The following is a 67500-nucleotide window of genomic DNA, read 5'->3' as shown; positions in this document are numbered from 1 at the left end:
GACTTGTGGGTGTGGGGCAAGATCTTGAACTTTCAACTGGTGGGAAAAAACGGGAAGCTTTCAGATTCGGGTTTCCCCAGATGTGCCAACATGGCTCTCTTAATAAATTGGAACTTTGAGCAATACTTTGCCTTGGACTCTGATTTACTTTTGGATGCTATTTAGAACCCTGACAAAAATATTTGAACGATAGAGGGGGGAAAAAGAGAGATTCACGTTTAAGGCTTTATTAGTTCTTCCATTCTTGGTTTATTCCATTTCTATAACGTTTAATTGAGGCAGGAAGGGACCAGAAGTGGGTTTCTGCCGGTTCGGCCCGGGTCAGGCGAACTGGAAGTAGCAGTGCTTGTGCATGCTCAGAAGAAAGAAGTGGAAATCGGAAGAAAAAAAAAGTGGAAACCCACCACTGGAAGGGATCCTTTATTTTTTGGACAGATAACCTCACAATCAAAAGATGTAAGAATTGTTGATTATCAATTAGAAACCTGACTTGTAGCTCATTTCATTTATAACTCTTGAGGATTCCACCACAAAACCGCGTTTGACTAAAGGGCGCTCGACGAAACCGCGTAGCTGACATCATCACAGCGCGACAACAGCGCGGAAAAAAGCACGCTGTAAACGCTAAAGCTAAAATTAACCCCTAAACCTAAACCTAACCCCCCTAAACCTAACCCTAAACCTAACCCTAAACCTAACCCTTAACCTAATGCTAAACCTAATCCTAACCCTTAACCTAACCCTAAACCTAACCCTAACCCTTAACCTAATCCTAAACCTAACCCTAACCCTAACCCTTAACCTAACCCTAACCCTAACCCTTAACCTAACCCTAACCCTAACCCTAACCTAAACCTAATCCTAACCCTTAACCTAACCCTAAACCTAACCCTAAACCTAACCCTTACCTTAACTTGAATCGGCTTGCTTTCAAAGCGCTATTTAAAGCGCCCTTCTTTCTCCGCGCTCGCTGTTTTCGCCCTGCTGATGACGTCAGTGATGCGGTTTAATCAGGCGCACTTTAGTCGAGCGCGGTTTTTGTCGTGCCACGACTCTTGAGATGTAGTAGTAGTAGTCGTAGTAGTCTTGGAAGAAATATCAATCTGGTTCAGTCCTAAGCTGGGAGAAAGACACTGGAAACATGGAGGCTGATTGGAAGATAGTTTAATGGTGAAGCAAAACCACATGGTGGTTCTGGGCAGCTGACCAGGGATGGGATTCAGTCGGTTCGAACCGGTGTGCGTGAAGTGGATGCTAATTTTACATCTGGTTCACCGAACCGGTAGTTGCAGACTGGCTGGCCCTGCCCTCTGGCCCCTCCTAGGAATCTTCACATGGCCCATTTTGGATGCCAAATAAATGCAGAGCCCACAAGAGCTCTGGGAGGGCAAAAAATGTGCCTCTCAGAAATTCCAGAAGTCTGGAAATAGGCTCGTTTCTAGTTTCCAAAGGGCATCCAGTGTCAGCGTTCCAAGTATCATGTAGAATTAAATCAGAGTCCAAGGCAAAACGATCCTTAAAGTTCCAATTTAATAAATCAGGCATCTTAGCACATCTGTGGAATTCCAATTCTGGAAATTACATCGGATTCCCACCCAGTTGAAAATTCATGATCTTGTCCCCACACCCACAAATCCATTACATGATCCACTCTTCTTCGTCCACGCTGGCATCTCCACCCAGCTGGTTCCGGTCAGGTGCTGAGGTGCGGAGACAAAAGATGACCTTGGCTTCTAGAAAAGAATGACAACAACACATTCCACATTTCTACTCCTTTCTATTCCCCCCCACCCGCAACTACTACACTAATGAAATAGCATAATGAAATAAGAGAGAGTGTAGCAGGCCAAAGATCCTAAAAGGGATATAACTGCAGGCCTGACATCCCAAGCCCAGTGCAGGCTATTTTCACCCTTCCGGAGGCTAGAGGAAAGCATCTGGAATCTGGGGAGGGCAAAAAAATGGGCCTCCCAGAAGTTCCGGAAGTCTGGAAGCGGGCCCGATTTCTGGCTTCCGGAGGGCATCCAGAGTCTGGGGGAGGCCATTTTCACCCTCTCAGAGGCTCGAGGAGCCTCGAGAAAAGTCTACGGAGCCTTGGGAGGGTGAAAACTCCCACCCCCTGCCGTGGTGCATGAGGCGAAGTAGGCCACGCCCACCATGGCCATGCCCACCCAGCAACCGGGCACAGAACCGGTTGCTGAAAATTTTGAATCCCACCCCTGCAGCTGATCACATGGAGTTGAGAGTGGCTCGCTTTTATCCCTTCTCTTGGGCTTTGCACTTGAGCTTCCTGTTCCTGTGCAAGAACATGTATTCCCGTGGTGCCATGTGGGGTGACATTTGCCTGAGTCAAGCTTGGTTGAAGTCTGCTGGGTGATGCAAGGGCCTTAGGAAATTGTGCAATTTAGTGAGCTCTACTGCTAGATAATCCTGTTATGTCCTAGAGCAGAGGTCAGCAAACTGCGGCTCTGGAGCCACATGTGGCTCTTTCCTCCCTCTGCTGTGGCTCCATCACCGGTCAGCGCCACAATTTTGAGAGGAGCTTCTGGTGGGGGAGGGAGAAGCACAGTGTGCCAGGAGAAGACTTTATGGCAAGGGGAGGATTTTCCAGTTGTCTCCACACTTGTTAGGGCTTTCGGTTATGACAGGTAGAGGGAAAAGGATGCCGTGCTAGGAGGAGACTCTATGGTAAGAGAACTGAACTTCCGGTCAGCTCCAGAATTGAACAGTGGGCTTCCGGTTAGGACCTTTGTGGCTCCCGGTGTTTTCTTTTCTGTGGGAAACAGGTCCAAATGTCTCTTTGAGTGTTTACGTTTGCCAACCCCTGTCCTAGAGGATCATGTCTTAATCCTATCACCCTGGAGCTGCCGAAGGTCTTTTGTCTTGTAGATAGGCTGGCCCAATCCTGCTGGAGCTATTAAGAAAGACTTGGGGGCTGCTTTCTGACTTTAAAAAAACATGTTTCTCCTTTAGGGAAATCTAATATTCTGTGTTTTTTTAAAAAAATATTTTCCAAAATATTTCATTCTTCTAGGAGAGCGGTGGGTGCAAACTTTCTACAGTGGGAAAAACTCAAGAGATCCCCAAATCCCCAATCCTAAATCTGAGTACAGACAGGCCTCACCGTACAACCACAATAGGGCCCAAGTGCGTTTTGCTCCGTTTTACGACTTTTCTTGCCTTATTTGATAAGTGAATCATTGCAGCTGTTAAATTAGTAACACGGTTGTTAAGTGAATTCTGCCTTCCCTCATTGACTTTGTTTGTCGGAAGGTTGCAAAACGGGATCATATGACCCCAGGACACTGCAACCGTCATAAATGTGAATCACTCATCAAGCATCCAAATGTAAATCAAGGGACCATAGGGATGCTGCAATGGTCATAAGTGTAAAAAGTGGTCATAAGTCACTTTTTTTCAGTGCTAACTTCTAACGGTCACTAAACAAATTGTTGTAAGTCGAGGACTACCGGTACTAGCTCAGGAAAACTTCATAAGGTCTAGTCTATTGAGTTAGATGACCTTATCAGAAATAAGCCAGGAGAGATACAGCACATAAAAACCAAATGCAGGCAGTCCTCAACATACGACCAGAACTGAGCCCAAAATTTAAGTTGCTAAGTGAGACATCGGTTCAGTGAATGTTGCTTCATTTTATCACCTTTCTTGCCATGGTTGTTAAGTGAATCTGGCTAGTGGTGAAATTCAAAAATTTTCCCTACCAGTTCTGTGGACATGGCTTGGTGGGCGTGCCTCGGTGGTCATGTGACCGGGTGGGCGTACCTTGGGGGGGTGTCATGTGACCGGGTGGGTGTGGCTGCACAACTGCCTTTCACTTAGTGTAAAAGCAGCTGGAATTCACACAAAATGTCCCTTGCAACAATGCAGCTGATCGTCAGAACTTTTTAAAAACTTTTTAAAGCATTTTTAGTACCAGTTCTGGTGAATAGATAGTTAAAAAAAATGCTAAAGAAAAAGTTTTTAAAAGTTCCGATGATTGGCACAGCCGATTGTCACACAGCTGATCTTGGAACATTTTTTAAAAACTTTTTTAAGCATTTTTTTTTACTATTGATTCCGGCGAATAGGTAGTAAAAATGTTTTTAAAAAGTTTTTAAAAGTTCCCACGATCAGCACAGCTGACTGTCACACAGCTGATCTTGGAACTTTAAAAAAAAATTTTTAAAGCATTTTTTTTTTACTACAGGTTCAGGCGAACTGCCCCGAGCTGGTAGCATTTCACCCCTGAATCTGGCCCTCCCATTGACTTTGCTTCTCAAAAGGTCGTAAAAGGGGATCAGATGACCTCAGGATATGGCAACGGTCATAAATATGAACTAGATGCCAAGCATTTGAATGTTAATCCTGTGACCACTGCGGGGATGCCATGATGATCATGTGAAAAAATGGTCATAAGGAACATTTTCAGTGCCGTCGTAATTTTGAACGGTCTCTAAGTGAAGCATTGTAAATCAAGGACTGCCTATACAGGCTGTGAAAACCCTTCACTTTCAGATAGATTATAGTGAGAAAGGAAGCCTTTTAGTCCAGCCCCCTGCCCAAGCAGGAGACCCTCTACTGTTCCGGACATATAGCTATCCAATCTCTTCTTATAAACTTCCGGTGTTGGGGCATTCACAACTTCTGGAGGCAAATCATTCCACTGATGAATTGTCCTCACTCTTAGGAAATTTCTCCTTAGTTCTAGGTTGCTTCTCTCCTTGATGAGTTTCCATCCGTTGCTTCTTGTCCTGCCCTGAAGTGCTTTGGGGAATAGCTTGACTCCCTCTTCTTTGGGGCAGCCCCTGAGATATTGGAAGACTGCTATCATGTCACCCCTAGTCCGTGTTTTCTCTAGATTAGCCAGATCCAAATCCTGCAGTTGGTCTTATGATATATCTAGAAATAATGTTCCTTATGGGTTCTTGTGGCTGGGCTTCAACCTTGCAATCCCATCTAGACCAAAGAATAGAATGGAATAGAAATAGAGTAGAGTAGAGTAAGTAGAGTATAGAATAGAATAGAATAAATAGAATAGAATAGAATACAGAACAGAACAGAACAGAACCTTGAGGTCTTCTAGTCCAATCCTACACCACTTCAGACAAATGGTTATCCAACGTCTTCTTAAACACCTCCAGTGTTGGGGCATTCACAACTTCTGGAGGCAACTTCTGCTCCACTGATCAATTGTTCTCACTGTCAGGAAATTTCTCCTTAGTTCTAGGTTGCTTCTCTCCTTGATGAGTTTCCATCCGTTGCTTCTTGTTCTGCCTTCAGGTGCTTTGGAGAATAGACTGAACCCCGCCCTCAACTATTGGAAGACTGCTATCGTGTCACCCCTGGTCCTTCTTTCTATTAAACTAGACATACCCAGTTCCTGCCACCGTTCTTCATATGTTTTAGCCTCCAGTCCCCTAATCTTCTTTGTTGCTCTTTTCTGCACTTTTTCTAGAGTCTCCACATATTTTTTACATCATTGCAACCAAAACCGGATGCCGTATTCCAAATGTGGCCTTACCACGGCCTTATAAGTGCAATTAACACTTCATGTAATTTTCATTCTATCCCTCTGTTTACAGAAAAATTGAAAGTTTACAGAAACTGTAAACTTTACAGAAACTTTACAGAATATTGCATTATGGTTGGTGGCACAGTCAACCAATTGTTTTCCACTGGGTTTGGCTTTCTTATCCATCTTATTACTGCCGTAGTTATTATTAATTTCCTGTTTGTTTCCTGTTAATAGACACGCTGTCAAATCATATAATTTGACTTGCATTCGTTCGCAGAAGTAGTTTTTATTGAACTATCGCGATTCGGAAAATGAAATATTCTCTTCTCGCTTCCTCCTTTTTCCCTTGTGCCTGTAAAATAACAAGTCAGAAAAGAAGAAGAAAAAAACGGCATATTCGGTGAGCAGAAGACATCAAACTCATAAAAAGGCGGGGGGGGGAGGATTGGATAGGTAATCCTTGACTTACAATCACAATTGACCCCCCCAAACTTCTGTTGTTCTGAGACAGTCGTTAAGTGAATTTTGCCCCGTTTTACGACTTTCCTTGCCACCGTGGTTAAGCGAATCACTGTACTTGGTTGTTAAGTGAATTTGGCCTCCCCTTTGACTTTACTTTGGCTCATTTTTCTCTCCCAGAAGGCTGCAGGGAGGACTACGAGACCCCAAATGGGGTGTGGGTGGAACCCCCCTCCCATTTTTGCTCCCAGGGGTGTGCAGGAGGCTGAGTGCTGCCTGTCACACATCCCCTGGCCACACCCACCATGGCCACACCCACCCAGCCGGTCATTAGGGCAGAGAACCAGTTGTTAAATTATTTGATTGCCACCACTGGCAGAAAACTTCTACTTCACCCAGGCAAGAGTGACGACGAGGTCGAGTTCTCTCCACTCTGCGCACCACTCAGTTAGATTTAAATAGCATCCAGCAGCAAAAAAAAGAGATCAATTAAGGAAATTGAACCAAATAACTGCTCTTCTCTACAGAAGAAATTGGCCGGGACTCAGAGAGCGGCTGCCGAGGGCGGTTGGCGGTTTGCCTAACCCCCAAAAAACCCCTCCAAGGTTTATTTTAGGCCAAGGAGTCTGTGACTTTTTCCCACTGGTGTTTCCCATCTCATGCTGTGAACCACGCTCCAAAATGTAGCGTGTGAACCTAGGGCAAAAACCCAACACCGATTGGATGCCATTAACATGTAGATTTAATTAAAGAGAGTTAACAAGATTACTCTGCCGTCCTATCTTTTAAAATCACCCTCTTCCCATTCAGGTTAAAAATTACAATTCGGTAACATCGTTAATTAAGTTTTGGAGACGTTGAATGGACCACAAAGAGACAGTTTAACTCAGCTGGCATAAAAATTGGCCAAATAAAACAGTCAAGGTGTATGTGGTAGTTTCCCCCCCCCCCACCAATTTGTCAGTTCTAGCCAGGGGTGCAAAGGTGGTATTTAGCCAGAGGTGGGTTCCTACCAGTTCGCACCTATTCGGTAGAACCGGTTCGTCAAATCTACCGAACCAGTTAGAAGAGTTCCACCAGTGGACCCGAAAGCAGGCCACACCTACAGAAGAGGTTCCAATTTTTTTGAAACCCACCACTGTATTTAGCCGGTTCTGACCGGTTTGGAGATCCAGTAGTGGAAATTTTGAGTAGTTCATAGAACCGGCAAATACCACTTCTGACTGGCCCCGCCCCCATCTATTCTCTCCTCCCAAGTCCCAGTTGATTGGGAGGGAATGGAGATTTTGCAGTGCCTGTCAGCCTCTGTTTCGCTATTTGCTTTCGGCTGCCATTGAATCGGGAGGGGGGCCTGGTATTTGAGAAGAAAAGTTTTTAAGTACAGGAGGATTGTGAAAAGGGAGCTTTGTTCTCACCATCTACTGCGCATCCGGGAGATAGTGATTGAGGTTGCCAAGGCCAACTGTCCTGCATACCAACCTGATGCTTTTTGAATGGAACTCACGTGACACCTAAGGATTGCAGATTGGACTGTGGGATGGGGTTACCAGGGGAAGGGTTGGGTCACATATTGATATGTATGATTTTGCGCGCTTTTGCCTCAGATCTTGCTTTGCTTAGCTGCTACCTCTTCATAAGAGTACTCTTCAAGTACTCTTAATTCTGCGAATGGAGTTAAGGGGGTTTCTTTTTTGGTTGCTGAGGGAGCTGGCTTGACAGTATCCTTCCCCTGGTGGGGACGGAATGGAGATTTTGCAGTATCCTTCCCCTGGAGTGGGGAGGAATGGAGATTTTACAGTATCCTTCCCTTGGAGTGGGGAGGGAATGGAGATTTTGCAGTATCCTTCCCCTGGAGCGGGGACGGAATGGGGATTTTGCAGTATCCTTCCCCTGGAGCGGGGACAGAATGGGGATTTTGCAGTATCCTTCCCTGGAGTGGCGAGGGAATGGAGATTTTGCAGTATCCTTCCCTGGAGTGGGGATGGAATGGCGATTTTTCACTATCCTTCCCCTGGAGTGGGGAGGAAATGGAGGTTTTGCAGTATCCTTGCCCTGGAGTGGGGATGGAATGGAGATTTTGCAGTATCCTTCCCCTGGGAGTGGGGATGGAATGGCGATTTTGCACTATCCTTCATCTGGAATGGGAGAAATGGAGGTTTTGCAGTATCCTTGCCCTGGAGTGGGACGGAATGGAGATTTTGCAGTATCCTTCCCCTGGAGTGGGATGGAATGGCAATTTTGCAGTATCCTTCCCTTGGAGTGGGGATAGAATGGAGATTTGCAGTATCCTTCCCTTGGAGTGGGAGGAAATGGAGGTTTGCAGTATCCTTCCCTTGGAGTGGGGATGGAATGGAGATTTGCAGCATCCTTCCCTTGGAGTGGGGACGGAATGGAGATTTTGCAGTATCCTTTCCCTGGAGTGGGGACGGATGGGGATTCTGCAGTATCCTTCCCTTGGAGTGGAGATGGAATGGAAATTTTGCAGTATCCTTCCTCTAAGTGGGGAGGAAATGGAGATTTTGCAGTATCCTTCCCTTGGAGTGGCGAGGGAATGAGGTTTTGCAATATCCTTCCCATGGAGTGGGGATGGAAGAGATTTGCAGTATTCTTCCTCTGGAGTGAGGAGGAAATGGGGATTTTGCAGTAATTTCCCTTGGAGTGGGGAGGGAATGGAGTTTTTGCAGTATCCTTCCCTTCCCATGGAGTGGGATGGAATGGAGATTTTGCAGTATCCTTCTCTGGAGTGGGGACGGAATCGGGATTTGCAGTATCCTTCCCTTGGAGTGAGACAGAATGGAGATTTTGCAGTATCCTTCCCCTGGTGGGACGGAATCGGATTTTGCAGTATCCTTCCCTTGGAGTGGGAGGGAATGGAGATTTTGCAGTATCCTTCCCTTGGAGTGGGGAAGAGAATATATTGCAGTAACCTTCCCCTGGAGTAGGATGGAATGGAGGTTTTGCAGTATCCTTGCCCTGGAGTGGGTCGGAATCGGAATTTTGCAGTATCCTTCCCTTGGATGGACAGGGAATGGAGATTTTGCAGTAACCTTCCCCTGGAGTGAGGATGGAATGGAGATTTTGCAGTATCCTTCCCCTGGAGTGGGACGGAATCGGGATTTGCAGTATCCTTCCCTTGGAGTGGGAGGGAATGGAGATTTGCAGTAACCTTCCCCTGGAATGAGACGGAATGGGATTTTGCAGTATCCTTCCCTTGGATGGGAGGAATGGATATTTTGCAGTAACCTTCCCTTGGAGTGAGGACGAATGGAGATTTTGCAGTATCCTTCCCCTGGAGTGGGAGGGAATGGAGATTTTTGCAGTATCCTTCCTCTGGAGTGGGGAGGAAATGGAGGTTTTGCAGTATCCTTCCCCTGGAGTGGGGACGGAATGGGATTTGCAGTATCCTTTCCTTGGAGTGGGGAGGGAATGGATTTTGCGGTAACCTTCCCCTTCCCCTTCCCAGGAAGCCGATCACTTAGCACTGGGCTAATTATTGAATAACTTTGGTGGTTCACTTACAAAAAGTGGCAGATAAAGTCATAAAATGGGGCAAAACTCACTTAACAAATGCCTCACTGAGCAAGAGAAATGTTGTGCTCAATTCTGGTCGTACGTCAAGGAATGTACCTGTACTTTCATGGTCGTAAGTGCGAGGAATGATGCACGTCCCTTGTTTCATAGCCATTGTAACTTCAATTGGTTGTAAGTCAAGGACGCCCTGTAAAGGTTGGAAAAACAACTACCCCTCTCCTAGGAAATGAGATATTTTAGGAAATATTAAAAGGGAGTTTCTGACTACCTTTCCCTGAAATGGGAGTCAGAAACTCACCCCTCTCACCTTTGTCAATGTGCCATTAAGGCCTGAGCCAGTCTATTCTGCATAACAAAGATCTACCTCCTTCTGGCAGAGCCATAATAGGAATCCCATCACCCAGCAAAGCTCAACCAAGCTTGGGACTCAGACAGCCTACAGAGTTTCCTGCATGGCTCCATGGGAGTTTGACAACCAATCAGAACACAAGCTCAAATTTAAACCCCAACAAAGAGTAAAAATATTATATCTCACTCTCTCTGTCTCTTTCTCTCTCTCTCTGTCTCTTTCCCTCTCTTGTCTCTCTCTCTGTCTCTCTCTCAGTGTTCTGTCTCTTTCTCTATCTGTCTGTCGTCTCTGTCTTCTCTCTCTCTGTCTCTATCTTCTGTCTCTCTCTGTCTTTCTGTTCTCTCTCTCTGTCTCTCTCTCTGTCTCTCTGTCTCTCTCTGTCTCTCTCTCTCTCCTCTCTCTGTCTCTCTCTGTCTCTCTCTCTGTTTCCTGTGTTGTGTTTCTCTCTCTCTGCTCTCTCTCTCAGTGTGTCTGTTCTCTTTCTCTCTGTCTGTCTGTCTGTCTCTGTCTGTCTCTCCTCTCTGTCCTCTGTCTTTTCTGTCTCTGTCTTTCTGTCTCTCTGTCTCTCTCTCTCTTCTCTCTGTCTCCTCTGTCTCTCTGTCTCTCTCTCTCTCTCTCTTCTCTGTCTCCTCTCCTCTGTCTCTCTCTCTGTCTCTCTCTCTCCTCTGTTCTCTCTCTGTCCTCTCTCCTCCTCTCTCCTCTCTGTTTCTCTCTGTCTCTCGCTCCTGCTCTCTCTCTCTCTCTTTCTCTCCCTGTCTCTCTCTGTCCCTCTCTCTCTCCTCTCTCTCTGTCTCTCTCTGTGTGTTTTCTCTCTCCTCCTCTCTCTCTCTCTCTCTCGCTCCCTGGTCTCTGTCTCTCTCCCTTCCTCTCGCTCCCTCTCTTCCTCTCCTCTCTCTCTCCTCTCTCTCTGTTTTTCTCTCTCTCTCTCTCCTGCTCGTGTGTCTGTCTCTCTCCTGTCTCTCTGGTGTCTCTGTCTTTCTGTCTCTCTCGTCTCTCTGTCTCTCTCCTTATGTCTCTTCTCTCTCCCATGGTGCTCTTTTTTGCCCAGGTGTGTGGGTCCTGTCCACACATTAAAACCACTTATTCCAAGCAACTTCCATAAATCCAGTGTCTTTTCCCCCACTTGGAACTGAACCTTTTCTTCCAACCGGCAAACTGGCAGTGGTTTTGTTAGAAGTTGTCAGGCAACTCGGGTGCTGGGAATCTGGAGCCTAGGGCTTGCAATTAATAAGATGCAAATGTAAGCAGGGGGAAATCAGATAATTAGATCCCAGCAGGAGAGATGGGACTTCTTAGCCCATGAAGGCTGCCCTGCAAGGGAATGGAATTGGGGATTTTTCATAGGCACCGAGAGCATCGGCCAGGGAAGGAGGAAAGAAAAAATGACATTGTGAGGCACAAAAGGTGTGGAGTTCAAGGGTGTAGAAATCCAGATCGTTAGGCAAGGTGCCGACCACGGGTGGGTTCCGGCAGGTACTACACCCGGTTCTCTTGGGGGCGTGCAATAAAAATTGTTCTGCGCATGTGCAGAAGCAAAAAACAAGATGGCGCCACCTACTGGGCTGCCCAGAGAACTGGTAGGTGGGCATGGCACAATGGTGGGTCCCGGATCCCGTTGCAACCGGTCTGCTACAACGGGGCCCAGTGTCCACCACGTGAATGCGTGCACACTTACTGCCTGCAACGCTCCAGCTGCTTGGCGGAGCATCGCGCAGCCATCCGTGCACGTGTGCAAAAGCCCCGATCGGCTCAAATAGCAGTAAGGAGCGCAGACGGGCAGGTGAGCTCTCCGGAGCACCATACCAGAACGGTACCTGGTGCTCCCAGCAGGCACCGGTACGCCTGTGTACGCCAGTCATATCCCATCACTGGCGTGGCAGGCCAAACCACTAACAGTTTGGCTGAACCGGTCCCAACCGGTAGGAACCCACCATTGGCGCTGAGTAAGCTTGACCCAAAGAGACAAGTTTAAGGAGCAGTGGTGGGATGCTGCTGGTTTAACAATCAGTTCGATGAGTGCGCACTTTGAGAGTATGTGTGTTTTGCGTGCGCAGTGCTGAAAATGGAGCATTTAGAAGCTCAGCTGCTTACCTTCCAAGTCAGCAACAGTAAGGAAAACAGCCGGGGGAGCGGGGGAGAATCAGCTCTGCCATACGATTGAGATGAGATAGAAAGCAGGAAACAAAGGACGGGATAGGGCAGGGATGGTTGGGCGGGGCCAGCTGATCGTTGGAGTGACCAGTTCTCTCGAACCGATCCGAACCGGCTGAATTCCACCTCTGTTAAGGAGGCAACGTAAAGAGATTTTTAAAAATGAGTCAGAGATTTAAGGTGAGACAAAAGCTAAGAGTTATTTGAGAGGAAGGGAGAAATCCAGGGGGGAGGTTGGAAACCAGAGTTGGGAGGGACCTTCTAGTCCAATCCCCTGCTCAAGCAGGAGAGCCTATACCATTTCAGACAAACGGTTGTTCAATCTCAAAGAAAAATCAAAGTCCAGTTCCTGTTGAAAAGCACGTTTGGGAAAACCGTAACCTGGATGATTGAGAAGCTCCATAGACATGTTGGGAGAAATATCCGTCTGGTTCAGTTACAAGCCAGGAGAAAGGGACTGGAGACAAAATGGAGGCTGGAGGCTGATTGGAAAGAGGGTCCATTTATCGATGAAGCAGAACCACCAAGCACATTTGCAGGTGACGACAGGGAGTTGAGAGTGAGTGGCTTTTATACTTTCTCTTGGGCTTTGCACTTGAGCTTCCTGTTCCTGTGCAAGAACATGTATTCCATTTGTTTGTAGGGGTCGTAGCTGCCTCTATTGGTTGTCTGAGCTAAGTTTGGTTGAAGTTTGGGTGGGGGTGTGATGCAATGTCCATAGGAGATTGTGCAATGTGGTGAGCTCTGCTGTTAGGTGGTAGTGGGTTAATCCTATTATGTCCTGAAGCGTCATGTCTTAATCCCATTACCCTGGCACTGAAGTTTTGGGATAGGCTGGCCCAGTCTTTCTCAATGGGCACAAAATATCTGCTGGTGGGAGGGAGCTGGATCTCTGAGTTTCTATCTCCCTGTATCCCCTTTCCCCTTTGAGTTGTTCGCCACCCTGAGTCCCTCCCGGAGAAGGGCGGCATACAAATAAACTAAATCTTAATCTTAACATTTTTATTTCTCTTCTAGGGGAAATATTTTATTCTGCCTTTTAAATAGTTCTCAAAATATTTCATTCTTTTAGGAGAGCAATAGGTCCATTGGGCCTTCAAATGGTCAGTAAACAACCAGTCATAAGTCAAGTGTCGGGGTTCCGATGCCCTAATTAAATCATGAACCTCGAGCCAAGCTTCAAAAGAAACCCATTTATTTATTAGGAGCTTCACGTCTGCATGTTCCCAAGTGAAGCCAGCTCTGACCCCATGTAATTTACGGCCCCAATAATGATCATGTTTCCCCGCTCCCCCCCAAGTTGTGTCATCAATCACATTCACCATCGGGGCAATTTTGCCGGATTGTAGAGATCTCTCCCCTCCAACCGCTGTAAGTAACCCTGGGATACAGCCTTGAGAGAGATAAGTCTGGAATGTGCATCTGTCTTTTGCTGCCATGCCGTTTCATCGGTTTCCCATCCCCGCTTTCCTATGGCAACTCGAGAGCGTGCTTTGCGAAGTCGACACCAAGGACCACCTGTACTATGGACCCGCCTTCCAAGTGCACCGATGAAAATACGAACTGGCTGATCTTTTACTCTGTTAACAGGATTGGAGTAAAAGAAGAAGGGAATCACAAAGATATATTATGGGATGTTTCGTTGTAAAGAGTGGTACAGGTAGTCCTCGACTTAACGTCCACAATTGAGCCCAACATCTCTGTTGCCAAGTGGGACATTTGTTACATGGGGGGTGGGTTGCCTTTGTTGTTAAGCAAATCACTGCACTTGATAAATTAATCCAGAAGTGGTATTCAGCCGGTTCGGAGCAGTTCACCTGAACCGATAGCGGAAATCACAAGTGGGCCTGCCCACCCACCCTGACTCTATGCCATCATATCTAGGCACGTTTTTGAGGCCGGGTGCGTGCATGGAAGGCACGTGCGTCATCAAAGCGCATGCACAAGGATTTGCATGAAGTGGGTGGGCATGCACAGAGCAAACCTGTGGTAACAAAATGTGAAACCCACCGCCCAGTTAGCCACTCGGTTGTTAAGTAAATCTGGCTGTCAGCGTTCCAAATATCATGCAGAATTAAATCAGAGTCCAAGGCAGATCTAACCTTAAGTTTCCAATTTAATAAGACAGACATGTTGGCATCATGCTATGGAATCCCAAATCTGGAAATGACATCAGAATTCCACCCAGTTAAAAGTTCATGATCTTGTCCCCACACCCACAATCCATCACATGGTCCAATCTTCTTCTTCCACGCTGGCATCCACACCCAGCTGCTTCCGGTCAGGTGTACTGGTGTGGAGACAAAGGATGACCTTGGCTTCTAGTAAAGAATGAAAACAATACATTCCACAATCTCACTCCTGTCTATTCCCCCCTCCCATCAACTATACTAAAGAAACAGCGTAATGAAATAAGAGAAAGTGTGGCAGGCCAAAATTCTAAAAGGAATATAATTGCAGGCCTGACACTGGCTTCCCCATTGACTCTGGTCGTAAAAGAGGATCACGTGACCTTGGGACATGGCAATGGTCATAAACAGGAGTTGGTTGCCAGGCGCCCGAATTTGGATCACGTGACCATGGGGATGCTGCAAAAATCATAACTGTGAAAAATGGCCCAAAGTCCCTTTTTTTTCAGTGCGGTTGTAACTTTGAACAGTCACTAAATGAACTGTTGTAAGTCAAGGACTACCTGTATTCTCTATTGTTTTGCAGTATTCTCACAATAAATAGCTTTTGAGTTTTAATTAAACCTCTTGATTTGTTTCCAAACATTATTCAACCGCGGCAGTGCATTATAAAGCAGAGAGAAATTAGCCTATAATTATTTCGCAGAGGGATCATTTTGCGAAAGGGAATATATTTATTGGATGGGAACGGATGTTAAAAGGAACAGAGTTCTAATGCTCAACCTAACAGACTGTAGAGGATATTCCTCGACTTACGACCCCAATTGAGCCCAAAATTTCTGTTGCTAAGCAAGACAGCTGTTCAGGGAATTTTGTTCCAGTTTACAACCTTTTCTTATCACTGTTGTTAAGTGAACCACTGAGGTTCTTTTGTAACACGGTTGTAAAGTGAGTCTGGTTTTCCCATTGATTTTTGTTGGAAGGTCGCAAAAGAGGATGATGTGACACCACCACTACCACCACCACCCCGGGGACATTGCAACCATCATAAGTATGAACTAGTTGCCATGTGTCCGAATTTTGATCATGCGTCCAGAGGGATGCTGCAATAAACATTAATAGAGCAATAGCACTTAGATTTATACACCGCTTTACAGTGCTTTACATCCCTCTCCAAGTGGCTTACAGAGTCAGCCTCTTGCCCCCAACAATCTGGGTCCTCATTTTACCCACCTCGGAAGGCTGAGTCAATCTTGAGCTGGTCAGGATTAAACTACTGGCAGTCAGCAGAGTTAGCCTGCAATACTGCATTCTAACCACTACACAGGAAGGAAGGAAGGAAGGAAGGAAGGAAGGAAGGAAGGAAGGAAGAAGGAGGGAAGGAAGGAAGGAAGGAAGGAAGGAAGGAAGGAAGGCTGAATCAACCTTGAGCTGGGCAGGATCGAACTCCTTACTTTGGGGACAGTTAGACTGCAATAGCAATTGCACTTAGACTTATATACCACTTTATAGTGCTTTACATCCCTCTCTAAGCAGTTTACAGAGTCAGCCTCTTGCCCCAACAATCTGGGTCCTCATTTTATCCACTTCGGAAAGATGGAAAGTCGAGTCAACCTTGAGCCGGTCAGAATCGAACTCCTGGCAGTGGGTAGAGTTTCCTGCAATAGCAATAGCACTTAGCTTATATACCGCTTCACAGTGCTTACAGTCCCCACTAAGCTGTTTACAGAGTCAGCCTCTTGCCCTCAACAATCTGGGTCCTCATTTTACCCACCTCGGAAGGACGGAAGGCTGAGTCAACCTTGAACCGGGTGGGTTCGAACTGGCAAACTTCTGGCAGCCGGCATTTAAGAGTGAACAGTGTGAAAAACGGTCATGAGTCGCTTTTTTCAATGCCATTGTAACTTGAAACGGTCACTGAACAAATGGTTGTATGTCGAGGACGACATGTAACTGAGTCCCCACCTTGCTGATGGTCATTTGCTTCTTCTTCTATAATTTGAGGACTACCTGAATCAAGAGAGAATTTTCAAAGAAAGGGGTTTGCATTGTGGCCACTCATAGAATAGATAGAATAGAATAGAATAGAATAAATAGAATAGAATGGAATTGGAATGGAATAAAACATACAATAGCAGAGTTGGAAGGGATCTTGGAGGTCTTCTGTCCCAACCCCCTGCCTAGGCAAGAAACCCTATACCGTTTCAGACAAATGGCTATCCAACATCTTCTTAAAGACTTCCAATGTTGGGCATTCACAACTTCTGGAGGCAACTTCTGTTCCACTGGTTAATTGTCCTCACTGTTAAGAAACTTCTCCTTAGTTCTAGGTTGCTTCTCTCCTTGATTAGTTTCCACCCATTGCTCTTGTCCTGCCTTTAGGTGCTTTGGACAATAGCTTGACTCCCTCTTCTTTGTGGCAGCCCCTGAGATATTGGAAGACTGCTATCATGTCTCCCTAGTCCTTCTTTTCATTAAACTAGACATACCCAGTTCCTTCAACCGTTTTTCATATGTTTTAATCTCCAGTCCCCTAATCCTCTTTGTTGCTCTTCTCTGCACTCTTTCTAGAGTCTACCACATCTTTTCTACATCGTGGAAACAAAAGCTGGATGCCGTATTCCAAGTGTAGCCTTACCAAGGCCTTATAAAGTGGTATTAACCCTTCATGTGATCTTGATTCTATCCCTCTGTTTATGCAGCCTAGAACTGTGTTGCTTTTTTGGCAGCTGCTGCACACGGCTGGCTCCTATTTAAATGGTCGTCCACTAGGACTCCAAGATCCCTCTCACAGTTACTACTATAAGCAAGGTACCACCTATACTGTACCTGTGCATTTCTTTTTTCTTGCCTAAATGTAGAACCTTACTCTTTTCATAGAATAGAATAGCAAAGTTGGAGGAGACCTTGGAGGTCTTCTAGTCCAACCCCCTGCCTAGGCAGGAAACCCTGCACCACTTCAGACAAATGGTTATCCAATCTCTTCTTAAAGTCTTCCAGTGTTGGGGCATTCACAACTTCTGGAGGCAAGTAGTTCCACTGATTAATTGTTCTCACTGTCAGGGAATTTCTCCTCAGTTCTAAGTTGCTTTTTCCTTGATTAGTTTCCACCCATTGCTTCTTCTCCTGCCCTCAGGTGCCTTGGAGAATAGTTTGACTCCCTCTTCTTTGGGAAAACCTCTGAGATATTGGAAGACTGCTATCTTGTCTCCTCTAGTCCTTCTTTTCATAAGACTAGACATACCCAGTTCCTGCAACCACCACACGCCTTTGAACCTCTCTTTGAAAAATGCCATCTCCACTCCATAAAACAGCAAACAGCGACACTTTCTTCTTAATGTTTTCCTTATATTCACATCGATCAAAGGGAAAATGTGCTCTCCATCTTCCACTGAGCCACAAGTGGTCTGCGTATGCAGATTGCACTAATTAGTGGTTTTTCGTGATTTAGTTCTTCCTTCCTCGGGGCTTGGAGGAGAGCGGGAGAATTGCAGCAACCATTGGGGGCAAAATTCTCATTTTAATTACTATTGCTCATTAAAGTTATCTTGCAACCTACTATAAAAAATATAGAATCAAACAAACAAATAACAGTTGAAGCAATGGAGTCAGGGATTTCTATTAAGGGAGGAAGCGAACACTCCTTTTCTGCAGGCAGCGCAAAACAAGCCTATTTAATTCCCCAACATAAAATATTCATCAACGGCGAAGTCGTCCCAAAGGCCCTTTTTCTTCAAGACGCAACTGGGCTTTCTTTGTTTTTCCCTGAAGATCTTTTGCTTCTCGTCCAAGAAGCTTCCTCGGTTCTGACTGAATGGTGGAGAATGGAACCAAAGAACTGAGGACGCTTCTGGACGAGAAGTGGAATATCTTCAAGGTGTGGGAACACCCCCCCCCCTCCCCAAAGAATGAAATTGTCAGGCCTGCAGCATCTTTTCTTTTGGATCTTTGGCCTGCCACATTTTCTATATTCTACTATGCATTTTCTATGGTGGGAATATGGGAGGTGGGATTGTATGGAGTTAGATGCTGTGTAGCCATAACAACATTCTTTCTAGAAGCCAAGGTCATCTTTTGTCTTTGCACCTCTGCACTTGACCAGAACTGGATGGGTGGAACTGCCAGCATGGCAGTGGGAGATTGGACCATGGGATGGGCTTGTGGGTGTGGGGGCAAGATCTTGAACTTTCAATTGGTGGGGAAACCCTGGAAGCTTTCAAATTCGGGTTTCCCCAGATGTGCCAACATGGCTCTCTCATCAATTGGAACTTTGAGCAATACTTTGCCTTGGACTCTGATTTACTTTTGGATTGCTATTTTGGAACCCTGACATAATATTTTGGGAAATATTAAAAAGGCAAAATATTATATTTATTTAAAGGAGAAATGGAGAAACATGTTTTTTAGAGATAGAAAGCAGGGTCATTCCATGTCAAGTGGTCTTGGGGGCTCCCAGCTCGACAACCACAGATTTTGATGAAATTGGTGTGAACATGCACACACATCCCGAATGAACATTGGGTAAGTGTTACTTTTGTTTGTTGTTTGTTTTTGTTGTTGTTTTGTACTTTTGCCGATGCAATACTTGGGGAGATCTAGTCATTTGTTTAACCCCATATCGCAGCCTTCGACAGTAGGACTGTGAGATCCCAGCAGCTGTGAGACATAATATCTCCAGCAGTGGTGGGTTTCAAAATGTTTTCGAACCTACTCTGTGGGTGTGGCCTCTTTTATAGGAGTGGCTTGCTGGCCATGTGATCTGGTGGGAGTGGCTTGCTGGCCATGTGTTTTCTCTCTCTCTCTCTCTCTCCTTCCTTTTATCTCTCTGTCCCTTTTTCCTTTTTTTCTTTAGTCTCTCTCACTTTTTCTTTCTTTTTTAGATTTAGATTTAGATTTATTTTATTTGTATGCGCCCTTCTCCGGGAGGGACTCAGGGCAGTGAACAACTCAAAGGGGGAAAAGGGGAACATAGAACACAATACAAGTAGTTAAAATAGCCAAGAATCACACAACCATACAGGTCGATGGAGGGGAGGGGAACTCATCAACCCCAGGCCTGCCGGCAAAGCCAGGTTTTGACGGCTTTTCGGAAGGCCTGGAGAGAGGTGAGGGTCTGAATCTCTGCGGGGAGTTCGTTACAGAGGGCCGGAGCTGCCACAGAGAAGGCCCTCCCCCGGGTAATAGCCAGGTGGCATTGGCTGGTAGACAGAACCCGGAGGAGGCCAACCCTGTGCGATCTAACGGGTCTATGGGAGGTAATTGGCAGCAGGCGGTCTCTCAAGTACCCAGGTCCAATACCATGAAGGGCTTTATAAGTTACGACTAGCACTTTGAAGCGTATCCGGAGGACTGATCGGTAGCCAGTGCAGCTCGTGGAGGATAGGTGTAAACGTGGGCCGACAAATGATGTTCTAAGGTCAGCTGTGGGTCCAGGAGGACTCCAAGTTGCAAGGCCCTGTCTGAGGGGTGTAAATTTTCACCCCCAGCCTGAGTGATGAATTCTTTTTTCTTTTCTTTTTTTCTTTCTTCCTTTCTTCCGCTTTCTCTCTCTGTGTGAGTCTGGTGTGTGTGTTGTGGTGTGTGTGTGTGTGTGTGGTGTGTGTGTGTCAGTTGGTGGGTTTCAAAAAATTTGGAACCTCTTCTCTAGGTGTGGCCTGCTTTGTGGTAGAACCTCTTCTAACCGGTTCGGTAGATTGATGAACCGATTCTACCAAACTGGTGCAACTGGTAGGAATCCACCTCTGATCTCCAGCAATATTTTGCTGAGAGAAACAAAACTTGGCCATCTTCTGCAACTTGCTGTGTTCTATTAAACAAATAATACCCTGTTTCCCCCCAAATAAGACCTCCCCGGATAATAAGCCCAATCGGGCTTTTGAGTGCATGCGCTAAAATAAGACTTCCCCACAAAATAAGCCCCTTCCTGAAAAATATTGCAACATAGGCAGCAGCGATGAGGTGACCCATGTTCGCAGTCTCCTGCACCTCAAAATAATAAGACTGCCCCAAAAATAAGGCCAAGTACTTATTTCGTGGGTCAAAAGAAAATAAAGCCTTGTCTTATTTTGGAGAAAACATGGTAAAACATTCTCATAAGCGATCGTCATCTCGATAATTTGGAGCAAGTTGGCCAAAAATGACTGTGGGCGTGAAAAAAAGGATAAAGATTGGCTTCTTATTATCTCTAGAAGGAAAGGTATGAAAAATGTGAACTTACCATAGTTTTCAGAATATAAGACGCTCCAAAGTATAAGACACACCTAGCTTTTGGGAAGGCAAACAAGGGGAAAATATCTACCTCTGCCTCCTAGCAATTTGCCTCCTTGCAACAAACAGCACAGACAATATACACTGTTTGTCTATATTGCTACATTTCAGACTATACTTGTACAGATGTTGTTAAAATTGATGTGCTTTCTGGAAGTATACGTTATTCTCTGCTATTCAAAAGAAGATACAATAGCACTGGGCCTCTTCCGATCAAGCATTTGTTTTAAAAAGCTTCTTCATTTTGTTAAGTTGTCTAGAATAATAGTAAAGCAGTCTTTAAAAATAAGTCTAACCAATTTGAGCATTCTATAGGCATTTATAGTTACTGACTTACCTCCTTGCAGCAAACAGCCTGATTAGCACCGTGGCACGACAAAACCGCGCTTGCTCTTCTCTGCACTCTTCTAGAGTCGCCACATCTTTTTCTACATCGTGGTGACCAAAACTGGATGCCGTATTCCAAGTGTGGCCTTACCAAGCCTTGTAAAGTGATATTAACTTCACGTGATCTTGATTCTATCTCTCTGTTTATGCAGCCTAGAACTGTGTTAGCTTTTTTGGCAGCTGCTGCACACGGCTGGCTCCTATTTAAATAGTTGTCCACTAGGACTCCAAGATCCCTCTCACAGTTACTACTATTGGGTAAGGTACACCTAGTCCTTCTTTCTATTAAGCTAGACCTACCCAGTTCCTGCAACCGTTCTTCATATGTTTTAGTCTCCAATCCCCTAATCATCTTCTTGCTCTTCTCTGAACTCTTTCTAGAGTCCCCGCATCTTTTCTACATCGTGGCAACCAATACTGAAAAGTCCTTTCCCTCCTCCCTCCCCCCAAAAAAGCAACTGGACTTTCTTTGTTTTTTCCTTGAAGATGTTTCACTTCTCATCCAAGAAGCATCTTCCTCAGTTCTTCTTCTTCTTCTTCTATTCTCCCCCATTCATTCAGAAGCGAAGAAGCTTCTTGGGTGGAGAAGCGAAACGTCTTCAAGGAAAAACAAAGAAAGCATAGTCGCCTTTTGAAAAAAAACACCTTTAGGACCACCATGAGCTGGAGGACTGGGCATCTCCATAGATCAGCGATCACCAACTGGTTGGTCCGTGAGAAAATTTTGGTGGTCCGCAGAAAAACTATTTGCGTTTTTTTAATATTGCACTAAATCAGGGGCCCTCAAACGACGGCCCCTGGGCTGGATACGTGCAATGAACACTTGTGTTGCTGCAGAGAGTCTCCCCCTCGAGATCTTTTTGTGTGGGTCAGAGGGAGCAGAAATTCCGACTGGGGGGTCTGCTTCACCTCCTGTGTGGGGCTTTAGGCGGAAGGCCGGTGGAGAACAAACAAACAAACCAACAAACAAAAAATTTCTCCTTTCTCTTATAGCAATTCCGGATGGAAATTCGAAATTCACATATCATCAATCAAAGGGTGGGCTGTGGCAGCCTGAGGTACAGTTGCTCCCCCTTGTGTTTATAAGCTGCTCCTGCATGTCTATTTCGGAAAAAAATGGGGAAACATCAAGGAAACAGAATATGAACAGAGTAGAGTAGAGTAGAATAGAATATAATATTGAGTAGAGTAGAGTAGAGTAGAGTAGAGTAGAGTAGAGTAGAGTAGAGTAGAGTAGAGTAGAGTAGAGTAGAGTAGAATATAAAGTAGGTAGGTTAGGGCGTGACCCGACAAATGTGCGCATGACAAAAGCACGCCGACAAAACCGCGGGTGACAAAACCACAACGTCATCAATGTGCCGACAACAGCATGCCGACAACAGCGCGCCGACAGAAGTGTGATTTAAGTTAAGGTAAGGGTTAGGGTTAGGGTTAGGGTTAGGGTTAGGGTCAGGGTCAGGGTCAGGGTCAGGGTCAGGTTTAGGGTTAGGGTTAGGGTTAGGTTTAGGGTTAGGGTTAGGTTTAGAGCACGCTTCTGTCGGTGCGGTTTAGAACTCGCGGTTATGTCACGGTTTAGTCAGGCGCCCTTTTGTCGGGCGGTCCTTTTGTCGGTGAACCAGGGTAGGGTAGGGTAGGATAGGGTAGAGTAGAGTAGAGTAGAGTAGAATTTACTACATGAAGCAACCCAAGAGCAATGATAGCAAACAGAGATTGTAATAATAGTGGTTTTATCTACAAAAGAAAGAATATATACTATACATACACATACTATAGGCAGAGGTCAACAAGCAGCAATTACAGCAAAGAAGAACACACAGTGAGAGAGAGAAATGCCCTAACAGGGCCTCTTCTTATTATACAGGCTCTTAAAGGAATAACAGCCCAAAACCTTGCTGACTCATTCCCATCATTACATCATTGCATAATTGCATCAGCTAGTCACTCTTAAATCACTACCCTGACACCAGTATCCCCAAGGTCATGTGATCAAAAATCAAAAACATGGCAACCGGCATGTACTTATGATGGGTGCAGCATCCCAGGGTCACATGATCCCCTTTTGCAAATTTCTGACAAGGGGGAAGCAGAGATTACTTAACAACTGTGTCACTAACTTAACAACTGCAGTGGTTCACTTAATAACAGTGGCAAGAAAGGTCTTAAACTGGGGTAAAATTCACTTGCCTCACTTAAGGACATAAATTTGGGGCTCAGTTGTGGTTGTACCTTGAGGACTGTCTGTTCTATAAAGGCATATATATTCTATGTCTTAGTTTTTATTTTCTTTACTAAATTGTTTTACTCGTTTTTTAAGCACTTTGTTTGTTTTAACCCTCCGTATGCGAATTTCCCTGGATATCTTCCACTTCTCCTCTGTTTCTTCTGTGGATTTTTTGGTCTTTCACTTGTTTCTTCTCCCATCAACCAGTTTCCTTACAATCTGTGTTTACTCCAGAATGGAAATCTTTGTCTTCCTGTTCAAAATATTTACAACGCCTCGGAGGTGAAGAGCTCCCAAGTTTGAGAGAATGACGGCAACCACAACCAGCCAAATTGAATTTCGGAAAAATGCTACATATGCCACAGGAATTAGAGACACTCACACCACACTTAAGACGTTGCGGGTCCCTAATTCTATGGTGTGAATGCTCTAAAATAAAAAAATACTTTGCAGCCACAACCGTTGAATTCTTGTCAATGCTTTCACTTGCGATTTTAGGGTTGAGATCAATCTAGAAGAGTTGGAAGGGATCTTAGAGGTTTTCTAGTCCAACCCCATGCTCAGGAGGGAAACCCTATACCATTCAGAATGGGATGGATGGGAAGAGATGGGAAGAGAAGAGAAGAATGTGATAGAATAGAAAAGAAAAGATAGGATAATGGAATGTGAATAGACTGGACTGGACTGGAATGTAATAGAGTTGGAAGGTCTTCTAGTCCAGCCCCCTGCTCAAGCAAGAAACCGTCTACCATTTCAGACAACATGGTTGTCCAATCTCAGACAATTGGACATGATAGCAGTCTTCCAATATCTCAGGGTTGCCACAAAGAAGAGAGAGTCAAACTATTCTCCAAGGCACTTGAGGGCAGGACAAGAAGCAATGGGTGGAAACTAATCAAGGAGAGAAGCAACTTAGAACTGAGGAGAAATTCCTGACTGTTAGAACAATTAATCTAGTGGAACAGAAGTTGCCTCCAGAAGTTGTGAATGCCCCAACATTGGAAGTCTTTAAGAAGAGTTGGATAGCCATTTGTCTGAAACGGTATAGGGTTTCCTGCCTAGGCAGGGGGTTGGACTAGAGACCTCAAGATCCTTCAACTCTGCTATTGTATTGTATTGAATGGGTTGATGCGAAAGGAATGCAGACTGATATTTTTATTTTTACTTTTTTTTGGGGGGGGGGGCAATTCCTGCATCTCCCTTCTACTTGCTCTGGCCCACTGATATTACAGGTAGTCCTCGACTTACAACAGTTCATTATTGACTGTTGTAAGTTACAACATCACTGAAAAAAGTGACTTAGGAACCTTTTTTACACCGATGACCATTGCAGTAACCCTGTAGCCACTTGATCACAATTCAAAGTTTGGCAAGTGGCTCATATTTATGACAGTCGCACTGACTCGAGGAGGGGGTCACGTAATCCCCTTTTATGACTGATAAACAACGTCAATGGGGAAACCAGATCACTGTGTGTCTAACTTAACCATTGAAGTGATTCACTTAACAAGAGTGGCAAGAAATGGGGCAAAGTCACTTAACAAATGTCTCGCTTAGCAAACATAAATTTCCGGGTCAATTGTGGTCGTAAGCTGAGGACAATCTGTATTAAAATGAAATAAAAATAAATGTTTTTTTCCCCACAGGCAAAGTATTCTGTTTGGGTGGCAGTTAAAAGACAAAGCCTGCTAATACTTTAATTTTTTTTGTTTCCCATCTCCAGCAGAACTTTACGGAACATCATTTTTCAGATTTTCCCCATAACACTGAGTCAATTTGAAAACAGCAGGACAGGCCCAAATGCAAATTTTAATTATTGCAGAACACATATGGCAAGGAAGTGGCAAGTCTTGCAGATTTCTATCCATCATTCTTAAAAACAACTGTAATATCCTGTGGAGGAAAGCTGTGGCAAAATCTAGACCGCCTACTTAAAAAGCAGAGACATCCCCCTGCCAACAAAAAGTGTGTCTAGTCAAGGCTGTGGTTTTTCCCATTGCAATGGATGGCTGTGAAAGTTGGACCATAAGAAAGGTTGAGTGCCAAAGAATGGAGGCTTTTGAACTCTGGTGCTGGAGAAGAAGACTCCTGCATTGAGTCCCTTGGACTGCAAGGCCATCCAACCGGTCAGTCCTAGAGGAGATCCACCCTGAATGTTCTTTAGAAGGCCAGATCCTAAAGAGGAAACTCAAATGCTTTGGCCACCTAAGGAGAAGGAAGGACTCCCTGGAGAAGAGCCTCATGCTGGGAGAGATGGAGGGGAAAAGAAGAAGGGGACGACAGAGAGGAGATGGCTGGATGGACTCATTGAAGCAGTCAGCGTGAGCTTAAATGGACTCCGGAGGATGGTAGAGGACAGGAAGGCCTGGAGGAACGTTGTCCATGGAGTTGTGATGGGTCGGACACAACTTCGCAACTAACCACCACAGCAAATATCAGAGATGGGGCAAAGGATCCATAATCCAGTAGATCCACCTGGTTTATCTGTCTCAGTGAAAACCTGTGTTATTGGTGGGGAAAAATATCAATGGGAAATAACAGGTGATCCTTGACATACAACCACAATTCAGCCCAATGTTTCCATTCTAAGCCAGACAGTTGTTAAGTAAGTTTCGCCCCATTTTATGACCTTCCTTGCCATAGTCGTTAAGTGGGTCACTGCATTTGTTCAGTTAGTAACTTGGTTGCTAAGGGATTCGGGCTTCCCCATTGACTTTGCTTGTCAGAAGGTCGCAAAAGGGGATCGCATGGGCCCTGCAGCCGTCATAAATATGAGCCAGTAGCCAAGCGCCAGAATTTTGATCACATGACCCTGGGGATGCTGCAATGGTCGTATAGTGTGAAAAATGGTCACAAGTCCCTTTTTTAAAAATGCTGTTGTAATTTGAATGGTCATTGAAGCCCACCATACTATAGAATAAGATTCAGGTAGTTCTTTCTTTTTAATATTTTTTATTTTAAATACAAATAATACAAACATAGCACATATACATCTAAATACAAAAAAGGGGAAAACACACCCCCAGATCAATTTTCCCTATATTTTCTTCTTCTGTCACAACTAATTGTGCCCTTATAAATACAATTGTGCCCTATGCCCTCCAAAACAGCATCTATTCTTAAGTAGGTTTATTCCCTTTGCCTTCCACCAACAGTTTTTGCAAAATCCCCCCTATTATAATTATTACTTTAATCATCCTTTTTTAATTTTAGTTTGCGTTAATTTATCATTTGTTGCCATACTCCAGATGTCATTGTACCACTCATTTCTTGAAGAATCCCAATTTCTTCCCCAAATATTTAGCCATCACTAATCTAGCTGCCGAGATCAGGTAGTCCTTGATTTATGACAATTAAGCTGGAATTATGGTCATAAATCGCGACGGTCCTTAAGTGGGTCACCCCTTGACGGGACATGATTGTATTATTTGTGGTCACTTTTTTTCCAGTAATGCTATATTTTGAACAGTCACTAAACGAATGGTTGTACGACCTGTACTGATGAACTTATAAGTCTCTGGGTTCATTAATTACTTTATGATTAATTAAGTCGTTAACTTTTCCCCAACGAGGCGCAAACAGCCACAGTACAGCAGGACAAGCCCCGCCCCTCCGCGGCGACTTCCTTAACTCCGCCCCCGCGGTGACGTTCTAGCTCCGCCCCCCGCGCAACACCTCCCCCACCGCGGCCTTTTTGCGGCGAAGTCCATAACCCCGCCCCGCTGGGACACCCCTAGCTCCGCCCCCCGCGGCAACGCCTCCCCCCCCAGCGCCGCCCTTTCGCGGTGACGTCCCCATCCCCGCTCTCACTACGGTGACGTCCATAGCTCCGCCCGCCGCGATGACGTTTATGGCTACGGCCCCAAATGCAATACTTCCCCAGGCCCCCCCTTCCGCAGGACGTCCCTAGCTCCGCCCCGCGGCGACGCCTCAAGCCCCGCCCCGTCCGCAGCACCGCCCCTGTTGCCGTGGCGACCACTTTTCTAAGGCCTGCTTCCTCCTCCTCCTCCTCCTCCAGCCGGCGTGGCCACTCCTTTCCTCCCCGGAGCCGGTAGTCGGAGGCAGCTGATCGTCGCTCGCTTGGTCGGTGGCTCCGTCGGAGACTGGCGCTTGGTCGGTCGCCCTCGCGGCTGCCATGGCGGTGGAGGCGAGGCCCGGGCGTCCGGACAGGCCTCGCCATGAAACTCCGGCCCGCTATGAGAGGTGGGTGACAGGGAGGGCCGCCGGCGGGAAAGCAGCGATCTCTAAGAGTCCGAGGCCTCGGCTGCCACCTCCGCATCCCCCGTCCCGGCCGCTAGGAGACTACAACTCCTATCATCGCCTAGGCGGGGGAGCGAGAAGGGGTGGGGGGAAGAGCTGAGACTAGGCGGCTATCGCGGAAGCTAGGAAAGAGCGGACGGATGGGAGGCCACCAGGTAATCCCACTGTAATCTAAACCTGGGTTTTCCCCTCTTGGCTCTTTTAAGACGGGTGGACCTTCAACTCCCAAAATTCCACAGCTACCTTAAAGCATGGGAATTGTGGGAGTTGTAGTCCACCCATCTTAAAGCTTGCTGGCTAGGGAATTGTGGGAGTTGTAGTCCACCAATCTTAAAGCTTGCTGGCTGGGGAATTGTGGGAGTTGTAGTCCATCCAGCTCAAAGGGCGCTGGCTGGGGAATTGTGGGAGTTGTAGTCCACCATCTTAAAGCTTGCTGGCTGGGGAATTGTGGGAGTTGTAGTCCACCAATCTAAAGCTTGCTGGCTGAGGTATTGTGGGAGTTGTAGTCCATCCATCCTAAAGCTTGCTGGCTGGGGACTGTGGGGAGTTGTAGTCCACCAATCTTAAAGCTTTTGCTGGCTGGGGAATTGTGGGAGTTGTAGTCTACCAATCTTAAAGCTTGCTGGCTGGGGAATTGTGGGAGTTGTAGCCATCCAGCTCAAAGCACGCTGGCTGGGGAATGTGGGAGTTGTAGTCCACCCATCTTAAAGTAGCTGGCCGTGGATTTCTGAGAGTTGAAGTCCTCCCATCTTAAAGCTTGCTGCTAGGAGATCCTGGGAGTTGAACTTCACTTTTCTTAAGGAGGCCAAGCCTGGGAAACACTGGTCTAAACTGGGAAATCCCCTAGGCCTCATGGAAGTCCTCAGACAACCCACTAACCACCTGTTATGTGTCCTTGAAATTACCAGGAAGTGGCCTGGCTTTTATTTGACCTTGGTATATTCCAATTCATTAACTTGCTTCCAGGCCTGGAAGAGAATCATCGGCCCAACATGGTGTTTTGGGGAAGAGGAATTTTGTGGCCAGGACCTGCCTGGCTCTGCCCATGCTTAGGGTACTGTAGTTCCTGCCACTCTAGTTGCACCAGTCATGCCCTGCCTTTCAACAGGATGGGGACTGAGTCCTCTTCCTGAAGGGGATGCAGAGAATTACTATTATGTGTTCTATTCGTCACAATGAGAGCAGTCATTAGTCCCTTTTCTCCAAAAAGGATTTAGTTTAATTTCCTTCTCCTGCAATGCATTGTTGGTTGTGTAAAACTGGGCTGAGTACACAAAGTCCTCGACTTGCAACCATTGTTTAGTGAATGTTCGAAACTACGACGAGATTGAAAAAAGTGATTTATGGACTGTCTATGAGATTCTCAGTTCATCCAGGTCACGGTTGTCCCAAAGGTGCTTTTTTCAAGAGGCAACCGGACATTCCGGTTTTTCTTTGAAGAGGTTTCGCTTCTCATTCCGAGAAGCTTCTTCAATTCTGACTGGATGGTGGGGAATTGGAAGGATTTATCCTCCTTGCAGACAGCTGGTCATTTGGGTTCTTTTTAGAGTCGTTGAGGCCCCTTCGAGTCCCAAAGGTGCTTTTTTTTTCAAGAGACAATTGGACATTTCTGTTTTTTTTTTCCTTGAAGATGTTTTACTTTTTACCCAAGAAGCTTCTTCAGCTCTGGCTGATGGTAGGAAATGTGTTGTGGCCCGGCAGGAGCCGTTGAGCTGCCGCCAGACTCCGACAGCGTGGGGTCTTATCAGTCGCCCTGGAGGAGGTGGACGACCCTGGACAGGGTGCCGACTCCGAGCAGGGCGAGGAGAGACTGGTTGGCCACTAGGTGGCGGCGGAGCCTTGGATCAGAGGGAGTGTTCAGGAAAACACTTGTGAGTTGTTTCAGGATGCACTCCATCGAAGGGCTATCGGAAGGAACAACTGCGTAATTGTAGGAGATGATTGCCCATAGCTGATGCTGAGTAAGATCCTCTCCTGATTATAAAAGAGACTGTGCCACGTCCTGTTTGCAGGAGTCAACGTTCACGATTCAGAGAAACCAACTTGGAGAAGTGGTTTGCTGTGAGAGTTGTTTGCATTGCCTAGGTTTGTAAGACTTACTGCCAGAGTGCTTATCTCTTTGTTTATTTTGGGCTTGCAGCCAATGAGAGTCTGGACTGATTAAAAGTATTCTTATTTATGTTGCTTGTGGCTTCGTTCCTGGACGGAGAAGGGGGGTCAGAACAGGAATGGAAGGATTTATACTCCTTGCAGACAGCTGGTCATTTGCATCCTTTTAAAGAGTCATTAAGGCCACTTGGAGGTTTATCTGTATTAGCAGGTAACTAATCTTCCAAGAAAAACCAAAAGCCTCCAGTTGCCTCTTGAAAAAAAAAGCACCTTTGGGAGACTAATGACTGTTTATCACAATTACGATTGTTGCTTTCTCCCTGTTGTCGTGTGATTAAAATTCAGACGGTTGGCGACTGGCATGTACTCATGATGGTTGCAGTATCCTGGAGTCATGGGATCACTTTTTGGTGACCTTTCTGCCAAGCAAACTCAGTGGGGAAGCCAGATTCACATAACATCCATGTTAATAACTGAACAACTGCAGGGATTCAACTTAACAACTAACAGAGTAATAGAATCGGAAGGGACCTTTGTTGTCTTCTAATCCAACCCCCTGCTCAAGCAGAAGGAAAGTATGCTTTGCAATGCGATTTTTTGTGTATTTATTTGTATTTATTAGTTTGTCAACATGTATAAGATAGCAAGTATAAATATAAACATGGGCATGAACGAAAGAAATGAATACAAATAAACGTGTCGTAAATGGGGCAAAAGTCACATAACTGTCTTGCTTAGCGAGGGAAATTTTCGGCCCACTTGTGGTCATAAGTTGAGGACTGTCTGTTCCAGCTGCCTTCCTAAAATAAGACCAATGTCCTCAGTCCCTAATTTGGTGGGGAGGTGGCTGGCCACCTCCCAACCTAAAAAATTGCCATTTTTTTCCAGTAATCCTGGCATTTAAAATGTAGATTTGGGGGAAAGTCCTTTCCCATTTGTCTCGAAATCATGTGAGTTGTAGCCCAAAACATCTGGATAGCTCTAAATTGTCTACACTCTGCATGCAGAGCCTGAAAACTTGATTTTGTTCATTTTATTCGCCAGGAATTTGTCTGATCTTGGTTTTACCATGTTGGCTTGTTCCCCCTTCCCAACATGTCAGGGCTTGCTGATTGTGGTTTATAAACACATTAATTGACATCTTGGTGTGCTGTGTGAATTCACCCAGTTGTGGCTAATTAAATGAATCCTAATTAAAGCCACATCACATAGTTTGGCTTATAGTGTGAACAGGATCATTCAGAAAAATATCAAACATCCCCCCCCCCCCCCCCCCGCAATTTGTCCAGGATACAATGAGAACTGGTAGTGTGTAGCAGCAGTCCAAAAAGTTAATACAATCATGGGGTGAATCAAGATCACAAGAAATATCACTACCCGCTTTTTAAAACCCAAGTAAGACCATACCGTTCTTATGGTCCAATTTTCACAGCCGTACATTCCCAGTTGCAATGGATGGCTGTGAACGTTGGACCATAAGGAAGGCTGAGCGCCAAAGAATGGAGGCCTTTGAACTCTGGTGCTGGAGAAGACTCCTGCGAGTCCCTTGGACTGCAAGGCCATCCAACTGGTCGTCCTAGAGGAGATCCACCCTGACTGCTCTTTAGAAGGCCAGATCCTGAAGAGGGAAACCTCAAATTCTTTGGCCACCTAATGAGAAGGAAGGGACTCCCTGGAGAAGAGGCTCATGCTTTGAAAGACGGAGGGCAAAAGAAGAAAGGGACGACAGAGAATGAGGTGGCTGGATGGAGTCACCGAAGCAGTCAGTGTGAGCTTAAATGGACTCCTGGGGATGGTAGAGGACAGGAAGGCCTGGAGGGAACGTGGTCCAGTGGGTTGCGGTGTGTCGGACATGACTTCACAACTAACAACAACAAAGACCACACCTGGAATACTGCAACCAATTTGGTCACCAGTACTAGAAAGAAAATGTTGAGCCTTTGGAAAAAGTTCAGAGAAATAGCAGCTAAGGTGATCAAGGCCTGGAGGATTAAACATCTGAAGAACATCTGCAGGATTTGGGTTTGGCTAGTCTAGAGAAAGAAGAATTAGGGGTTACATGATTGCAGTCTTTCAGGGGCTGCTATAAAGAAGAGGGGGTCAAATTATCTGCAAAGCACCTGAGGGCAGGAACAGAAACAATGAATGGAATTAATCAAGGAGAGAAGCAACCTGGAATTAAGGAGAAACTTCCTAACAGTGAGGACAATTAACCAGTGGACACAGCTTGCCTCCAGAAATTGTGGGCCGGATACAAATATCACCGATGTTTTTAAGAAGTGTCTAGACAGTCACTTATCTAAAATGATATAGGTTCTCCTGCTTGAGCTGGGCTAGAAGACCTCCAGGTCCCTTCCAGCCGTGTGATTCTATGATTTTGCTCTCATGAGTTCTAGTTTGTCCTTCCCCACTTTTCCCCAGGAAATCTTAGATTACAAAAATAACACTAGCCCAGTGGTTGGCAAACCTTTTTGGCACTGAGTGGCGAAATGGGAGTGCACCAGCGGGTGCCAAAACCAGAAGAGGCAGCCGCCCAGAGTGCATGCGCGCTCCAGGAAGATGTTCTTCCAGTTTCTGGCGCGTATGCATGCACAAAGACCATCTGGCACTCCGGAAACCGGAACAATCATTTACCTGGCACACATATGCACACCGTGCGGCTGATCTTCCGGTTTCTGGCGCTCCCGCATGCGTGAAGACCAGCTGGCCGGCATGCCAAAACCTGGAAGAGCAATGGCAATGGTTTGCATACCCAGAGAGATTGCTCTGCGTGCCACTTCCAACATGCCAGCCATAGGTTCCCCATCACAGCATTAACTTGTTGGCAATTGTTTGCTTATTTACATATTTATCTTTACTTTTATGCCTTTCTTCCAAGGAATTCGTCTCCCCTCCTTTTCGGCGCTGAATAACTGTGAGAGAGGACCAGCCAACTGGGGAATTGTCACTTAATGTCCTTTACAGCCAATTAAGGGGGGAACTTGCGTTTCTCAACTAACTTTGGCTGCTGTCCCAGAATCTGTGCTTCACAGCATATCAATTTCTGTAGATAAAACAGATCCTAATTAAAGGTGGTTGTTAGGTAAGCTCCCCGTTGGAGTGCGAGTGCGTTCAGAGAAGCGTTGTGAGAGTTGTGTTGGAGAACACACAAACCAGCATACAGAGACACTGCAGTTTAAATAGGCTTTTACTTTCGTGGAAATAGAGGTATCAGAGTCCATCAAACAGTCCAAGTCCTACACGGATAAGTCAGTCAGTCATCAATGTCTTTCAGTTAAGGGATAATCCAAATAACATAGTCCAGTATCATATAATCAGTCCGGTATTCAAAGTTTGCTAACAGTTGCAAAACTTACAATAGCTCACGGCACTTCCAGCTTCCAAAACACTCACTCAGATCAGATCAGATCAGCATCTAACGAAACAGAGAGCTAACAGTCGTTCTGGCTCCCTCTTATGGTCGATTGAGGAAACAGCAACCAATCACATTTTACAGTATGATTTAAAGAAAACAGGTACAACATTGTTACATGGTTTATATATTGCCAACCCAACCGTTAGAATTATATTCCTAACAGTGGTAAACGCCAAAACGGCTTCAGGCAATTTCCCGAGTTTATCTCCACATTAAAAGCCGGGGTCCCAGCTGGCAACAAGTTGCTTTCATGATGATGAATCATAAGAATTAAAGTCCCATATGAAAACCCAGATTAGAGAATTGCAAGAATTCTCTTGGTTAATAGGCTCCCACCTGCCACTTTTCAAGCAATGGTTTTCACCCAGGCAGTCCTTGACTTATGACCGCAATTGTGTCCATTTTCAGTTGTTAAGCGAGATCTTTGTTAAGTGGGTTTTGCCCCGTTTTACGACTTTTTCTTGCCATGGTTGTGAAGTGAATCACTGCAGTTGTTAAAAGTTAAGAACATGGCTGTTAGTGAATCTGGCTCCCCATTGACGTTACTTGTCAGAAGGTCTTAAAAGGGGATCACATGATCCAGGGACACAGCAAAGGTCATAAATATTAACTGGGTTGCTTGGCATCTGAAACAGTGATGGGATTCAAAAAAAATTACTACTGGTTCTTTTGGCGTGGCTTTATGGGTGTGGCGTGGCAAGGATACTGCAAAATCCCCATTCCCTCCCCACCCCACTAACCTGCTTTCCAGCTCCATTCTCCTGTTCAGAGCAATAAAAGAAGATCAGCTGGGAGGCAGCAGGGGCGGGGCCAGCCTATTTGCCAGTTCTCCAAACTATTCAAAATTTCTGCTATTGGTTCTTCATCGCGCTGAAAATGGAGCCTGACTGTTCGTTTCTTTCTTCCTGTTAGGAATCATCACACCGCCAAACAACACGTGGAAGCAGGTCACCACCCGTTCCGTACCATGCAGTCCAATTCGAACGTTCGGCACAGTGGACTTAACAACGGCCATAGTCACAGCCCTCCCTGCCAGGGCCCTCACGCCACGCGGTCTCCAGGAGAGGAACCTTGCCAGCACGGAGGGGACGTTTCACATCCAATGACCTCGGCAGTTGGGGAGCCAGAGGCCAATGCTGGCTGCCGGCAACATTCGCGGTTGGGGACTCAGAGTTGGCCACACGGCCAGACGCCCGGCGAAACCAGAAGCGGTCACTCGGGGGTTTCGTCCGCGGAAGAACAAAGAGACAGTTCTCTCTCGGAACTCAAATACCTCCTTCAGTGGCTGCACAAGAGCATCCCGTACATCTTGATTTTGTCCATCAAAATTCTCGTGCAACATATCATTGGTAGCGTATCCACCGACTGGTGTTTTGGAAACATCTGTTTGTTTGTTTTAAGTGTTATTTGAAAGTGATGAATGAATTGGGTGGGGATCCGTCTGGACTTCAAGACCGGAGGTTTTGGACCCTAAAAAAATAAAATCCGGTAGGAAGCTTAGCTAAATTTGATGTCCTGTATAAAAGAAGCACACCAATTCAATTTCCATCTCCTCCACCCCTTTGATTTTCATAATTTGGATATATGATTTGGGGATTTTGAGACCTCTCTAATGCTTCAAATCCTGTGTTTCAACCCCAAGGCCAGTAACTTGCTTTAAAAATTAGACATGGATTTACCGTATTTTTCGAAGTATAAGACGCATCTTCCCCCCCCCCCCCCCAAAAAAAGAGGTTGAAAATCTGGTGCGCCTTATACACTGAATACAACATTTTTGGCCTCCCAAAACCCCCGCCACCCCCTTTGCAAAAATGGACGTGGATCGGCTTTTGGGAGGCCTGCAAAGTGCTCCTGGGGGCTGAGGAGGGCAAAAATGAATGAAAAGTGGGTCATTTTTTGCTCATTTTTGCCGCTCCTCGCCCCCTCCACACCCCCATTCACAGGAGCACTTTACAAGCTTCTCAAACTCTCTACATGCCCTGTTTTTTTCACAAAAATGAGGCATGCAGAGGGTTTGGGAGGCCTGCAGAGTGCAAAAACCTTTTTGTAAAATTTACCTCTTCAAAATCTTGGTACGTCTTATACTCCGTTGCGTCTTATACTCCGAAAAAATACAGTAAACACTTTTTAAAAAACTTTTAAACAATCCTCAGTCTAGGTAGTTCTTGACTTATAACCGACTGCTTAGTGACTATTTGAAGTTAGGACGGACCTCCCCAGATTCACAGGCTTTGTTTGGTTGCATTTTGGGTGTTGACACCCATGCCTCATTCGCAGGTGTCCTGCAGTCAGGTGACCACAATTGACTCTTCCTGCCAAAAACCAGGTTTGCTTAACCATCACCATGAAAAAAAATAAAATAAATCAGGGGTGGGGAAACGGCGTCCTATATAAGGATGGGCGCAATTTATGAGCATAATTCCAGATTCAATGGTTGTAAGTCAACTTCCTGAATATTACTTTATACAGTCCTCAACTTACAACAGCTTTTTAGGGACCGTTTGAAACTGAAAAAGGTACTGAAAAAAGTGACTAATGACCATTTTCCACACTTGTGAAGCAGGGGTAGATTCCTAACGGCATTGGTACCGGTTCGCCACGCTAGTGTGTATCAAACATATATTGCTCATGCATGGGTAGTTCACTGTAAATTGTTCTGTCATGCGTGAAGACCATATAAAAAACATGCTGGCAACGTCAGTGGAGACCAGAGAACTGGCTTGCGGGCGTGGCCAGCCTGGGTCACTGCCTGTTCTGTGACCTAGGCCAAATTACCTCTACCGGTTCGCCCGAACTGGTAGAAACCCACGTCTGTTATGAAGTGTGCAGCATCCCTAGGAGGGTGATTGACATTTGGATGCTTGACAACTGATTCATATTTATGACTGTTGCAGTGTCCTGGAGTCATGCGATCCCCTTTTGCGACCTTCTGACAAGCAATGTCAATGGGGAAGACCGATTCCCTTAACATTGTTCATTCCCTGAACAACAGTGGCAAGAGAGGTTGTAAAGTAGGGCAAAAAACAATCTCTCACTTAACAATAGAAATTTTGGGCTCAATTGGGGACGTACGTCGAGGACTACTCATAGTATTGTGGGCTTTAGGCCTAATGCAACCTATGGGAGTCCCAACAGTTTAGTCCTGTTCAAAGTTACAACAACCCTAAAAAAGGTACTTATCATTTTACACACTTTCAACCATAGCGGCCTCCCCATAGTCACAGGATCAAAATTCAGACACTTGGCCACTGACTCATATTTATGATGGTTGCAGTGTCCCGGGGTACTGTGATCCCCTTTTGTGACTGTCTAACAAGGAAAATCCATGGGGAATCCAGATGTACTTGAGCACGTTAGCTACCATAACAACAGCTCTGATTCACTTAATTGTGGCAAGAAAGGTTGTAAAATGGGGTAAAACTCACTTAACGACTTAAACCCTTTTGCTTCTGTCCGCCATAGAGAAGATAATTCCTTTTCTGGGGAGTTTCTTGATTTATAAACCAGGATCTGGAAAACTCTCTTTGCAGTCTCTTTGAATAAGTTGCCTGTTTAAAAGATCTTATCTGTTCTGACACGAAGCCGAACCCTCATCCCGATAAAACCCTTTTATTTAATTGACAGTGATTTCCTCTGCAGCAAAGTCTTCCTTCTCTCACCATCCTTCAAGATAGTTCACAACTACCGACCTTTATCAGGTTTGGAGAGTGGCTAGGCCCATATCTTTCAGACGCCGTAATACTTGGCAAGAATGTAGAAATGAACTAATTGCCTCCTGCAAACTCCACTCCCCTTTCGCTCCTCTTTTATTCCCTGTGGGAGGGGCCATTCACCATCCACCTTTGGCCTTACTCCCAAATCGACCCCTGTTCTTTAGCTGTTTCCCTTCATCTGGCAATTCTGCGCATGCCCACACTGGGAACAGGCTCCAGCTGTTCGTCTGCCTCATTGATGTCCAACTCCGAAGGCAGCTGATATCTGTCAGACGGCCCTGGCCCCCTCTCTGCCTCCGACACAGAGCCTTCCCCAGACTCCAGGACTGGCCCATGTTCCTCCCCAACCTCCTCACTGTCCGACTCTACTTCCAGCTCTGCTGGCTGCTGGCAGGCCACAACACTCTTGAATTGTGGTACCCAAAAGTGATTTTGTTTTTAGCTAGAGACAAAATAGTTTCTCCTGCTAAACCAAAACCAGGGGAAAGCCTTAAGGCAGGGATGGCGAATCTTTTCAGCACCAAGTGCCCAAGTCAGAACGCACGCATGCCATAGTGCCAGAAACCCGAAGATCAGCTGGCCGGTGCTCATGCGTGCACCAACCAGTTGGCCTTTGGGTTTCCAGAGCTCTGGCGCGTGCGAACACCAACTGGTGCGGCGGAAACAGGAAGAGCAGCTGGTAATGGTGTACGTGCCCACAGAGAGAGGGCTCTGCGTGCCACAGATTCGCCATCAATGCCCCAAGGCCTCCAAAGGGTTGAAAATTAGAACATTTGTCCTGCTGTATAATGTTTTTGTTATATGTCTCCTTCAGGAGGACTGGAAACAAAAACCACAATCTTCTATTTATTTATTTATGATATTTCCACACCACCCACCTCCTTCAAGGAGATTTTTAAGGATTTAGGCCATCCCCTGACTGATCCGCAGCTTTGCCAATTACAGTTGTAAGTTGTGATGGCCGTGAACCAGGTCATCAGTGGCCAATGTGATTTTGTGATTTATTTGTGTGTGTGTGTGTGTGTGTGTGTGTGTGTGCGCGCGGCATTGTGAGACGGCCGTAAAGCTGCAAGCATCGGTAAATGCTGGCCAGTTGCTAAGCACTCAAATTGTGATCACAAATTGTGGGGTGGCCATTAACATTTCAGAACCGGGCCATAAATACCTTTTGTGGTGCCCGTTATAACTTCAAACTGTTGCTTAAGTGTCTGGTTGTAAGCTGAGGATTACCTGTTTTTATCACTAGTAACTGGAAGTTCATTGCAGAATACAGGCAGTCCTCGACTTACAACCACAATTGAGCCCAACATTTCTGTTGTTAAGTGAGACCTTTGCCAAGTGAGCTTTGCCGCATTTTATGACCTTTCTTGCCACTGTTCTTAAGTGAATCACTGCAGTGGATAAATTAGCACCCCGGTTGTTAAGTGAATCATGGTCACTAAGGGAATCAGGCTTCCCCATTGACTTTGCTTGTCAGAAGGTTGCAAAAGGAGATCACATGACCCTGGGACATTGCAACCGTCATAAATATGAGTCTGTTGCCAAGCATCCGAATTTTGATCCCGTGACTATGGGAATGCAGCAACAGTCATAAGTGTGAACAATAGTCCTAAGTCACTTTTTTCAGTGCTGCTGCAACTTTGAATGGCCACTAAATGAACTGTTGTAAGTTGAGGACTACCTGTATTAACAATGTCTTTTAAAAAATTCATACAATAAGTCAGTTGCAATTATGAAGCATAAACCTGAATTCGAAGGGCTAAGAGGCTGAGCTTGTTGATCAGAAAGGTTGGCAGTTCAGCGGTTCGAATCCCTAGCGCCGCGTAACGGAGTGAGCTCCCGTTCCTTGTCCCAGCTTCTGCCAACCTAGCAGTTCGAAAGCACGTAAAAAATGCAAGTAGAAAAATAGGAACCACCTTTGGTGGGAAGGTAACAGCGTTCCGTGCGCCTTCAGTGTTTAATCATGCCGGCCACATGGCCACGGAGGCATCATCGGACAGCGCTGGCTCTTTGGCTTTGAAACGGAGATGAGCACCGCCCCCTAGAGTCGGGAACAACTAGTGCATATGTGCAAGGGAAACCTCTACCTTTAAACCTGAATTATCACACTGATACCACTAAACCTATTTCCGATTAAACCATCTAATACAAGTTCGTCTGAACTGCCTTTGTCTAGTCAATATATTTTCCTTACATTGGGACGGATGGGATTTATAAGTAGTCCTCGACTTAGAACCACAATTGAGCACAACATTTCTGTTGCTAAGCAAGGCAGTTGCCAAATTCAATTGCGCCTCATTTTGTGACTTGTTTTGCCACAATTGTTAAGTGAATCACTGCAGATGTTAAGTGACGATCAGGCAAAACCTCAAGTTTTGGAGCATTCACAACTTCTGTAGGGAAGTTGTTCCACTGATTAATTGTTCTCACTGTCAGGAAATTTCTCTTCAGTTCTAAGTTGCTTCTCTCCTTGATTAGTGTCCATCCATTGCTTCTTGTTCTGCCCTCAGGTGCCTTGAAGAATAGTTTGACTCCCTCTTCTTTGTGGCAACCCCTGAGATATTGGAAGACTGCTATCATCTCTCCCCTAGTCCTTCTTTCTATTAAACTAGACATATCCAGTTCCTGCAACTGTTCTTCATATGTTTTAGCCTCCAGTTGCCTAATCCTCTTTGTTGCTCTTCTCTGCACTCTTTCTAGAGTCTCCCCATCTTTTCTACATTGTGGTGACCAAAACTGGATGCTGTATTCCAAGTGTGGCCTTACCAAGGCCTTATAAAATGGCATTAACACTTCATGGGATCTTGATTCTCTCCCTCTGTTTATGCAGCCTAGAACTGTGTTGGCTTTTTTGGCAGCTGCTGCACACGGCTGGCTCCTATTTAAATGGTTACCCACTAGGACTCTAAGATCCCTCTCACAGTTACTACTATTGAGCAAGGTACCACCTATACTGTACCTGTGCATTTCGTTTTTCTTGCCTAAATGCACTTTTTTCACCATTGAATTTCATTTTGTTAGATAGTGCCCTCTGTTCTGTCAAGATCCTTCTGTATCTTCAGCGTGTCTTCCGGAGTTTTGGCTATTCCTGCCAGCTTGGTGTCGTCTGCAGATTTGATGAGTTCCCCGTCTGGGTAGATGCCAGTTTCCAAGCGTCTGAATTTTGATCACATGACCTCGAGGATAGTACAACGGGTGTAAATGTGACATCGTCAGAAGTCACTTTGTTCATTGCCGTTGTAACTTTGACCTTTGAACGGTCATTAAACAAATGTTTGTAAGTTGAGGACTGCCTGTAGTAAGAAACACAATTGCTTTTCATTTTTTATGTACAGGTAATCCTCGACTTACAACAACACTTAATGGCTGTTCAAAGTTGCAAGGGCACTGAAAAAAGGGACTTATGACCATTGGTCACATTTATGACCGTTGCGGCATCGCCATGGTCATGTGATCAAAATCCGGATCCTTGGCAGCTGACTCACATGTATGACGGTTGCAGTGTCCAGAGGTCATGCGATTCCCTTTTGGATCTGAAAAGCAAAGTCAGATTCACTAAACAACCCGGTTACAAATTTATCCACTGCCGTGATTCACTTAACGACCGTGGCAAGCAAGATCGTAAAATTCACTTAAGATTCACTTAACAACCGTATTACTAATTTAGGAACTTACAGTGTGTCACTTAACAAATATGGAGAGAAAAAGTCGCCAAATGGAGCAAACTCACTGGACAGATTTCTCACTTAGCAACATAAATTTGGGGCTCAATTGTGGTCACAAGTTGAGGACTACCCATATTTTCTATTTTCAGTTCCCCCAGTAAAAGGAGGAGCAGAAAGCTTCCGCTCCCTGTTTGGGGCATAGCTTCCGATATTTGGATTTTGGTACTTAGCTTCATCTTGAAGTCCAGTTTCCCCATTTTAAAGGGAACAAGGGATCCATCTTTTTTAATGCTATTCCTGCCCTTTTCCCTTCTGTTTTATGTTCTGTGCCTCCAGTGGAAAAAAAATTGCTAATGAGCATCTAGGAATTATTTTTTAAATTTGTCCTTTTGTTGCCGTATACACAGGGGCTCTCAGCTCAAAATTAGGGTGTGGATCGGGGATGTTGAACTGGATTTCTTCGAGGGACGAATCAGCATTGTAGTTCTCCTCCACGGGCCGGTGGGTGGGGGGGCAGGGAGGTGGGGAAGACGGGACGGACTCCTCCCGCAGTACTGTGCTGGCCAAAAACAGGCCATGCAGATGCCTCCTGCACCCCCTGCGTAGCCCATTTTTGGCTGGCAGTGCTCTGCTGGAGGCCAGGGAGGCCGAAAATAGCCCGCATGCAGCCTGCCCCCAACCCATTTTGGCTGGCAGAGGCACCGCGGGCCAGTCCCTTGATATTTCCAGGTCGGCCCTGCAGGACGGATTTAAGCACCCCATGGGCCCGCAGGCGTTGAGTTTGACACCTGTAGTGTAGATTGCTTGCTGACTGGAGAATTCTTGGGGTTGAAGTCCACACAACCTATCAGCAGAGGGGGGAATTCAGCCGGTTCTGACTGGTTCAAGCGAACTGGTTGTTAACATGGGCAAACTGGCTGGCCCCACCCCGCCCATTTTCCAGGGCATTTTTGACCATTTTTCGGGACATTTTAGGGCTGGCTTTTTAGCTGTTTTTGTCCGTTTTTTGGGATGCTTTCAGGCCATTTTGGGGGGCATTTTGGATGTTCAATAAGTAAATAGAGAGGGAAATTTTTCCTTGTTGAGGCCGTTGAGGTGAGTGGCCAGGAGGCGGGGCTGGTTGCGATGAGTGATGTTGAGTTGGCCACACCCACCCAGTCACATGACCACCACCCCTGGCCACGCCTACCCAGCCTGTCATTAGGGCAGATAACTGGTTGATAAATTATTTGAATCCCACCACTGCTTAACAGCAGAATGCCACTGCAATAAAATATTCTACACCAAATGCGGAGAGTGTTTTTGTTTCAAAGTAAACACCCAAGGTGGGCAAATAAATACCCAAATCTTTTTTTTTTTATAAGCTATGTGAAGCTGCATAGGAAAGATTTGAGGTCATGCTGTCGCAATGAAAGTGGCTGCCTTATTTAAACCGTAGGAATATCCTTTCACGGATACGATGCCATTTGCTCTAATTATACAGCTTTGATTTTTGGAGTACCGGCTGTTCTAATAGCCGTAGCCCTAGCACTTAGACTTATATACCGCTTTACAGCCCTCTCTAAGCAGTTTACAGAGTCAGCCTATTGCCCCCCAACAATCTGGGTCCTCATTTTACCCACCTCGGAATGATGGGAGGCTGAGTCAACCTTCAGCCCGTCAGGATCGAACTGCCGAATTGCATGCAGCCAGCAGTCAGCAGAAATAGCCTGCAGTACGGCATTCTAATCACTGCGCCACCACATCTCCCTCCCTCCCTCCCTCCCTTCCTTCCTTTGCAAGCAATAGCACTTATATACAGCTTCTCAGTGCTTTACAGCCATCTCTTAGCGGTTTACAGAGTCAGCCTCTTGCCCCCAATAATCTGGGTCCTCATTTTACCCACCTCGGAAGGACAGAAGGCTGAGTCAACCTTGAGCCGGTCAGGATCGAACTTCCTGGCTGTGGGCAGAGTTAGCCTGCAATACTGCATTCTAACCACTGTGCCACCACCGATTCCTTACTTCCCTCCCTCCCTTCCTTTGCAAGCAATGGTACTTAGACTTATGTACCGCTTCATAGGGATTTCGCTCCCACTCTAAGCGGTTTATAGAATCAGCCTATTGCCCCCAACAATCTGGGTCCTCATTTTACCCACCTTGGAAGGATGTCAACCTTTGAAAAGCTGAGTCAACCTCATGTGAGTTTCTGCCCTGTCTCCTGCATTTTGTACTACGGTTTAATTGCATAATGGTGCCAGGGGACAGGGAAGAAGAAGATGGAGAACTAATTAGATAGGAAACCGCAGTCAAAACACGACATCTCCAAGCCAGTCTTTCCCAAGTATTTTTCCCCAAAGTTGGATTCATCCCATTCTGAGGAATCCTTGGTGCTTTCTGAGCTTGTTTTCTTGCAGACGTTTCATTGCCCAACTAGGTAACATCATCAGTGCTAGTAGAGAAAGGGTTTTGCTCTCATTTTATGGCATCCCGAGAACAAACCCCACTCATTACTATCACTGATGAATTTACCTAGTTGGGAAAAGAAACATCTGCAAGAAAACAACCAAGCCCAGGGAGCACTAAGGACCCCACAGTCCTCCTCCTCTTCCTCCTCCTCCTCCTCCTCTCTGCAGACCCCACTCCCCTGTAGCACTGATGATGTTACCTAGTTGGGTAAAGAAACCCAATGCAAGAAAACAGCCAAGCACAGAGATAATCAAGAACCCCACAGTCCTCCTCCTCCGCCTCTCCCCTCTAGGACTGATAATGTTACCTAGTTTGGGTAATAAAATGTCTGGAAGTAAACAACCAAGCATCATGAAGCCGAGTCCTCGTCCCCATAAAGCCCTTTTATTTAATTGACAGTGAATTCCTCTCCAGCAAAGTCTTTCCTCTCCCACCGTCTTTCAAGATAGTTCACAACTACCGACCTTTATCAGGCTTGGAGAGTAGCCAGGCCCATATCTTTCAGATGCCGCAATGCAGGAATGGACTAATTGTTCTCCTGCAAACTCCACTCCAGTGGTGGGATTCACATTTTTTTTACTAGCGGTTCTGTGGGCGTGGCTGAGAGGGCGTGGTGTGGCTTGGTGGGCATGGCGTGGCTTGGTGGGCGTGGCTTGGTGGGTGTGGCAGGGGAAGGATACTGTAAAATCCCTATTTCCTCCCAATCAGCTGGGACTCGGGAGGCAGAGAATAGATGGGGGCAGGGCCAGCCTGAGGTGGTATTTACCAGTTCTCCGAACTACTCAAAATTTCCGCTACCGGTTTGCCAGAACCGGTCAGAATACCATCTCTGCACCCCTCCCCTTTTGCTCCTCCTTCATTCCCTATGGGAGGGGCCATTCACAGTCCACCTGTGGCCTTACTCCCACGTCACCCCCTGTTCGTTATCTCTTCCCTTCGTCTGACAACTCTGCACATGCGCACACTGGGAACAGGCTCCAGCTGTTCATCTGCCTCACTGATGTCTGACTCCGAAGGCAGCTGATAACTGTCAGACAGCCCTGGCCCCCTCTCTGACTCCGACACAGAGCCTTCCCCAGACTCCATGACTGGCCCATGTTCCTCCCCAACCTCCTCACTGTCCGAATCTGCGGCCAACTCCGCTGGCAGGCCACAACACCCCTCATTTCAACCCTGAGCTACAAATATTTTCTTTTTATCGGTCTCCCCATTTTGTTGTGAGAGCTACAAAAATGCTCTTTATTAATTCATCATTGGAATTCTCACAAATAAATTTATTTATGTAGGATCTTATTGGATTTTAGGGTTGCAGTGCCCCTGTGTATATAAAAAGGTCTGCTGTATTTGTCTCCTTCTTTAATAGAGCATTGTGTAGTTCTTGCTTAATTTTGCCATTTGTTTGAAAGAAACCTGGGATCGTTGCCTTCTTTTTGTTTTTTGTTTTCCTCTTTTGTTCTTTTTCTTCCTTTCTTCCTTTTTCCTTTTTTTGTTTATATAATTGACCCTTTTTTCCTAACAGGCATATCTCTGGGAATTGGGCTGCTCACAACTTTTATGTATGCAAACAAAGCCATTGTAAATCAGGTTTTCCTAAGAGTAAGTATCGATTCCTCCAGCAAGGTTGTAAGTATTTTTAAAGCTTCCTTTTTTACTCCGGAGACGGATACAAATTCTGGACAGAAATATAGAAGGTTGGTGTTGACTTGTGTTCTACCAGGCTATAAAATAGCATAGATTTATTCATTTTTCAGGCTTCCTTTTAAGGACAAGAGGGACGCGGTGGCTCAGTGGCTAAGGCGCTGAGCTTGTCAATCAGAAAGGTCAGCCGTTTGGCGGTTCAAATCCCTAGCGCCGCGTAATGGAGTGAATTCCCGTTACTTATCCCAGCTTTTACCAACCTAGCAGTTCGAAAGGACGTAAAAATGCAAGTAGAAAAATAGGAACCACCTTTCGTGGGAAGATAACAGCGTTCCGTGCGCCTTCGGCGTTGAGTCATGGTGGCACATGACCACGGAGACGTCTTTGGACAGCGCTGGCTCTTCGGCTTTGGAACAGAGATGAGCACTGCCCCCTAGAGTCAGGAACGACTAGCACATATGGAGGGAACCTTTACCTTTAAGGAAATACTTACCTGGGACATTTTAGATGAACACATTGAGAAATTTAAACTTAATGCATGCAGACCACTGGATTATAGGTAGTCAACTTACAACCATTTATTTATTGACAGTTCAAAGTTGCAACGGCACTTGACAAAGTGACTTATGACTGTTTCACTTTTACGACCGTTGCAGCATCCCACACGGTCAGAGGATCGAAATTCAGACGCTTGGCAACAGTCTCACATTTATGACGGTTGCAGTGCTCCGGGGTCACGTAATTCGCTTTTGTGACCTTCTGACAATGGAGGAGCCAAATTCACTTCACAATTGTGTCACTCAACTTCAATGATTCGTGTTAATGGTGGCAAGGAAGGTCGTAAAATGGGGGAACACTCACTTAACAACTGTCTTGTTTAGCAACATAAATTTTGGGCTCAGTTGTGGTCGTAACTCAAGGATTACCTTTATTTCAATAAACTAATTTGATATATGAAATATATATATATATATATATATATATATATATATGTATGTATGTATGTATGTATGTATGTATGTATGTATGTATGTATATGTATATATATATATATATATATATATATATATATATATATATATAAATATATATATATATATATATATATATATATATATATATATATATATATATATATATATATATAGAGAGAGAGAGAGAGAGAGAGAGAGAGAGAGAGAGTGTCAGATTGTTCTAATGGTTAAGGTAACAGGCTAGAAAGCGGGAGGCCATGAGTTCTAGTCCTGCCTTAGGCGTGAAAGCCACCTGGGTGAAGTTGGGTCAGTCACTCTCTCTCAGTCCAACCCACCTCACAAGATTACCTTTGTGGGGAATATCAGAGGAGGACGGTGTTTAGGATATGCTTGGTGCCTTGAGATATTTGTAAAAAGAATAAACATGGGATACAAATTTCAGAGCATTCTGACAAGCCAGCAGCTTCTGGCACATCTACAGCAGTGGTGGGTTCCGGGCAGTATGCCCCGGTACGGGTGTACCGGTTGCTGCTGTGAGCAGCAGCCACTGTACCGGAACAGTGCTTTGGAGGGCCCCGCCCGCCCGCCTTCGTTCCTTACCTGTTTCTAAGCTGGGCCATTTGTGCATATGCGTGCAGCGTACAGCGCCTGCACAACCCTCCGGCAAGCAGTCAAAGCATCGCACAGCAGTGAATGTGCATGCATGTGCAGCCCGCATGCCCGTGCTGGACACCCAGCCCCATCGCAGCGTACCGGTTGCGACGGGATCCAGAACCCACCACTGATCTATAGAGCATAGCATGGCCTATAAATATGACAGGACATATTATTAAAATTGGTCTTCCGTTATTTATTTACCGAGTAGGAGATTTAGATGTATCTGAACACGTTACTTATTTTAAGGAACACTAGTCGGTGAGAAAGCCACTTAAATGCCAGTTGAACCTGTTTATGCTGTTTTGACATTCTGTGTGGCATAGGGCAGAAAAAAAATCAATAAATACAATTAATATCAGAGAAATAGTCAAAAGCATCCTAATGGCATCATCTGTAACTTTTTAAAATACTTTAAGCTGTTATATCTTTCCGTTAATGTGTGCGTGTGTGTGCATTTGTGTGTGTGTGTCAGTATCAGTGTAAATACCTAACACTGGTGGTCATCGATTTAAGGCCACAATTTCAGTCCAACATTTGCGTTGCTAAACAAGACAGTGGTTTAAGTGAATTTTCTCCTGTTTTTATGACCTTTCTTGCCACCATTTTTTAAAACGTTATTTATTTTATTTTTTAACTTAAACATTCCATCTTCCATTAAACAGAGTATCATCTGGGTACAAATATCTCCGTAGTAACAATTAGAATTTTCAACAGTATTAATTACACTGATATTGATTCTCTAACCTTACAATAGTAGTAATAAGCATCATAAATCTATTCATTTCTCCTTCTTAACGTATCTTCTAATAAGAATATAATAATAATATTAAATATAATAATCTTAATAGTCATATTGGTGAGAATCATATTGTCTACGTCTCTATCTCAACATGTTTTCTATGGTTCACTGATCTCTATTTATTTCTGACTTCTGTTTTTATTTTCCAACCATTTATAAAATAGCTCCCATGTTATATATTTTTCGGAGTATAAGACGCACCTTTTTCCCTCAAAAAAGAGGCTGAAAATCTGGGTGCGTCTTATACACTGAATACAGCATTTTTTTTTGGCCTCCTGAAACCCTGCCCCCTTCACCGAAATGGCTGTTATAGCTTTTAGGAGGCTTTCAGAGTGCTCCTGGGGGCTGGGGAGGGCAGAAATGAGCAAAAAACAGACCATTTTTTGCTCATTTTTGCCCCTCCATCCCGTAGGAGCACTATACAAGCCTCCTAAAGGCTATTCATGCCCCCCCTTTTTTTAAAAAAAAACTGGGCTGTTTTTGGGAGGTCTGCAGAGTGCAAAAAAATTTGTTTTTAAATTTGCCTCTTCAAAACCTTGGTTTCAAAGTTTCAAAGTTTAATAACACTTGTATGCCGCCCAATCCCGTAGGACTCCGGGCGGCCTACAATACAAATAAATCAAAAAAGGCATAGAGAAAAAGAAAAGATAGACTTAAAAACACACCATGCACTATATTGTCAATAGCCCCAGGCCTGCCAGAACAGCCAGGTTTTAGTGGCCTTACGGAAAGCTGAGAGAGTGGGAAGGGTCCGAATCTCTGCGGGGAGATCATTCCACAGGGCCGGAGCAGCTACAGAGAAAGACCTCCCCCGAGTAGTCGCCAACCGGCATTGCCCGGTCGACGGTACCCGAAGGTAACGGGTCTTATTGGTGCGTCTTATACTCCGAAAAATACGATATTTACTTTGTTCTTTCTCCTTTATGGCAAGTGTTAGTCTATTCATTTCTGCACATTCTAATATTTTCCCAATCACATTCTCATCAGTAGGGATCTCTCAACTTTTCTAGTTTGGTGCAAATACAATTCTAGCTGCGGTTAATACGTTTATAATTAAATATGCATTCCCTTTTCCCTAAGTTTCAGGCAAAATCTCCAGCAAAAATATTTCTGGTTTTAAGTCATTGTGCTGCTTTATCATCTTTTCCAGCCACATTTGTATTTTTGTCCAATATATTTTTTTGCTTCTGCACATGTCCACCATACGACCCACGTATCTGGTGGCATCTTTCTTGGCACAGTTGTTAAGTGCATCACTACAGTTGTTAAATTAATAAAACGGTTGTTAAGTTCATCTGATTTCCCCGTTGACTTTGTTGGTCCAAAGATTGCAAAAGGGGATATTGTACCAGCACGGAAAAAAAGCGACTTACGGCTGGTTTTTCACTCTTACAACCATCGCAGCATCCCCATGGTCATGTGATCAAAATTCAGATGCTTGGAAACTGGCTTGCACTTATGACCGTTGCATTGTTCTTGGGCCACGTGTTCACCACTTGTAAACTTTCCAGCTGGCCCCCGACAAGCAAAGGCAATCCGCTTTGCTTAGCAACCGCAGCGATTCATTTAATAGGTGTAATGAATCACTTAATAACCACGGACGAAAATGGGGCAAAACTCCCTTATAAACTGCCTTGCTGGACTGCAGACATTCGGGGCTCAATTGTGATCGAGACCACCTGTATATTGTGAAGTACAACATTCCAAGGACTTTTTGTTGTTTTTAATTTTTTAATTTTTAATTTTGATTGAAACCACATCTTCCATTAAACAGTGTGTCGTCTGGGTACAAACATTTTGTGCAAATAGTTTATACCAGTGTTTCTCAACCTTGGTGACTTTTAAGTCCACAGGACTTAAAGTCACCAAGGTTGGGAAACACTGATTTATACAATAACAATTACAATGTACAGCCATATCTAATATTTTATCTATTCTTAACTTAATACTAATCCTAATACATACCATACCTAATACTATAACAATCCTCTTCTTCTTTAACTCGGTTAAAACATTTTCTCTGTTTCGCTCCTCTGCTTTTTTCCACTTTTCATATTTATTCTCTACCCATATTTCCCATATGTCATAATAATCAGATTGTTCCTTCTCTTTAATTTCAAGCGTTAACCTATTCATTTCTGCCCATTCTAATATTTTCCTCATCACCTTCTCATCCAGAGGGATCGCTTCATTTGTCCAATTTTGTGCAAATACAATCCCAGCTGCAATTATTAAGTGAATTATCAAATATACATTTTCTTTACTGTACGTTTCTGGTAAAGTCTCCTCCCCCCCAAAAAAAATAATAATTCAGGTTTCAGATCAATATTTTGTTGTTGTGGAGCTCAGAATTTTATTGAAATGGTTTGTTTTGGAAGACTATAACAGAATAACAGAATTGGAAGGGACTTTGGAGGTCTTCTAGTCCAACCCCCTGCTCAAGGCAGGGTTCCTTATACCATCCCGGTCCAATGGAATCACGTGACTCCCTTTGCATCTTGGTTTAGCCCCGTGAGGCTACCGATTGACCTACATTTTCTAAATGTCTTCTCTTGCAGGAAAGGTGCTCCAGGCTACGATGTATGTGGCTGCTATTTTTCCTGACGGGATCATCTGTTTTCATCTATTACACCTTCTACTCTCAGTCGCTTCATTACAGGTAACACAACACAGGTTCGATTCCCTGTATTGGTACAGGAAGTCCTCGACTTATGATGGACTCCCCCCCCCCCCAATGTACGGGGATCTATGTGTCAGGTTCCAAGTACCGTATTTTTCAGAGTATAAGATGCACTCCATCCCCTCTAAAACAGGGTGGAAATGTTGGTGCGTCTTATACACCGAATACGGCCATTTTTGGCCTCCCAAAACCCCACCCAGCGAATCGTGTTTTTTGCAAAAAACGAGGCATGCAACGGGTTTGGGAGGCCTGCAAATTGCTCCGGGGGCCAGGGAGGGCAAAAACAAGAGAAAATGGGCCCGTTTTTCACAAAAAATGGGGTGTTTTTTGCCCTCCCAAGCCCCCCAGGAGCACTCTGCAGGCCTCCCAAACTCCCTGCATGCTCTCTTTTTCACAAAAAAACGGGGCATGCAGAGGGTTTGGGAGGCCCGCAGAGTGCTCCAGGGGTTTTGGAAGGCAAAAGCTTTGTTTTTTAAATTTACCTCTTCATAATCTTGGTGTGTCTTATACTCCGGTGCATCTTATAGTCTGAAAAATATGGTAACAACCCAAAGCAATCAAAACTCTGAGGCCTAGCGTTTCCTCAAAGCATAATTTTATTTGGGGTATCATATTGGCACAGCTGGTGAAAACCTGACTTTGAAGGACCCGGAGTTTTCCCCACCCAAATCAAAACCCAAAGTACTTGCCTCCCAGGTCACAGGTCTGTCCAATGATCCAATCAGGTTGCAGTCCCAACTGGCTTTTGTCCACGCCCTTCCAACACTGGTAGAGCATCCTTGCTATTTTGGCTATACATCAGAGGTGGTATTCAGTAGGTTCTGACCAGTTCTGGAGAACCGGTAGCGGAAATTTTGAGTAGTTCAGAGAACAGGTAAATACCACCTCTGGCTGGCCCCGCCCCCACCTATTCTCTGCCTCCCGAGTCCCAGCTGATCGGGAGGGAATGGGGATTTTGCAGTATCCTTCCCCTGCCATGCCCACAGAAGCAGTTGTAAACATTTTTGAATCCCACCACTGCTACACATCCCCCAGCTATCTCTACCCTCCCCAGCCCACACACACACAAACCTCACATTCCCACAGCTCCACCCGGCTTTGCTGTGGCAGCCTTGAAGATGCTCCCAAAATGGCATCCGGGCTCACACTATGAGAGTTGGCCCCAGCTCATTTGCCACGGACAACTTCTGCGGGACAAGAGTTACATTAATGTTGTGGCCCAGCAGGAGCCATTGGAGCTGCCACCAGATTCCGACAGCGAGGGGCCCTAGTCACATGGTTGTGAAGTAAATCTGGCTTCCCCCTGGACTTTGCTTATCTGAAGGTCGCAAAAGGGGGAAATCACGTGACCCCGGGACACTGCAAACGTCATAAATACGAGTCAGTTGCCAAGCGTCTGAATTTTGATCACGTGACCACAGGGATGTTGCCAAGGTCTTAATTGTGACAAATGGTCATAAGCAGGGGTGAAGTTCAGCAGGTTCTGACCGGTTCTGGAGAACTGGTAGCAGAAATTTTGAGTAGTTTGGAGAACCGGCAAATGCCACCTGTGGCTGGCCCCGCCCCCATCTATTCTCTGCCTCCCGAGTCTCAGCTGATCGGGAGGGAATGAGGATTTTGCAGTATCCTTCCCCTGCCACACCCACCAAGCCACGCCCACAGAACCAGTAGTAAAAAAAAATTGATTTCACCACTGGTCATAAGTCACTGGTTTCAGTGGTGGTGTAACTTCGCATATCACTAAATGAACTGTTGTAAGTCGAGGACTGCCTGTATATGACGAAGCCAACAAAATCCCAAAAGTGAATGATAATCTGTGTGTCAGGCGTTCCTCCATCAATAACCAAGAAAGAAAACTCCCAATGTGGAATTAAAGATACTTTTACTGGTCATGAAAGGATAGCAGCAAACGAAAAGCAAGATCTGAGCCAAAACTAGCACATATCTGTTGTGGCTCGGTAGGAGCCTTTGGAGCTGCTATCAGACTGACACAGAAATCTGTGAGTGGTTTCAGGATGCTCACAGGAGAAGATAACAAGCATCTGTAACTCGTTAAGGATCTCCTCCTGTGGATAAAAGACTGATGGTGCCACGCCTTAGTCGCAGAAGTCAATGTCGTTCGTTCGTTAGTTCCGTTCCTGTTCTAGTTCGTGTTCATGATTCAAAGAAGCACTTGGATAAGTGATTTGCTTTATGTAAACCTGGTTTGCTGTGAGAGTTTGTTTTTGCATTTGCTGTTTAACTTTTTGCCAGAGAATTTATCTATGTTTATTTTGGGCTCGCAGCCAGCAAAAGCTGGGAGTGATAAAGACATTCCTTTGCAAGCTGTGTGTGGCTGTCGTTTCTGAACGAGCAAGGAGGGGGGTCAGAACAATATCAAACTTTTACCCAGCACCCTCCCCCCCGTCACCCCAATCCAATAACCAATCTGCAACCCCTAAGGTGTCATGTGAGATGCATCTTCAAAACTTCTCATTCAGTTGGTGAGACCCAACTTCCCCTCTGATAACTCCTCCAGCACCATAACTTTCCCATCCCAAATACCTTAAGCTCCCACCCTCCCCGTTTCTATGGCAGCCAATAGCAAGCAAGCAAAATAGAGGCTGACACGGGGGGGGGGGGGGAGAATCACAAAACAATTTTCCCATGGTCCCTAAATGAACTTTTGCAAGTCAAGGACTATATGTAAATATATATATATATATATTGTTTTTCTCCATTTATATTCCTCCACTGTCTGTATTTTTCCAGTTGTATCCCTTTAACCTCTTTCCAGGCTGGGTTTTGTATCCCAGTTACCCTAATCCTCTGCTGTTTTTATGGTTTCTCTTCAAAGCTTGATCCTCTTAACTCCGACGGTGGATTTTCTGAACTTCTGGGAGGTGCTCTGGATTGTGGGCGTCACAGATTTCGTTTTGAAGTTTGTCTTCATGAGCCTGAAATGCGCCGTTCTCCTGCTGCCTTGTTTTATCATGTCTCTTAAATCCAAGGTAAAGACGCCACTCTTTTTAATTTGATTTTAATTTAGCTGTCCTTGTTCTGAGTGAGGCTTCCCCAAACCACGAAGCAGATTTCTTGTCCCGACAAAAAAAACCTTTTGATTAATTGACTGTGAATTCTGCTCATTGACATCCAGCAAAGTCTTTCAAGGGAGGATTGACAGTCACAGACCTTATCTGGCTTGGAGAGCTGCCAGGCCCATATCTGCAAAACTTGGCAAGGAGCCTCAGAGAGTCACGAACTAATTAAGGGAACTAATTGTCTCCTGCAAACTCCACTCCCCTTTCGCTCATCTTTTATTCCCTATGAGAGGGGCCGTTCATCGTCCACCTGTGGCCTTACTCCCAAGTCAACCCCTGTTCTTTAGCTCTTCCCTTCATCTGGCAACTCTGCGCATGCGCACACTGGGAACAGGCTCCAGCTGTTCATCTGCCTCACTGATGTCTGACTCTGAAGGCAGCTGATAACTGTCGGATGGCCCTGGCCCCCTCTCTGCCTCCGACACAGAGCCCTCCTCAGAGTCTTCCCCAGACTCCAGGACTGGCCCATCTTCCTCCCCAACCTCCTCACCATCTGAATCTGCCACCAGCTCCACTGGCGGGCCACAACAGTTGTGCTGCTTTTAGTGAGACCAGGTTTTGCTGCCTTAACTCATTGCCAAGAATGCAGATATTGCCTTGGAACTGAGGGGTGCATTTGAAAGGGGCCATGCAGGTGAGTCCTTGACTCACAACCACTATTGAGTCCAAAATGTCTGTTGCTAAGTGAGAACGTTTTTAAGGAAGCTTTGCCCCGTTTTGTGACTTTTCTTGCCAGAGTTGTTAAGTGGATCATGCATTTGTTATGGTTGTGAAGTGAATTTGGCTTCTCCGCTGCTCACCAAAAGGTCACAAAAGTCGATCAACACACACACACACACACACACACACACACACCACAGTGCAAACATCATAAATACGAGCCAGTTGCCCAGCTTCTGAATTTTGATCACACGGCTTTTGGAATACTGCCACAGTCGTAACTCTGAAAAATGGTCATACTTCTTTTCAGTGCTATTGTAACTTTGTACTGGAAAGGGTGGGGGGAACTTTATCCCCCTAATTCCCCCCATTGGTGACTTAAATTCTGATTTCAAAAAAATCACTGCTTTGACACTCTTCTTTTTGTGTCTTGAAAATACTTAGCAACCTGCTATAAAAACAGGAGGACACGATTGAGCCCCAAATTTCCCTTGCTAAGGTGGCTGTGAAGTTTGCCCCGTTTTATGCCCTCCTTTGCCGCATTCGTTAAGCCAATCACTGCAGCTGTTAAGTGAATCATAGGGTTGTTAAGCGAATCTGGCTTCGCCCATTGAGTTTCTTATCAAAAGCCACCTGGGAAGGTTGCACATGGTGATCCTATGACCCCGGGACACGGCAGCCGTCATAAGTATGCGTCAGTTGCCAAGTGCTGGAATTTTGATCGTGTGACCATGGGGGTACTGGGATGGTTGTGTTTAAGAGCTGACCAGTTCCTACGGTGATGTAATGCTGGGAATGAGTCAGCAAGGTTTTTGGGCTGATGTCACTTTAAGAGCCTGTAATAAGAAGAGGCCCTGTTGTGGCGTATCTCTCTCCATCTGTGCTTCTGTGCTGTAATTTGCTGATTGCTGTTTGTTTGAGGTCTGACTAAAGTACATGTATGTATATATTCTTTGTAGATAAAACCACTATTTAAATACAAACCTCTGTTTACTGTATTTGCTCCTGGGTTACCCCAAGTAGTCACACTGGTTGTCAGTGCGGAGAACGGTTCTAAGTCCCTTTTTAAAGTTCCGTCGTAACTTTGAATGGTCACTAAATGAACCGTTGTAAGTCGAGGACTAACTGCATTGCATGAATTCTAATGTTCGTCTTTGTTCTGTTTCCCTTGTTTTCTACAGGGTTACTGGTATATGCTGTTGGAAGAGCTTTGCCAGAGCTATTCTAAAGTGGTTCCCGCCCCTGTGTGGTTTCGATATCTGGTTGGCTTAAGGGAATCGGACGGTAGCATCGGGTGGAGTTTTGGCATCTTGCTGGCTCTGCTGTATCTTATCCTAAAGGTAAACATTGGTTGCCTTCCGAGTGTCTTACCCTCAAAAGAATGGAGTCACAGTGGGAGCAGTTTGCAGGTAGTCCTTGAGGGGGATCTTGGAGTCCTAGTGGACAACCATTTAAACAGGAGCCAGCCGTGTGCAGCAGCTGCCAAAAAAGCCAACACAGTTCTAGGCCGCATAAACAGAGGGATAGAATCAAGATCACGTGAAGGGTTAATACCACTTTATAAGGCCTTGGTAAGGCCACACTTGGAAAACTGCGTTCAGTTTTGGTCGCCACGATGTAGAAAAGATGTGGAGACTCTAGAAAGAGTGCAGAGAAGAGCAACAAAGAGGATTAGGGGACTGGAGACTAAAACACATGAAGAACTGTTGCAGGAACTGGGTATGTCTAGTTTAATGAAAAGAAGGACTAGGGGAGACATGATAGCAGTATATTCCAATATCTCAGGGGTTGCCAGAAAGAAGAGGGAATCAAACTATTCTCCAAGGCACCTGAGGGTAAAACAAGAAGCAATGGGTGGAAACTAATCAAGGAGAGAAAGAAGCCAACACAGTTCTAGGCTGCATAAACAGAGGGATGGAATCAAGATCCTGTGAAATGTTAATACCACTTTATAAGGCCTTGGTAAGGCCACACTTGGAATCCTGCATTCAGTTTTGGTCACCATGATGTAGAAAAGATGCGGAGACTCTAGAAAGAGTGCAGTGAAGAGCAATAAAGATGATTAGGGGACTGGAGGCTAAAACATATGAAGAACAGTTGCAGGAACTGGGCAGGTCCAGTTTAATGAAAAGAAGGACTAGGGGAGAAATGATAGCCGTCTTCCTATATCTCAGGGGCTGCCACAAAGAAGAGGGATATTGGCTTCTTCTGCGGCTTCCAAACCCTTGAAATCTTCCAGAGCTGGGGCAGAGAGTCTTCTGGCAGTGGCCACTCTGGGAATGCATTTCCTGCTCTGTGGTTGTGGGCTGGCTGCCAGAAGACTCTCTGCCCCAGTGACAGACTTTGGTGGTTTAGAAGCCACAGTGCTGGGATGGTGGCAGCACCGGCCGGCCTGGCCCTGCAGGGAGAGCTGGCCCAGGCCGTGGTGAGGCTGGGAAGTGCGCGAGTGGGAGGTGGAACAGGTGCTCGCGCAACTCCCTCCAGCTGGGCAGAGCGGCACTCACCAACCCAGCGGTATCCCGAAGGCGGCAAGCCGTGCGAGCACCTCCCCCCCCCCCGACTCCTGCGGCTTGGCGCCTTCTGCATACCGCTGGGAGTGCCGTTCTGCCTGGCTGGAGAGGAGGGTTGCCGGGCAGCTGCTCATGAGCATGGTCACCTCATGGCTGCTGTGTTGCGCTATTTTGTAACCCCAAAACAATAAGCCCTCCCCCCAATAATAAGGCCAAGGCCATATTTTGGGGTGAAAAGAAAATAAGAATTGTTGTATTTTTGGGGAAACATGGTAGTTTCATAGTTAAGAGCTTCAGTTCTTCCAAAAAATCCTTTAAGTCTGAAAAACCAAGTGAACTATTACAATACAATAATACAATACAATATCAGATTTGGAAGTGACCTTGGAGGTCTTCTAGTCCAACTCCCTGCCTAGGCAGGGAACCCTATACCGTTTCAGACAAAGGGCTATCCAACATCTTCTTAAAGACTTCCAGTGTTGGGGCTTTCACAACCTCTGGAGGCAACTTTTTTTCCACTTAATTAATTGTCAGGAAATTTCTCCTCAGTTCTGAGTTGCTTTTCTCCTTGATTAGTTTCCACCCATTGCTTCTTGTCCTGCCTTTAGGTGCTTTGGAGAATAGTTTGACTCCCTCTTCTTTGTGGCAGCTCCTGAGATATTGGAAGACTGCTATCATGTCTCCCCTAGTCCTTCTTTTCATTAAACTAGGCATACCCAGTTCCTGCAACCGTTCCTCATATGTTTTAGCCTCCAGTTCCCTAATCATTTTTGTTGCTCTTCTCTGCACTCTTTCTAGAGTCTCCACATCCTTTTTAAATTGTGGCGACCAAAACTGAATGCCGTATTCCAAGTGTGGCCTTACCAAGGCCTTATAAAGTGGCATTAACCCTTCACGTGATCTTGATTCTCTCCCTCTGTTGATGCAGCCTAGAACTGTGTTGGCTTTTTTGGCAGTTGCTGCACACGGCTGGCTCCTATTTAAATGGTTGTCCCCTAGGACTCCAAGATCCCTCTCACAGTTACTACTGTTGAGCAAGGTACCACCTATACTGTACCTGTGCATTTCGTTTTTCTTGCCTATATGTAGAACCTTACTCTATTATTACAGGACAAACCATAATTTTTTTCTCCCATTTGTTTTTCAGCTTTTGAGTTTTTTTACACAGCTAAAAAACTTCAGAAGGGTCTTACGGATATTTTTTACACGGCCGGTGAGTATTTGTATGCTCCAAGGAGAATTACAGATAATCCTTGACTTACGACCACCACTGAGTCCAATTTCTTTCTTTCTTTCTTTCTTTCTTTCTTTCTTTCTTTCTTTCTTTCTTTCTTTCTTTCTTTCTTTCTTTCTTTCTTTCTTTCTTTCTTTCTTTGCTAAGACAGCTGTGAAGTGAGCTTTGCTCCATTTTACAACCATTTCTTCCCACAGTTGTTAAGTGAATCACGGTGGTTCTTAAAGTTAGTAACATGGTTGTTAAGTGAATCTGCTTTCCCCACTGACTGCTTGTCAGAAGGTTGCAAAATATCATCATAAATACATGTCAAATATCTGAATTTTGCTCACATGACCATGCTGTCATAAGTGTGAAAAATGGCATCATCAGTCACTTTTTTCAGTGCTGTTGTAACACTCAATGATGACTAAACAAATAGTTGTAAGTTGTGGACAACTTGTATGATCTGCAAAAGAATGAGTCTCAAGCTTAATAGGAATTCAGAAATGAATCTGTTTATTTCAATAACAGATTAAAGAGTTAATTCAATGAGTCATTCATATTACATTGTTTCTCTGTTTGGAAGGCATCGCTGGGCAGACATTCAGGAGACCCGAAAAAAGGGGGGATTTCTTTTTCCCTGGGGCGGAGAGTGAGATGTCTGACCTTAGAATATCACCTTAACCCAATAAACATCTTTGATAAACTGAGTCCCTAGTCTTGAATAAGTGGGGTAGCTACAGAATAACACTAGAGCTGGCAGAAGAAGGTATCGGTCATCAACAAACACGTAGAGGTAACCCACATTTACACACCATTCAAAAGACAAAACCTAGGGGGAAAAAAACCCAAAGGATTGGAACACCCCTCCAGGCAATGTTCAGATAAGCAGGGATTAATGCCAGACAAACCTAAGCATGGAATCACCAAGGAGAAAACAAAGGATCCCAATAGTTGCCAGCTTCTTTCTTAACCAGGACTCTGGTCGCAGGAGAGAGCTGAAACACAGCATGTGTCTCTGTGCAATACTCAGAATTTTAATTGTTTGCTATTATAGTTAGCTTCTGCGGGATGGGTGGCTGTATCAATGCAATGAGTAAATCAATCAATCGAAAAAGCTATACAGCAAAGTTCAGATGGAGCAAGTCCTTCCAACAACTGCTTTCATGCCTCTTTAAACATCACCCTCTAAGTACATTTTGAGCAACAGACATAATGTCAGAGTTCCAAATATCATCCAAAATTAAATCAGAGTCCAAGGCAAAGTATTGCTCTAAGTTCCAATTTATTAAGAGAGACATGTTGGCACATCTGTGGAAAACCCGAATCTGAAAGCTTCCTGGGTTTCCCACCCAGTTGAAAGTTCATGATCTTGCCCCCCACACCCACAAGTTCATCACATGGTCCAATCTTCTATTGTCACACTGGCAGTTCCACCCATCCAGTTCTGGTCAGGTCCAGAAATGCAGAGACAAAGGATGACCTTGGGCTTCTAGAAAGGAATTTTTTATTTTGACAACACAGTCGTCTACTTACTATTCCCCCCTCCCAATTCCCCACTAATGAAACAGCATAGTAAAGAAAGAGTGTGTGTCAGCGTTCCAAATATCATGCAGAATTAAATCAGAGTCAAAGGCAAAACTATGCTTAAAGTTCCAATTTAATAAGGCAGGCCATGTTGGCATCGTGCTATGGAATCCCAATTCTGGAAGTTACATCAGGATCCCACCCAGTTAAAAGTTCATGATCTTGTCCCCACACCCACAGTCCATCACATGGTCCAATCTTCTTCTTCCACGCTAGCACCTACGCCCAACTGCTTCCGGTCAGATGCAACGGTTTGGGAGACAAAAGATGACTTTGAGCTTCTAGGAAGGAATTTTTTATTTTGAAAACAACACATTCTACCCCTTGTTAAATCCCCCCACCCCTAATGAGTGTGTGGCAGGCCAAAGATCCTCAAAGGAATATGACTGCAGGCCTGACACATACATTATCTATAACCATGATTTTAAAAAATCAAAAGTTCTGTCTCAAAAATAATAGATACCAACTATTACATTAGTATTTATAATCCTATAAAACATGGCACAAAGAACCGCAACCATTGGGACAGAATTAACGCCAGTTCTTGTGGCGTTCTCGTGGCTCTCTGAGCGTGGTGGTTTTCTTGCAGACGTTTCATTACCAAACTAGGTAACATCATCAGTGCAAGGGAGTGCGGGGTTTGGGGTTTGTTTAGAATAGCTTGACCTGATAGTTTTGCTGAACGTGAAATTCTCTCTGAGCTTGGTGGTTTTCTTGCAGACGTTTCATTACCAAACCAGCTAACATCATCAGTGCTAGAAAGGAGTGGAGCGTGAGGAAGAGGAAGGATGTGGAATTCTTGGTGCTCTCTGAGTTTGGTGGTTTTCTTGCAGACGTTTCATTACCAAACTAGCTAACATCATCAGTGCTAGTAGTTGGCGACTGAAAGTCTTACCTTTTTATATGTATAAAATTAATCATATCCATCTGTTGCTTTGGAAAAGTCCAAATATCTACGAGCCAAATCCTTGGAGCCTTTTCTGATCTTTGTCCAGGAAGATCCGCTCTGCATTTTTTTAAAAAATAAACGCTGCAAAACAATCCAAAAATAAATCTGGGCTTACGGTGAACAGACGAGCAGGATGTCTCTGGGTCAGAACTGCAAACTAAAAACCCTCTAAAGGAGAATATCTGTAGCTGAAGGTTGAAATGAGGGCACCTTGGTGATCTCAGAGCTTGGTGGTTTTCTTGCAGACGTCTCATTACCCAAACTAGGTAACATCATCAGTGCTAGAAGGGAGTGGGGTTTTGCACTGATGATGTTAACCTAGTTTGGTAGTGAAACATCTGGAAGAAAACAACCAGGCTCAAAAAGCACCAAGGACCCCTAAATACTCTCTCTATTCTCCAGCGCCTCTGACATAATTTCACCCTCTTCCTCCTCCTCGCTTTGCAGAGCTACGGCGTGGTGGCCAGCAAGAGGCAGCGTGCCGAAGCAGACGATCTTTGTGCCATTTGTCAAGCTGAGTTTCAGAAGCCAGTTGTCCTCCTCTGCCAGGTAACACTCACCTGTCAAATCCTTGCAAGCCACACCCTGCACTGAAGTCTGCGTGCACCGTTTTCATTGTAACCGCACTTCCGTAACAAATGAGATCTTCAGCTCCTTAATGTCTGTGGATATCCTCAGTCATATCCAAGTCACGACTGTCCCAAAGGTGCTTTTTCAAGAGGAAACTGGACTTTCTGGTTTTTCCTGGAAGATGTTTCCCTTCTCCTCCAAGAAAGCTTCTCCAGCTCTGACTGGATGGTGGGGAAGGGAAGGATTTGTACTCCTTGCAGACAGCTGGGTCATTTGCATCCTTTTGAGAGAGTCGTTGAGGCCACTTGGAGGTTTATCTCTGTCCTCAGGGTCACCTGAGTGGTGCAAATGGGTGTGGAGCCTTCTTGGAACTGCTGAAAGGTGTTGTGGGCTGGAGATAGATGATGTCATATCCCTCCCCCTCTGTTGAGGCAGGGCTCTTCAATTTGGACATAGATGGCCTCTTCGACTTCTCTTTCAAACCAGACTCTGAGGACACAAACCTCCAAGTGGCCTCAACGACTCTCCAAAGAATGCAAATAACCAGCTGTCTGCAAGGAGTATCTCCAGTCTACAGCACAGTCCTTTTAGCAGTTCCAAAAAGGTTCCGCATCCATTTGCACTACTCAGGCGCCCCCCAAGGACACAGGCAAATGTCCAAGTGGGCTTAACGATGCTCTAAAGGAATGCAAATGACCAGTTCTGTCTGCAAGGAACATAAATCCTTCCATTCCCCATCATCCAGTCAGAGCAGATGAAGCTTCAAGTGGCCTCAATGACTCTCTAAAGGGATGCAAATGACCAGCTGTCTGCAAAGAATATAAATCCTTCTTTTCCCCACCATCCAATCAGAGCTGAAGAACCTTCAGCGAAACGTCTTCAAAGAAAAACAGAGAAAGTCCAGTTGCCTCTTGAAAAAAAGCACCTTTGGGACATCATCCACTGGGTTATTTAATCCATCCTGCAAATATTGGGAGATTCTCTCAAGTCTGCATGTTTGACCTTAAAAGTATTCTAACTGGTGCATAAGCATTACAAGATCTGAAACTAAGTTTTAAGACTAAGTAGAAGTATCTGAAAGATTTTTTGGGTCCCGTTAAAGGTAACTCTCAACTTGCAACCCTAATGGAGCCTGTTCGTTATGGTTAGAAGTCGTGACGGTCGTAAAGTGGCCCGTCACCTGACCATGCTGATTTTACACCACCCTTTTTTTTTAAGACGGCTGTTAAGTGAATCACAATGGTTGTTCAGTGGGTGCTGTGTGATTGTTCGGTATGGGATGTTTTTGCCCCAAAACAGAAGTAAACACTGATGTTGCCCAAAAACATAAATCATGGTCGCGACTGTGGGACGCTTCAAACCATGCCTGAAATATGGTCATGTTACTGCAAAGGGGGGGGGAGAGAGGCCAGCTGTTGTAACTTCGGAGCTTGGTCGTAAGCACCTTTCGGGGGAATCTGTCATACCTTCCAACTGTTGCTAAGTGACTGGTCATAAGTTAAGGACTACCTCTAGGAAGTTCAGAATAATGGCAGAGAGACTTTGTGACCCAGGATTAGTTTTCGACAGAACAGAAACAACAGAGTTGGGAGGGATCTTGGAGGTCTTCTAGTCCAACCCCTGCTCAAGCAGGAAACCCTAACCAGCGATGGCGAATCTTTTTTTGACTCGCGTTCCATAAGGGGGGGAGCGCAGGGGGGGTCGTGCGTGGGCGTGCCGCACCCATAATTCAACACCTGACAACCCCCAGTGCTCATGCACGCATGAGAGGCTCTTCCCCCCATTCTTTGCATGCTTTTTTCGCCCTCCCCAGGCTCCAGAGGCTTTATAGGAGCCTGGGGAGACCGAAAACAGCCTCCCCCCCCCCCCCCCGGAGGCTTTAGGGACCTTCAGGAGGCTTCCCTGAAGCCTCCGGAGGGCAAAAAAGGACCCTACGAGCAAACCGGAAGTCACTTCTGGTTTACTCGTAGGGTCGGTTTAAGCCCTCCGGAGGTTTCAGCGACCTTCAGGAGGTTTCCCTGAAGCCTCCGGAGGACTAAAAAGGACCCTACGAGCAAACCGGAAGTCACTTCTGGTTTACTCGTAGGGTCGGTTTAAGCCCTCCGGAGGTTTCAGCGACCTTCAGGAGGTTTCCCTGAAGCCTCCGGAGGACTAAAAAGGACCCTACGAGCAAACCGGAAGTAAGGCCATTTTTAGTCCTCCAGAGGCTTCAGGGAGGTGTCCTGAAGGTCCCTGAAGCCTCCGGAGGACTTAAACCGGCCCCATGAGCAAACCGGAAGTCCGTTACCGAACTTCCGGTTTGTCCGGTTTTTGCGCTCTGGAGGCTTCAGGGAAGCTCTTGAAGCCTCCGGACGGCCTCCGGGGGAGGGGAGACTCTTTTCGCCATCCCCAGGCTCCTATAAAGCCTCTGGAGCCTGGGGAGGGTGAAAAATGGCTTTAAAAAAACTCAGCTGGCCAGCGCACGCATTTGCGCTGGCCAGCTGACAAGGCAACGCATCGCCATAGGTTCACCATCCCGGCTCTACACCATTTCAGACAAATGGTGGTCCGATCTCTTTGACAGAATAGAAGAGTTGGAAGGGACCTTGGAGGTCTTCTAGTCCAACCCCTTGCTGAAGCAGGAAACCTACACCATTTCAGGCAAATGGTTGTCTGATCTCTTTGACAAATCTCTTTGACAGAATAGAATAGAATAAAATAGAATAGAATAACACAGTTGGAAGGGACCTTGGAGGTCTTCTAGTCCAACCCCCTGCTTAGGCAGGAAACTCTGGAGCACTTTAGACAAATGGTTATCCAACATCTTGAAAACCTCCAGTGATGGAGCACCCAGTTTCTAGAGGCAAGTAGTTCCACCGGTTAATTGTTCTGTCAGAGTTGAAGAAGCTTTTTGGATGAGAAGCAAAACATCTTCAAAGGAAAAAAAAACCCAGAAAGTCCAGTTGCATCTTGGGGGGAAAAAAGGCACCTTTGCGTCATATTCTCCTGACATTTGCATGCTCCTCTAACTAAAGCAATCCCTTCTCTTCCCAGCACGTCTTTTGTGACGACTGCATCGCTCTGTGGCTGAACCGGGAGAAGACCTGTCCCCTCTGTCGAACAGTCCTCTCCACTCACGTCAACAAGTGGTACGACGGCGCAACCTCTGCCCAGTTGCAACTCTATTAAAGCAAGCTAAAAATAAAAGTGGCCTTGTGCTTCACAGTATGGACTCATTTGAACGTCAGGCGTGCGTGTTGTTGTAGAGGACAATGGCTGGAAGGAAAGAGGGAGGCAGAAGGAATAATGCCTTGTCCTCTCCACTCGACTGTGTTGGAATGCGTTCAGATTATCACAGCCCCATATCCTCCTTAATTTTCCACACGGAATTAACCCCCGTTCAAGGCTGCTTCTGGGAAATCCCCAAATTTCTGAGTATTTTTTTACAATCACTAGTCTACCAAAATCAGCAATGGGAGACCTTTTTACTGCTTCCAGTGTTAACATCTGGCGTGTGCAAACTTGTAAGATTTTTTAGGTACAAAATCCACCTCGTAGGATTTGCCGTTGTCAGGATGCTTCTAACCATTGTACCTGGCCGTCGCGTGGCGAGACTCATGGAATCGTTTCGGCTTTCCATGAACGTAAATCTCAAATTTTCAATTATGCAAATCTGGATGACGTTTTTTACATTTTCTAAGTCCGAATTTTAAAGAACAAAAGTTTTGGCCTCTATTTTGTCATAAGCAGCTAGATTTTTACTAAAGAGGAAAGCTGTTATTTTAGCGATACTTTTTAAAAAAAATGTAGCCTATGGTTGGTGAAAATAAATGCAGTTTGAATCGGTCAGCCTGCAATTTTTTTGTGTTAAACCTTTTGACATGTTTACAAACTCATTTTTTTCCCAGCACTTATATGTATGACATGAATTTACTTGTGACCGAGGAATAAGGTGAGCATATTAAATCTAATATATGGTGGTGCAGTGATTAGAGTGCAGTATTGCAGGCTAATCAGGGTGGATAAAAATTGATGACTTTTTAAATAAAATGATTTTTAAAATTTTAAATTGGATTTATTTAAATAGTTTTTAAATTTTAATAAAATCCTTTTGGAGTATAAATCTATCTAAAGATAGTTTTATAACATTAATAATTATCTCCATTCAGCATGAAATGGAGCTTAGTTATTTAGCATGAGGCTGTATATTGTGCAATATTGGAACTTTTGGCGAGTCTGCCGCTGTGGGATAGAGATATCAGTTGCTCCGTAAAAATTGTTTTAAATCGAGTTGATTTAAATCGAGCCTTTCTACCAGTGATTTAAATCATGACTTAAATTGTGATAGCTTAATGAAAAGAAGGACTAGGGGAGACATGATAGCAGTCTTCCAATATCTCAGGAGTTGCCCCACAGAAGAGGGAGTCAATCTATTCTCCAAAGCACCTGAAGGCAGGACAAGAAGCAATGGGTGGAAACTAATCAAGGAGAGAAGCAACTTAGAACTGAGGAGAAACTTCCTGGCAGTGAGAACAATTAATCAGTGGAACAGAAGTTGCCTCCAGAAATTATGAATGCCCCAACACTGGAAGTCTTTAAGAAGATGCCTGATAGCCATTTGTCTGAAACGGTATAGGTTTTCCTGCCTGGGCATGGGGTTGGACTAGAAGACCTCCAAGGTCCCTTCCAACTCTTCTATTCTATACCAAATCCACCCTGAGGCTAATTCTCTCCGCTGTCAGGAGTTTGATCCTGACTGGCTCAAGGTTGACTCAGCTTTCCATCCTTCTGAAATTGATAAATTGAGGGGGGATAGTTTCGTGCGAGTGGCAAGCACACAAAGCTCCATTTGCACAAACAGGAGGCACCAGGGGGGCGGGGGATCCGTACTCTACAAGGTGATTCTGAACAGCTGTATACGGACCAGATTCTGAATGGATGGATTGTATTGTGGTATACTTGCTAACAACTCATCGTTGACGGGTTCCTTAGCTTTAATACTTCATCAAAATCCGGGAATAACAATAATAGCAATAACAGTAGACTTATATACCGCCTTCATAGGGCTTTCAGCCCTCTCTAAGCGGTTTACAGAGTCAGCATATTGCCCCCAACAACAATCCGGGTCTCATTTGACCCACCTCGGAAGGATGGAAGGCTGAGTCAACCCTGAGCCGGTGAGATTTGAACCGCTGAACTGCTGATCTAGCAGTCAGCCTGCAGTGCTGCATTTAACCCACTGGAAGCCGAAATTAAACAACTTTATCAAAAGCATGCTTCCTTAAGTAAAGGTTGCCTCGCACATATGTGCCCGTCGTTCCTGACTCTAGGGGGCGGTGCTCATCTCAGTTTCAAAGCCAAAGAGCCAGCGCTGTCCGAAGACGTCTCCGTGGTCATGTGGCCGGCACGACCTAAACACCAAAGGCATGTTCCCTTCCCACCAAAAGTGGTTCCTATTTTTCTACTTGCATTTTTTACGTGCTTTCGAACTGCTAGGTGGCAGGTTGGGACAAGGAACGGGAGCTCACTCCATTACACGGCGCTAGGGATTTGAACCACCCAACTGCCTATCTTTCTGATCGACAAGCTCAGTTCTTAGCCACTGAGCCTCCCGCGTCCCTTAATGCGGTGCTTCCTTATTGAGAATCAATAACGGGTTATTTCTTGGAGTATTTGGCCAGAATCTCTTACAAGGTAACACCTATCTTCCCCTATTTAGCTGCAACAGGGCACAATACCTTCAGAGGTCTAACGTTTCACCTGTTGGCGGTCTAGCGCTCAGATTGGCTTGGAAACCCACGTTGCTCCCCTTCGAGAGCAAGAAATAAAGAAATCACTATTCAGTCATTTGTCCAAAGTTGCATTTAATTGCTATTTACACCCATCTGTTTTGAAATCAAGTATATTTTATTACAGTAAATAGTACAGAATGAGGTAAGAACCCTCATACCATTCCTTGTAAGGCAGCTGTAGTCGGATTCGTAATGGATGGTTTAACACAGCCAGCTAAAGTGTTTGCAAGAAAGAACATGGTTTTGTTTTTGTTTTTTTTTTTTTTAAAAAAGGGTACAGGTGAAAAGCTGTCATTGTGCATCACTTTGCTTGAGCTCTTCCCAGCTCCCTCCCTCCCTTAAAAGTACCAGGGTGGAGACATTTGAACTACTGAAGACACACCGGGTAAGAGAAGCTAAAAGGAACCCTGCATCGTTTCATTCTTCCGGAAGCTTAAAAGAGACATCCTGGCTTAAGACAACGAAAGGCGCACTGGCAGGTCATCAACACACCCGATACACAGCTGCTATTTCAACAGGGGGTTAACAAGCCTCGACTCTTCCTTCCAGACGGCTGGTGTTGCTAGACGAATTTGCGCCTGACAGCTGGGAAGGACACGGGAAACATCAATTGAACTACAGTTTCACAACACAACTGGCTGCCCTTCCGAACTGCATGCTCAGCAGTCCTCGGTTACCGGGGGAAGAAAAATATTTGTAGCTCAGGGTTGGACTGTGGGGTCCCTTGGTTGCCACCCGGAGCTCGGCGGTTTCCTTGCAGACATTCCATGACCCCGCTAGGTAACATCATCAGCGCTAGAAGGGAGTTGGGGTTTTGCACTGATGATGTTACTAGTTTGGTCATGAAACGTTTGCAAGAAAACCCCCAAGCTCAAAAGAAGCACCAAGGACCTTCAACAGTCCCTAGATCAGGGATGGCAAACCTTTCGGCATCAAGTGCCCAAACTGGATCGGTTTTGCCAAAACACCAGAAACCCATTCCTGGTTTTTTGGATTATTTCAGGCCGTTTTTCTGGCCTGAAAAATGGTCTGGTTTTTGGCTGTTTTCCGAAGCTTGGCGCCTGCCAAGACCAGCTGGCCAGTGCGCGGAAAACGGCCCCCAAAGCTGCCTCACAAACAGTTTGAAAAACAGCCCAAAAAATGGCCTGTCTTGGGGGCTGTTTTCCAGCGTCCACAAAGACCAGCTGGCTGGAAACCAAGAAGAGCAGCTGACAAGGGCACACATACCACTGAGAGGGCTCTGCGTGCCACTTCTGGCACACGCGCAATTGGTTCGCCATCACGGCCCTAGATTATAATTCAACACCTACCTACGTTCTCCCTTTTCTCCTACAGCCCCCAATGCAGGTAAAGACGCCTTGGGCCAAGATGGTAGGGGAAAGGAGTAGACCCCGCACTAATCCACTCCTGGCCGCTTGAGGGGCCAGTCCTGTGACACCCTGTCCCTTGATCACAAGGACAGCCTTCTGCAGTCTTCCCGGCTAAACCAGACGGGAGCAGGTTGGCCTCAGGTTGGCCTCAGGCTGGGGAAGGAGATCCCACCTCTTGCCTCCCTCAAGATTGCCCTCTACAGAGTTTCTAGGGACGCCGACCATTCCGCTAACACAGTGGTCTCCAACCTCACCAGCTTTGCAGACTGGCAGGAGAGGAAAGGGTTCTATAAGAGCTGGCACTTGCGGGCCAGGGCCTGCCGCTTGTGCAGCCCATTCCGAACAGGCCGCGACCCAGTACCAGGCCAAGGCCCGGGGGGTGGGGGTGGGGAGCCCTGCTCTAACACGTGGGTACTTTCGG

The 67500-nt window shown here is 45.4% G+C and overlaps 1 protein-coding gene across 1 annotated transcript; it reads left to right on the top strand.

Moving 5' to 3' along the window:
- The first annotated feature begins 27028 nt into the window (after positions 1-27028).
- LOC116507919 (E3 ubiquitin-protein ligase RNFT1-like) lies at positions 27029-63763 on the top strand. Its single transcript, XM_032216334.1, has 9 exons — positions 27029-27212; positions 33706-34142; positions 44138-44214; positions 49245-49345; positions 52203-52356; positions 54288-54446; positions 56764-56829; positions 59816-59917; positions 62972-63763. Exons 1-9 carry the CDS (start codon positions 27145-27147, stop codon positions 63104-63106), a joined length of 1299 nt encoding a protein of 432 aa, XP_032072225.1. The 5' UTR covers positions 27029-27144; the 3' UTR covers positions 63107-63763.
- The last annotated feature ends 3737 nt before the right edge of the window (positions 63764-67500 follow it).

Source organism: Thamnophis elegans, chromosome 4 (genome assembly GCF_009769535.1).
Source record: "Thamnophis elegans isolate rThaEle1 chromosome 4, rThaEle1.pri, whole genome shotgun sequence".
Classification (NCBI taxonomy): Eukaryota; Metazoa; Chordata; class Lepidosauria; order Squamata; family Colubridae; genus Thamnophis; species Thamnophis elegans.
The sequence above is the reverse complement of the archived record's forward strand: the minus strand, read 5'-3'. Positions and strand labels throughout refer to the sequence as shown.

What these genes read in the sequence shown, in the direction of transcription:
- LOC116507919 (XM_032216334.1), top strand. Translation starts at nt 27,145, where the DNA reads ATGGCGGTGGAGGCGAGGCCCGGGCGTCCGGACAGGCCTCGCCATGAA. An exon ending in TCATGTCTCTTAAATCCAAG is followed by an intron (nt 52,357 to 54,287) that starts GTAAAGACGCCA and finishes TGTTTTCTACAG; the next exon opens with GGTTACTGGTATATGCTGTT. An exon ending in CAGTTGTCCTCCTCTGCCAG is followed by an intron (nt 59,918 to 62,971) that starts GTAACACTCACC and finishes TTCTCTTCCCAG; the next exon opens with CACGTCTTTTGTGACGACTG.